The sequence below is a fragment of the Camellia sinensis genome, chromosome 3 (assembly GCF_055761805.1).
Source record: "Camellia sinensis isolate YWXY chromosome 3, ASM5576180v1, whole genome shotgun sequence".
Taxonomy (NCBI): domain Eukaryota; kingdom Viridiplantae; phylum Streptophyta; class Magnoliopsida; order Ericales; family Theaceae; genus Camellia; species Camellia sinensis.
The window spans coordinates 83,994,082-84,066,170 of NC_138963.1; the positions used below are offsets into that span (position 1 = coordinate 83,994,082).

Here is a 72,089-nt window from a genome sequence, read left to right on the forward strand (position 1 = left end):
AAGTAAATTAAAAAAATAAATATGACGGGCCAAAATAAGAAAAAATAAACTTTAAAAATCAAAATGAAAAATCAAAGCGTCAAAAAAATAATTCATTAACCAGAATATGAAGAGAATATCTTATAATTTTCCATGAATTCGGTTAATCTTCTTCCGCAATAGTTGTTTTCTTGTTTCTTGTCTGCTAAGATATGTCGTCACCACTACTCACTTTTCTCGCTTTTGAAAAGTAAACGTTGAACCCGTGAACGTTGAACCCGTGAATTATTTAAAGAGTTAAACAAAATATGAGTCATATCTTATTTTAATTCCCAAAATTCTCAATATTTAAATTGTATTAATTTAATTTTTAATATATAAAAATATTTTAATTTACTTTTATTGATACAATTTAAATATTAAAAAAATTAAAACATGTTAAATATTAAGGACTAAAATAACATAAAATTCATATTTTCAAAACAAAAAAAAAATTGTTATTAACCTTTATTGAAATAGCAATGTTAGGTATCATGAAAAATCTTTCATGAAAATAATCACGAAAGCTTTGTGACTCTTGGATTACACTTAGGATAAAGCACCACACACTAATAAAGGTAATCCAAAGATCATAAATCTTTCATGATTATTTTCATGAAAAAAATTTCATGATCTCTAACTTTTCTCTTATTGAAACAGTGATGCTAGGTAGCCCTAATTTTTGTAGTTCAAATTTGCTCAAATGATGTGGCGATGATGTGGAAAATTATTATTTTTTTAAAAAAAAATATTTTTTATTTTTTTATTTTATTTTGTTTAGGATACTAAGGGGTGGTTTGGGATGATCTAAATAAGTGTACTTTTTTACTTTTTATGAAAATATGTGCAGAAAAGTAGAGAGGTGATGTGATAAAAAAGATAAAAAGATAAAAAAATGTGTACTTATTAGTACACCCCAAACAAGGCTTTGTTCTTGATAATATACGATATCTTGAGATATTTTATTAAACTTTTTCTTGTAAATTTTATATCTTTAGTAGTATCAGTATTTAGTAGATTTTGTAAAAATTCACGACGTTGGTGACAATTTGCTATTAATGTTATTACTTTATTACAATCTAGCAACAAGTCTTGGAAATAAAATGGTGATAAAAAAAAAAAAAAGTTTTAGATGTTTTGATTTTAGGCCCACTATACTTCCAAAATAATAACAGTATCTAAAGATTTGATCGTTACCTGAACGTAGTTGGCGTGGGGCTCTGGCGTTGGTAAGCTTCCAATTTATAAAAGTAGCTTCCCTCAACATTTCCTTCCTTAGATCAGACTCAACACAGATCTATTTCGTTTCCTACCTCAGTCCATAACTTTAGAAACTGCTTCTTTAGTTATACAGAAGACCTAAGATCAATAACTTGATATTCTGTAATAACACACTCTCTTCTAGAAATGAAAAACTTTTTTATTTATTGAACAAAGATCTACAAAGGGGTGTCTGTAGACTGTTGGATTGCCAGAATATTATTTGCTCTAAGAAAGCCTGAGGAGCGGACTTTTCTTAGTTTCAAGTATATTCCAAGTAACCTGTCCCATTTTTCTCTTCTCCAAAGTCTTTATATAGGCACCTTGTGAACTTCAAAGTTTGAATTTCAACTATACAACATTTTATATTTTATATTATATATTTTATTGTTACTAGAAGACAAACAAGAGACAAACAAGCAAGTGGTGTGGCCACATGCTGATTTATTTATGAACAAGAGACACTTAGTGGTGTAGTCACATGGAAGTGTAGTCTTAGCCTATGATTCTGTCAATCCATTGCATTGTCTAGATTTCACACCCCTTCATCACCTTTGATATTACTAAGATCATAGTTCTTGCCATATTCTTCAAACATCTCATCACATCCTTCCAGATCTTGTTCCATCAGATAATTCTTCAAAATTTTACATCCTTTTTCAATAAATATTTCGATTCTACACTACAACAAAAAGCATTTTTTGCGACATTTTTTAGCAACCAAACAAAATTTTAGTCGCCAAAGATACATAATTGGCGATAGAATATTTATGGTCTCTAAAAGCTAAACATTTGGTGACGGATTTAATTTTTTGGTCGCTGTAGAGTTTGGCGCCAATTGAAAATTCTGCGCAGGAGTGCTAAAAAATTTTCGGCAACCAAATTTATTTTTGGCGACGGAAATTTTAGTTGCCAATTGTATTGATTTGGCGACAAATATTATTTGGTCACTGAAAATCTGAATAATATTTATGGCAACCAAATTTATTTGGTCACTAATGAATTATTTGTCTTTACCCTAATTTTTTATTACCAAAAATAATTGACTAAATATTTTGGGTGAGTAAAGAATCAATTCACCTTCACTTCTCCATTTCATTTTCTTAGTCCATCAGAAACGCACAACACAGGTATGCTCTTCTTCTTCTTCTTCTTCTTTTTCTTCTTCTTCTTCTTTTCTCTCTCTCTCTCTCTTTCCCTCTCCCTTTTGCTCTCTTGCGCCGCCAAATGCAAAATGCATAACAACGTTGGGCGGCAGCAGCGCTGGATGGCAGCAGATCGCGACCCTCTGTTTGGGTCGCTGCCCTATTCTCTTCTCTGTCTCTGATATTCTGAATGTATTCCCTCTCCCTCTCCCTCTTGCTCTTGCTCTCTCGCATCGCCGAATGCAAACAGCACAAAAACACTGGGCGGTAGCAGATTGCGACCCTCTGTTTGGGTCGGTGCCCTCTTCTCTCTCTCTCGCTCTCTAGATTATTAGCCTGAATGTGACTTTCATTCAATCGAAGGTGGATTTGAGATTTCTTAATACTAAAGTTTCGAATTACTCTCTCTTTTGTGTACATACATATATTTCTGTATTGTATGTGTATATGTTAATTGAATGGTGAGTTTGTTCAATGCTGTTTGTGGTATTGCTCGATTAGTTTTGTTGCACTATGAATTGATTTCATTGAATAATCAAGCTTTTGATCTTCTATTTTTCTTTGTATTTTAGAGTTTTCGAAATTGAAATCAATGGATTTGAGATTTCCTAATACTAAAGTTTTAAATACATATATATATATATATATATATATTTATATATGTATATATGTTAATTGAATGGTGAGTTTGTCCTTTGCGTTAGTGATTGATTGTTGCACTATGAATTGATTTATAATATTGAATAAATTGAATTTTGATCTTTTTTCTGTGTGTTTCAGAGTGCTCAAAATTGAAATATGAGATTTTCTAATACAAAAGTTTCATATAACTCTCTCTTTAGTAAATGTGCTTATATATGTTAATTGAATGGTGACTTTGTCCAATACTATTTGTGTTAGTGATTGATTAGTTTCCTTGCACTATGACTTGATTTATAATATTGAGTAAATTGAATTTTTGATCTTCGTTTTTCTGTGTATTTCTAAGTGTTCGAAAATGATTTCATTGTGTCTACATCATCTTCAATTGAGACTTTTTATTGTTGAAGGGTTTTTGAATGAGCATGGGAAGAGGTTTAGAGGTAGAAAAAGGGAAAAGTGAAGAAAATGGATAGTGGCATCATGATGAGTAAAGTAAATAGCAAAATTCTATCTTCTTCTCTGATGAGATCAGAGTAATGTTGATGCCCTGTTTAGGGTAATGTTAATGCTTTTTCTAATTTAGCCTCTTGGTTTTTAATTATTTTTGTTTGGAAAAAGGGTAATCATATGAGAACGATTTTTTTTTTTTTTTTGGGTCATTTTCTGTTTGTTTTTTTAGGGATGAGGAGGCAACTTGGGACTTGAGATAATTAATCCAATCCTATATGATAGTAGAAACAGAGTTTTTTTTTTTTTTTTTTCGCTGGTAGGTTTTGACTTGTATGAAGCCATGCCATCTAACTTAACTCCATCTGCTCAAAGTGTACCATCTACAAATGCTCTACATATCTAGGCTTTACCATCTACAAATGCAACTACTACTCAGGCTTTACCATCTACATATGCAACTACTACACAGGCTGCACCATCTGCAAATGAAGCTACTACCGAGGCTGCCCCATCTACAACTAGTTTGCGTACCTGTTTTACACAGGTAAAGGGTCAGACTCGAGGAAAGAGCATAGTCTTCCCTTGATTAGGATAAAACAATGGGTAAAACTCATATTGATATTAGTTTGAGTGGAGAGATTTTTTAAGTGATTTTTATCCAAATTTAAATTTGATATAGGTTTTGAGTCAAGAATTGGAGATGCCTTAGGTTTCAAGTATACATAGTATTAAACAAGGTTCGGCTCTATTGTAGGTTATAAATCCACTTAGCCCCCAGTTTTACTGCAGATTGGTTTTTTCAAATTCATGGGCTTTTGTTTCAATAAAGAATTAAACAACACAGATAAGTCAATGCCTAATCCAATCCCGGCTTGCATCCACCATAGCTTTTAAAAGGGAAAATGCTGGATCCTTTTTCTTCTGTAATTTCTCTTGGCAATAAATTTCCTTGCTTTATGGGCTCACAGAAAGTGTTGGGGGTTCATAGCAATCTTGAAGTGTTGGTAGATTTGTCAGAAGACAGATACAAGTAATTAAAGGAAAGGATTATATTAAAGTGCGATTGTAATGAAAGATTATATTTAACAGGTTTATATACAGGTTCTGGGAGTTGGTTCGTGACCTGGAAATCTTTAGGTCCCTTAAATTAATTGAAACCTACATGAACAACAAAATGTTCTTGTGTTTTGAATATGCTTAAATCTGACATAGGATCCTTCTTAGCATAACCTTGAGTCACATGAGGGAAAGCTTGTTTTTATCTCATTTGTGGACATGTATATGAACAAGTCTGTTACAATCATTTTAATGGTTTAATGCTGCCTTATAGGTTAGAAATTAGGAATTACTTGACATTTCTTTGATGCAAGCATGGATTAGGGAGTATTATTTTGATGTTAAATTTATATAGGAACACCTGGGATAAAATTGAGTTCCTTCATATCTCCTCTTGTTTTTTTGCTTTGCGTATGCAATATTCTCCTATAACTGTGTTGGCTATTAATCATCCATGGTAAAATAGAGTTTTTAGAAGCGAACATATTAAAGAACTCATATCTGTACACCTTTGCTTGTTCCCTTCTTCAACATCTTTATGATTTTTCTGTTTAAATTAAAATTGCACAGTAAATAATGAGATCTTTTTAGTTTTTCCTGGTTTACAGTGGTGCTTTGTAGGTTTCATTACAATTTTTATATTCTATCATCAAATAGGCCACAATGTTTTCTCTAGTTTTGTGAATTTAATCTATCTTAATTGCATTTTTCAGGGACAAAATGCCAATGTTTCTGCAAATAATGGGACAAATTCTCAACAAGGAAAGAGAGAGACTTCCTTTTCTGACTTGGGCCCTTTGAAGGACAATGAACGTCGAGATCTCAATTGTGCTGTAAAGGAGTATTTGCTTTTAGCAGGATACCGTCCTACAGCAATGACATTTTATGAAGAGGTATTCAAATATAGCTTATTCTTCTTCTTCTTTAAAAAAAAAATTAAAAAAAAAAATCTCTCATGTTTTGATTTATGACTTTGGACTCTAAAAGATGGTGACTGCTGTTGATTGGTCAATCAATGGACATAAAAGACAAAAATGTGACACAAAAATTTTAACTGTGTACCTATAAAAAAATAGGTGTACTTGAATAAATTTGTGTGTATTCTTTTGATTCTTCCATGAGTAAAGAATATTATGAAATAGATCCTTTATAATGTTGCATATGTAGTTGGCTTGCCCAGGAAAGTGGTTCCTAACCTTAACAACCTCCTGTGTTGATCAGCGGGGTTTGTTCAGCTTTTGAAATACTGGTTTAACTAATCTGATGTAAAGTAATTAATTTTTCATTTGGTATTTGGTCTCTTATGTCATGGTGATGTATATTCTTGGTGTATCTAGAAAATATATTTACAATAGATTGTATGTTCTGGCTCAACACATGAACATTATTTAACTTTTCATACATGCCAAGTTTCAACTAGTGAATCACGTGTTACTTTTCGATTTTGAAATATTGAAATCTTGTAATTCACCGTAGGAAAATTTGTTCCTAATTTGTTCATCTATAATGTGAAACCAATGTTTTCAGACCAAGAACTTTATTATTAACATTTTAACATTGTATTTTTTTTCATATGTTTGACAAATTGGCAATGGATGGAACATAGTTCGGGGAGCATCAAAGGATTATATTTTGAATTTTTTGATATATTTTATCATAGGTTTTTGTTATGAATTTGCAAGCTTAGAAGTTTTTTTGGAATTACATATGTTTGAAGTTTGGGATTGTAAGGGATTTGTACTTATATTGGATGTTTTGAATTTGATATTTTGCTTATATTTAATATGCTACTACTTTTGAATTAAGTTTATATTTCGGATGTTTTACACAAGTGTGTTAATTTAAATTATATTGCTTATGTTTATAGGTTTATGAATTATGTACAGAACATGGAAATTGTAAATTTTTTTTTATAAATAATGAATTTTGGTGACAGGTTTTGCAATTGTAAATTTACTTTTGGTGACACTTTGTTCGTGTTGCTGAAAGTCTATGTGAATAATTTTTTTAGCGACCCAAAACTTGATTGGTCGTCAAAAGTTTTAACATTCAACAACTAATTCATTTAGTCACTGAAAGATATTTTTAGCGACGCATTTATATGTCGCTAAAACCTAACATGTCATCCGCTTAAGGCTACTTTTAGTGACTAAATATTAATTTATGGCGACAAAATTTTAGTCTTCTGGCGACTAAAATATTTGGTCACCGATTTATTTATAAGGCGACCAAAATTTATTTAGTCGCTGAACCATTTAGTGACAGGGTTCAGCGACCGATTTTGTTGATATCGTGGATACTTTCAGCAACCAAAATTACACTTTTGGTGATTGAAAAAAAGGTCGCTAAAAGTGTTTTTTTTTTTTTTTTGTAGTGCTACCTGTTCCAAATAATCATATACTGATTCATAAGGCAATCTTGGAACAATTAATTTTTCTGTCAAGGACAATGTGGTCTAACTTGATCTCATTAGGATTTATTCTTTTAGGTGTAATTCTATCTATTGGCATTCCATTGGTAGGTTCAAATGTACACTACAAGAAATTTGATTTTTAGCAGCGTTTCAAAAGCGCCGCTATAGGCTTGAAAAACGCCACAATAGGATTTTGCAACGTTTAATATTTTCGTCGTAGATACGGTTGCCGCAATAGCTTAGTAGCGTTTCAAAAGCGTCGCTAAAAACATAAGACGACGTTTTTTAAAACGTCGCAAAATCTTTGACAGCCACTTACTTTTCCGTTAATGATGTAATGATGACGTCATTCAGTGACGTTTTTTTTCTGAAAAACGTCACCTTTCTTCATTTTTAGTACTTGTGTCAGATGTGATGTCATGATGACATCATTTAGTGGCATTTTTTTCAAAAAGTCATTTTTTTTTTAAAAGAACACAACCCAATTAATTGAGAATCTCACTAGGTATAGAAATTGAAAATTAACTGAGAATTTATATAAATTTAACTAGGAACAGAGATTGTGAATTAACTAATAATTAATATAAAAGAACACAGATTGGATCAAATTTGAATTACAATGCCAAATTAAAGACCATAAAAATTTTAGTTTATCTCCATTGGAGATTTAACCCTACAACTTTCCAAATCTCAATCATATATTGTCAAACAGTTGAATTTTCTTCAAATCAGCCCCCCATGTTTAGTGCAAACCTAAGGTGAGAATCTCCATTTTCTCCACGAGAATACTGATCAGGTCTGCTTGTACCTACACCACATACAATCTTCATAAAATTAAACAAGGAAGAAATTGGTTACCAATAGGAACCATCTGAAACGAACAAGCAACACGCTTGAAATCCTCCAAAAAATACCCACAGAATGATCAGGCAACTTCCTCGTAGCATCTATAGCACCCTTGATATTATTTCGTTCCCAAAAATGGCGCACCACCTACATTCATTAGAATTTTATATTATCTGCATCCTTACATAAAACAAGATGCATGAATGCAATTCACATAAGAGAGAATAGCAATTTTCTTCAAAACGAAAAATCAGAGGCAAAAGTTTGTCAATTATTACAAACATCCAGTAATTTTCCATGCAGGAAAACTGCTTAATAGATGAGATAATTTCAGCAATCAACAATAATGCCAAAATAGTAATAAATGAGATCCACAGACCTGTAATTTTGTCAAGTGAGACCGAAGGGTACTTAAGAATACATCATGATTCTGCATCAGATCTTCAGCAACATTGCCATCATTTGCAGATGTCAACTCCCTTTCAGTAATTTGTAGATGTCCATTCTGTAAGTTTCCAAGTAGTGTGATAAATATTCAAAAGACTACTTGACAAAATCTAAGAATATGACTGCATTATATAAGAGAAAAACCCTGAAATAAAAAAAAAATTAAAAAAAAATTTAAAGTACAAGGTTTTATTTTAAATAGTCCAGAATAGAACACCATTCTCATTACAACTGGCCATTAACATTGGCCAATTTATCTGTCAGTACTATTTTATCTTTACACAGTCAATCCTTTTAATGTATAACTTTGGTGAAATGGCTTAATAGGATCCATGCCAATCCCAAGTAATTGGGAGAAAGGCTTAGTTCAATTGAGTTGTAGCCTATGGTTTCATTATATCTACAGATATGTAAGTTGAGGATTGATTGAATATTTTGCAATGGAGTTGATTGATTAGAGCTATGAATGGTAGATATGAAAGATAGTGTTGGTTTGTCTTGGGTGAGGGAACTAGTATGAGATGGTGGTTATCTGTAACAGAGGGGGTTGCAAAGGGAATGGTGGTGCTTTCATGGTTGATAGAGGTTCGGGTCCAACAAACGGATGAGAGAAAGAGAAAGGTATTTGTTAGAAAATGTATAAATATTTCATTAAAGGTTGATTTTGTTGATATCTTGTAATAATTATGGTTTAGTGACCAGTTCTTTATGGTGATAATTGACGGCAACTAGACACGATAGAGGTGAAGGTAACTGGATTTGGACTATTAGGATCTGCATATAACAAAATAATGTAGTCTACTAATTCAAAATATCCTGTGTGAGTGAGAGGTCATATAAATTGAAACCAAATTACATATCAATTTATCTATGCATAATAGCCACAGAAGATAACTATTTTAGAAGGGAAAACCATACCAACATGGGGGATATTTTAGCCATCTCAGGTATTATTTGAGGGGTTGTATCAGGTGCCTGAACTTCATCACTATTTAATCTCCCTCTCTTTCCTTTCAAACCTCTCAACCAGAGTGTGTGTCCTTCCTTGTACAACTGCCACTGCCAAAAGAAAATTTCTAAATGAATTAGATTCTATCAAACACGTCTTTAAAAACTGTGTAGATAACATTTGATAGCAGACCTTCATTCACAACTTTAACTGAATTTGTCCCTTCAGTGCCATTGAGGGACTCATTACCTGCAAATAATTGAAAACAAATCAATATTTTGAGCAACAGATTATTATTATAATGTGTATATGTAATCAAAAGCTCATAGGTTTTGTATCTATTTTGAACTCATAGGATTTAACATGAGGAAGGAGAAATCAAATTTAAAATGTATATAGGGAACAATGTTTAAAATTCTATATAAGGCTTGAATATAAATGGCATTGATCTGCCAAAAATTCAAAAATGGAAAATAGTAAGAGAATTCAAGAAATATTGAAATGACATGGAGTTTAAGAACATGCTGTTTCACTATATTAGTCTTTCTTTTGAAGAATTTCAAATTGGAAAGGAAATGAAGTTTCAAAAAACTTTTTGACAAACAGTTTTCAGAAATTAATTTAGAAAGAAGTTTCATCAAGCAATCTCCCATTTCTTTCTGAAAAAATTAAACAACTCCCAGAAATAGAACCAATATGCTGAAATTATAAGCAAAGTTTCAATCTCAAAATATAGGTTTATTAACACAATTGGTAAAGAATCCCTAGATTTCATTTTCCAGAGGAAAATCTCACAAAGCAACAATGAGAATATAATGGAATGAGCAAAAAGTTCAGCTAAAGGTGCTATCAGTTTAGAACAGGTCAGCTTCAAATCTGATACTGGTTGATCAAGTTGACAGAAAAAAAGATCAAGTATGTCTCTAAAGTCAGCAGAGATCAATACCCAAACATAAGGGACTGAGGCAGAAACAAATCATACAGGAAAAGCATATAATGGAGGAATATTGCTTCAAGGAAGAAATTAAAACTAGATGCCAATAATTCCAAGGGCAAAAATACTTCATGTTAAAAATCCAACGAATGGAAAGATGCAAAAAATTTATGTAGAGATTTTTTTTTTTTTTTTTTTTCTCTGTAAGTGTGGCCCCAAGGCATATAATATCATAATGAAGATTTATCACTATCATAAAGATACGGTAACATCAATGGACATGTAAGATATTGATATCGGTTCAGAACAATTAGAGACATTAATGTAAATTTATAAACACCAAACAGAAAATTCAATCATTATGTTTCCAACCTCTCAATCAACACCATATTGCCAATAGATGTATTCAAATAAATGAAAATGAATTCCAAATATAAAGACATTTTTGGCTAAACCCCAATTAGCAACTTCCATGTAAAAATAAATACCTACTGTCCACGTATATATTATTTATTTCTTTAGTCTCATAATCTGGGACAGGCAGCGGAAATTCGAAGAATTCCTTCTTTGACTCCCAACTTTTGCCAAAGAACTTTCTTGGAGATCACATTTCTGCTCAGAGCGGTTAAGTTGACCCAAAAAAAAAATAAAATTTTTAAGGCTATTTCATTTACCAAAAAAAATCAAATGAGTTAAAAAGAACTAGATAAAGGAAGCTACTGAATAATCCTGCAGTACATGGGGCATGGATGTGTAAACGATATTTCATTTACCAAAACCAATTCATAAATTTTTTAAATGGAAGAGATCAAAACCTTTAAACTATCATCCAATCCACAAAACGGGGCTCATATCTCTGCAAATGTGTTGGAACAAGCAATTCTGAAATTACAAATCATAGTTGCATGATGTAAAGAAAAATAAGAAGTCAATTCTTATGTAATTTTGATGAATGAAGGCTTTGATGAACGAAAGATTCAAAGATCCGGGAGTGGAGCCAAATTCACAATTGTCTCGAGGGCATTTGTGAAAAGTTCCTCATCCTCTACAAATATTGAGATTATTTTTCAAGCACTTGCATTCAAGAAAAATACAAAGTAAATAAGCACTTACATTCTAGGAAAATACAATGTACCATTCATTCCAGGTATGTCAAACTATTTTACAATAATCATCCATATCTTATAAACATCATGGAATATGTCAAAATCACACTAAAGGAAGTTAGAAATTCCCTTAGATGTTTACAAAGTCAGTGAACCTCTTTCATTCAAAATCAAGTTGATTTTGAATGTGGTCATTCATTTTCCTGGCTTTTCATGCAGTGCAGTCTTGCTTCATACATAACATGTTCAGGGAATGGAAAATTTAAGATAAATAGAAAAAATGATGCAATACCCAATTTATACTAACAAGACTAACTCTTCAAACTAGTAATCAATTTATCATCTTCTCATGGCTCCCACATCAACTGGGCTGAATCTTATTCTCACCCTTAATCTGAATTTTAAAAAAAAAAAAAAAATCAAGGATTCTAATGTTCTTCCTTCAAGAAAAAAAGGAATAACATAGTCTAATTACCTATGTTCTTTAGAAATACATAAAATTATGTTCTACCAATATATAAACATAGATTGAAAAAATTGAAAATAATGAGATTGAAAAACAGAAAGATCAAAGTGAATGAGATTCTATTAAAAAGAGAGCAGACCAAAAATAGCAACTGAAAAGATTAAAAAGAGTACAATTCAGCTGAAGAGAGGCTAGATCGAAGAGCGAGGAAGATAGTAAATCATGTGTTTGAGACCAGACCTGATGGAGAGAGAGAGAGAGAGAGAGGACGAGACCAGAGGTACGGTAGCGACTAACCTTAGGAGGAGCTTCAATAGGTAGGGCGTATGCAACGCCATCGCACTCGAAACCCTAGATAGAATCCCTCCAAAAACATGATCTCGTCTCCTCCTCTTGCTTCGACTCGACCAGTTTCGGTCCCGACCACTGTCTCGATCCGGATCCATGATCTCGATCCTTTTTCACTCCTCAGTCTCGTAACCTTGCATTCATGCAACTCAACCGGTCCATCTTCCTCTGCAAAATTATCAGAATCAAAATCAAGAAAAACACAAAATCTTCAAGAAATTTCAACTAAATCGTTTCAAGAATCGATGGATTTAGAATTAGATTTGAACAAGTAATCGAAATCGAACCTGATGAATCTCTCAAGGAGCATGAGGAGAGACAGAGAAAACCCTAGATCTAGAGAAAATGATAGAGAGAGAATGACAGAGACGGAAAGAAAAATGGAGACGGAGCACCGTTATAAAGTGAAACGCGTGCTTAAAAGAGAATAACGCGTGTTTTTAATTTCATTTTACACCTTCCACAGCGTTTGTCAAAAAACGTTGTCTAAAAAATGTGGTTATAGACAACTTTTGTTGTAGTGGTATCTACTTCTATAATTTTATGTTGTATTTTAGGATATATGGTATTATCTAACTTGTATATTATTTTCCAAAATATTCTTAATGGATATTTGGTTTCATACATATTGATTCCTACAGTTTTTATTTTTAAAGTTAAAAATTTATTTATAAATCTATCTTTTAAGCTAATATAATATCCTGGCCTACAATTAAAACCTAATGGTCCTCTACATAGATTACTTTTTATTTCACTAATTATGGATCTTTCAAAATTTCGTTATCTAATATTACACAAAAATGCATGTATATCTATATCTTGTCTTTTGTCAAATAGCGTTGTTATTTGTATTTGTACACTCCCTATATGCATATATTTATATTTATTATCTTTATTATTCTTTAATATATTTTCATAATTTATTAAATTTATTTCTCTTACCTCATATTCACAATTGTTAATTTCAATATCTTCTTCTATCCTTTTACATATATATTTAATTTTTAATTTGAATATTGATTTATGATATATTTCGTCTTTTCGTATTATTGGTAATATCCAATCTTTTTCTATTTCTTTTTCTTGAGAATTTTCTATGACAAATTGTTCTTCTCTCAATTTTTTATATTTATTTTTTCTCTCATCATAAAATTTAACTCTTCATTGGTGTCGCTATAATTTTCGTCTTCTATTTCTATTTCTTCTTCAATTAAATCTATTATTCCTTTATTATTTCCTAAAGCCAATTCTAAATATTCTTCTTCTTCTTCGAATTCCACATAATCCAGACTTCCTAAGCCTTCTATTATTTTAATATTCTTCATATTTCTGCATTGATTTGCAAAGTGGCCTATTTCTTCACATGTCCAACATTTACAGATCTTTTTTTCTTCTGGACAATAATTATTTTTTCTAAAAAACCTTCTTCTTTTGTTGAAATTATAGGATTTTTTTTATAATATTTTCTTTTATATTTTTCTGCTCTTTGCTTATTAAAACTTTTTCTTTTATAAAATGTTTTCTTTTTCTTATTGTATGTTTTTCTTATTAAAGGCTCACATCCTCATAAATTAGATGTTTGCCAGTAATGTAAATATTATTTTTTTCATTTTCCTTCTTTACTTCATTTTCATGCATTCCTACTATGACCCAAGATGTCAGTTGTGGTCTCTCCTAATTTTTAACCATTTTTCATATTTTTCTTCTATATTAACATTTATAGGATATGGTAATTTATGAAAAAATATGGTTAAATGAATTTTATTTCTACCTATTTGATAATAATAATAATAATAATAATAATAATAATAATAATAATAATAATAATAGGAGTATTCACATATATAATTTTCTATATATTCCATATTACATATTTCTACGTTACTTAATTTCCTGACCCATTCTCTTCTTCTTTTATCTTCATCCCACTCTTTTCCTACGAATTCTTCTTCAGTATATTTTACAAATAGGTTTAACATACACTCTGGGATAGTTTCTGTTATTAATTTTTCTTTACCACTTTCTCTTAGGTTGCCATACTAGCTTACTACTATACCCGTAAAGCTATGTTCAATATAATTTAAAAAAACTTTGCGTGCTCCAATTGCTGCTATGGATATTTAAGACACGGTGCATGCTTCTCTTCATTGTTTTATTACCTTACTTGTATTTGTAGCACAATCAATATTTAATAAATATCATGTATTACTTATTGGTTTTAATGGTACCTCCCTTAAGAATACTTCATTCCTAAGGATAAAATCAACATAATTGGATATTCCTCTAGCAAAAGATCCTCTATTCAAATAACTATAATGTCCCGTTCTTCTTCTATATTCTTAATTTCTGGTATCATTTTCTAGTTGTTGTCTATTAAAATTTCTAAAATCTGGATGATTTGGATTCGGTAGGGCAGACGAGTTACTTCCTTCTTGTTTTACTACTGTCATATCCATATCATTAACATTATTAGTTTCTTCTCTAAGACATTATCTTTTTCTATGTCTTTAAAATTTTCTAATACATTATTTTCTTTTTCTTTGTCTATGTTATTTCCCATTATTTATTTTAATTCATCAAGGGGAATGTGTTCCATTTCTCCCAAGCTGATTAATCCTAATTGTTTATAGATATTTTCTTCTAATTCTATTCTCTCATTATTTATTTCCTCTATTATTTCTTCATCTACCATATCTAATAGTTCAGCTATTTGAAATATTATCTTATATTTTATTTCATTATCATTTTCTTTTTCAACTATTTCTTCTAATTGTTTTAAGCTATAGTTACTTAATTCTATTATTTTTTTGTTTTTCAGGTAAGATTAATTTAAAAGGTTCCTCTGGATTATTTCCTTTATATGGATAGGGATATAGGTTTAATTCTTTTGTTTTTCTTCAAAAAATGCTACTTGTTTTTTCGGATATTGTATAAAATGTCTAATTTCGTTTATTATTTCTTATTGATTAGTTCCATGTTTTTCGTTAATTTGTTTTAATAGCCTAATTAAGGTATTATTTTATTCTATTATTATTTGTAAAAGAAGTATTGTTATTTAAATTATCAGATTCTACTTTTTCACTATATTTAATACTCATGCAAGAGTTATTGACAAGGCCGAGAAACTAAGCTCTGATACCAATTTCTTTTGCAGATTTATTTAATATTAACTCCTTTAACAGTTTTCGTTGATGATCTACACTTGCCTTTGCTAATGATATTCTATTTTTAATACTAGCCATTCTTTGGCTATAATTTATTATAGATTGTCCTGAGACAATAGTCAAAAGAAGATTTAATTTGTTCAACTCACTTTCTAATTTAAAAATATAATCCAAACTATCTTTTATTTCAAGTCCAAGTATTGTAATTAAACGCATGAAAATATCAAATTTAAATTTATGAAATTATAATATGTATATATTATATACATTATATATAAATATATATTTTGTAACTTTTTTTTTAGAATTTGGGAGTCAATTTATAATAATGAGGCCTTCTAGTTGACGAATATTGATGAGATGGGTGGTCCACTGAGATGTGACACTCCACCTGTGAACTGCCTAAATTCGAGCAAGGAAGTTTCGTGGCTTTTTGTGTTGTTGAAAATATAAGCTCATTTTGAAAAAGTGAATTAAAAAGTTTTCAGTTTTTAATACAATTTCTTTTATAAAATATTAAAATAAAATTAAAAAATAACTTATAACCACCATGTCAAAATACTTTACTCATAAATATCAAAACATCATAATATAACATCAAATCCTCTAGTCTCATACCATTCAATACGCATGAATATGGATTTCCTTTCTAATCTATTAGCAATTACAGGAGTCATAGTTCTGGTCTTCATGTACAATCAATGGAGATCAAGGACTAAAACCACAAAAAAGACCAAGTCACCCCCCGAACCAGAGGGTGCATGGCCTATCATAGGTCACATGCACCTCCTAGCCGGGGGAAAGCCAATCGCCCGGCCCCTAGCCGACCTAGCCGACAAATATGGCCCCATCTACAAAATCAACCTCGGCGTCCACCCTGTAGTCGTGGTGAGCAGTTGGGAAGCCATGAAAGAATGCTTCACCACCAACGACAAGGCCTTCGCCTCACGCCCAGATTCCAGCACAGCCAAGTACCTCAGCTACAACTTAGCAGGGTTCGGGTTCGCTCCTTACGGGTCCTACTGGCGAGAGATGAGAAAGATCGCAATGCTCGAATTACTCTCGGCTCGTAGACTCGAGATGCTCAAACATGTCAGGATATCCGAGTTGAGTACAAGTATCAAACAATTGTATTGCATTTCTTCCAAAAAATATGGTTCTGGAAAAGTAGTGGTGATCAGTGAATGGATTGAGCAATTGACTTTGAACATAATCGCGAGGATGATCGCCGGGAAGACGTATGGAGAAGATGTAGAGGCGCGGAAGTTTAGGAAGGTTGTGAAGGAGTTTATGTTTGTGAGTGGCGATTTTTTGCTTTCGGATGCGCTTCCGTATAGGGTAGTGAAATGGGTGGACATGTTGGGGAAATTGAAGAATATTAAAAGGATTATGAAGGAATTGGATTTGATTGTGGGAAGTTGGATTGAAGAACATGTTGGGAGGAAGAGAGAGGAGAGTAAGGAAGGGGATGAGCAAGACTTCATAGATGTGATGTTGTCTGTAATTGATGACTCGTATACTCAGGACCACACACGCGAGACTATCATCAAGGCCACCATACTGGTACGTTTTTAGATACTTGATTTAATTAATCGTATTTTACTTTAAAAGAAATCAACAGTGTTTTTTCTTTTCTTTTCTTTTTTTAATTATAATTGCCTATTTTTTAAAACACGAATCTGATTAAATCACGTGATTATTATTATTTATTTATTTTTATTATTTTTAAAAAAATTTATTAAAAAAATTCAGAGTTTATAATAAAATAAATATTAAGTTTTTAATTTTATCAATTTAAATCATAAATTTTTTTATTTCTTTTCATTTTAAACCATACACTTATTTTTATTAAGTAAAATCGATAATCAAGGGATATATTAGTTGTTAACTCAATGTATGTATATATAAAATATTTAAAATATCATTTTTCGATGAGTTTAATCATGAAAATATATTTTTTCTATCAATTTTAATTAATGAAAATATGAGGATGATTTATATTAAAAATAAATCAAAAATTTAAATTTTAAATTGTCAAAAATTAAAAATTAAGAATTTATTTTGTTACAAAAAATTTTCTTTTTTTTTAATAGATGATCAACATACTAAAATCTTAAAAAAATATATTTTTTTCTAGATCAGATTAAAATCTAAAAATTTAATACCTTAAATAATAATAATAATAAAGAGAGACCAGACTAAACTGGTCCAGTTGTATACGTGGACAGAACAGAAAGGAAAATGTTTGAGGGTTACAATTTTTGTGGCTATAATGGTTTAAAACTGTCAAAACGACGTCGTTTTGGCATGTTTTGCACCCAAAACGACGTCATTTTGACAGTTTTGAGCCATTGTGGCCACAAAAATTGTGGCCTTCTAGCATTGTTGGAGCAGAAATTATGTATTAGGTCAGAAAGATAACGTGTTTATGTGTCTAATTAATAAAATGTCATATTTTATTTATCATCTTTTTATTATTAAGATAATGTATTTATTTATGTCATTATTATTAATTGAGCACACTGAAATTTCTAAAAAAATAGGATACTTCCACGTGGACAGAGACGACCTTAGCCCTATCTTCTTATCAACAAACTTGACGAAATGTAAAAGTCTTTTTCTTTTTTCTTTTTTTTATCAGAAAAGTCTTTGTCTATATGTGGTGGGCCTGTTGCTTGGTGATTAATTATTGATTCATCGAATTTGTTTAATTTAAACAATAATGATACATTCTTTAATTTTAAAGTTTTAATGGAGTTTTAATAATGTGAAAATTCAAAAAAAAAAAATGAAAATATCACATTAATGGGTGGGGCTCACCTCTAAAATTCTTTAAAGCTCATATTTTAGAGTTTTTAAATATTTTTCTAATTTAAATTTACTTGAATGAGTCTCTTTTTAAAAAGAGCCGTGTGAATTCGGACTAAATAAAGTTAGTAGATGTAGCTGTATTATACCCATCAATATATGTCATTTTCATTATTTTTTTTTATAAAGTGATTGTATTATGGAGCATCATATCATTCTAAAATTATTATTAAAAAAAAAATCTATATACAATTTTTTTTATTTATTTAATAATATCTTTTAATAATTCAATTGAAAAGTTTCATTGAGTCTGTCAAAACAAAAGGACCAGAGCATAGATTTTGCCTCTGTAGGCTCGTATAGGTCCAATTTTGGGCTCGAGTTGGGTCGGGTCAAAATTACACCCCTATCAAAAGAATCAGAGCATAGATTTTGCCTTTGTAGGCTCTTACAGGTCCAATTTTAACGGTTTATTTTATTCATCTTCTTGATATTTGGGAGTCTAGTTATTTTTTTTAGATTAGATTAATTTGATAATTTTAGTTTTATGACTTTATTGTATTTGTTATTATAATTATTAGATAAATTTAATTTTTTTTTATTGTTAATCCACATATGAATTTGGAAGACATATGAAACATTCAATCAAACCGTAATACTTGAAAACAATAACTCATATATCAACAATAACTCATATTTATCAGGATAACTTTTTAATTTTTATTTATGAATTATTTCGTAGTCTTTTAGAAATTACAAATATCCTATTGTCATAATTTTTTATTTAACAAAATTAATATAAAAAATAAAATTTTGAACTAATCTCCTATACAATAAGAAAATTACTTAAATTATTAATTAAAATAGTTTCTAATATTTAGTTGATAATTTATTAATAAAAAAAATCATTTGTTATACGATTAAAAACTTGATAATTTTTTAAAATTTTAAACAAATCTCATAAGGTATATTTATAATTTATTCTTAATTTTAAAAATATATGACCACATCATTCTACATACATTTTTCTTCGTATAATTTTCCATTGCAAAACCCTATCAACTACAAGCTATACTTCGTTCGGCCTCAAGGTTTGAGTTGAGTTGGGCTATTTTAGTCATAAAAAGATAAAATGAGTGTTTGAAAAGTTATTATTTTTAGTAGGCTATTTTAGTTTTTGACTATTTTAATAGGCTAAAATTTTTGTGTTTGGAAAGATAGTTAATTTTTTTTGTAATTGGATTATTAGCTCCAGCCCACATGGGGGAATCAATGAGGCTGGTTCCAAGTTAAGGAGTAGGAGGGAAAAGGGCAGTAGGAAGACCATCTCATTTTTTTTTTTGTTTTAAATGTCCACCGGTTTTCTTGACTTTGTTTTCCTCTTTTTTGTGTATAAATTGAGGTGATGAAGAAGAGATGAAACACAACACAAATACAGTAAGGCAACACAGAGTGTAAGTGAGAGAGATCTATAGAGCATTGTGAGGTGTGAGTTCTATAATCTCTCTCCGAGATAATTCTATGGTAGAAATTTCTTTTTGTGGGCGTAGGCAATTGCTGAACCACGTAAATCTCGTGTCTCATTTTTTTTGTGTGTGTGATTGATTTCTTAGTGGTATCAGAACCCAGTTGGAGAAAAAATAGTATTTTTTTTTCAAAAATTGTCAAATTTCAAAGTTATTTGAATAAACTTTCGAGCACACCAGAGGTGCATCTCTTTGAGACGATTCCGACGATATAAAATTCATCAAAATCGAGGCTAAAACGAGTATCGTAAAGCTCGCCGAAGATTTGCTAGAATTTCGTCGGAAATTTCAGTTCAATGAAGGCATCGGAAAAGGAAGGCTGATGTCACTGTGATGTCATCATTGCATCAGCAGAATTTCTAAAATTGTATTTCAATCCCTGAAGTTTTTGAAATTGCAATTTAGCCCCTAAAGTTGTGATAAATTACATTCCATACCTTAAAGTTTTTGAAATTGTAATTTAACCTCTAAAGTTGTGCTAAATTGCATTTTAGCCCCTGAAGTTTTTGAAATTTCAATTTAGCCCCTAAAGTTGTGGTAAATTACATTTCAGTCCCTAAAGTTTTGGGATATTACAATTTGGCCTCTTGAGTTAGGAGAAATTTCATTGAGGTCCCTGAAAAAGTGGGGGAAGTGCTTTTCTAGCTAATTTGACCATTCCAGGCCCAACGGTGTGGTCCGTTTGTCTAAATTCAGATTTTTTTGTACAAGTACAAAGATAATGGAGGAATCCACATCAACTTCAAGATCACTGATAAAGTTGAATGCTTCTAATTATGGAATCTAGAAGCTACGAATGGAAGACATCTTATACTATAAAGACTTGTTTGACCTTATTGCTCTAAAGGGGGTTAAACCAAAAGCAGAGAAGGATGAAGACTGGATAAAGATGAACTGGAAGACTGTCAGTCAAATCAAACAATGGATAGACCATAGTGTGTTCCACCATGTAGCCCAAGAGACTGATGCATATGTCCTTTGGACAATATTAGAAGGAATGTATCAGTCAAAGACCGCCCAGAACAAAGCCTTGGTGATGAGAAGACCTGTAAATCTAAAGTTGAAAAATGATGTTTCTATCGCCGAACACACCAGTGAATTCAAGAATCTGGTGAATCAGCTTACAACTGTCAAGATGCCCTTGAATAATGAAATGCAAACCATATTACTGCTCAGTTCTTTACCAGATAGTTGGGCAACGTTGGTAGTTTCTCTCAACAACTCTGTACTAGAGAGGAAGCTGACCATGAGTATGGTCACGGATGCCCTATACAATGAAAAGACAAGAAAGAAAGACATGGGAGGTCATTAGTCCTATGCTCTTGTTACAGAAGATAGAGGCAAAGACAGAGGTAGATGAAGAAGCAAGAGTAGAGGCAGATAGAACAACATGAGTAAAACCAGAGACAGTAAAACTCACGGTAACTCTAGCTTCACTTGCTTTCAATGTGGCTAGGAGGGTCACATAAAGAAGAACTGCCCAAGCCAAAAAGATAAAGGGCAAAGTAGTAAGTCAAAGGGAGATGAGAACACGATAGCCACAACAACTGATGAAATATTTCTTGTAGTTGGTGAAGATGAGGATTGCCTTCACGTAGCTAACCACAGCTGTACAGAGTAGGTAATAGACATAAACTGCATCCTATCACACCACTTCCCACAGAGACCTCTTCAGCTCGTACAACGTTGGAGATTTTGGCACTATTCGAATGAGGAATTCTAACTATTCAAATATTGTGGGCATTGGAGACATTAGTCTGCAGACTAATGTCAGACACAAACTGGTTCTCAAAGATGTAAGGCATGATCCAGATTTGTACCTCAATCTTATCTCTGGAAGTGCCTTGGACCGACAGGGCTATACATGTACATTTGGAAATAGCAATTGGAAGCTGATAGGAGGAGCTTTGACAATCACCAGATGAGAGATGTCTTCAACACTATACAAGACTCAAACGAAGATCTGTCTGGGAAGTCTTAATGTAGCAGAAGACAAGGAGTCACCAGACTTATGGCACAGAAGACTGGCTCACATGAGTGAGAAGGGATTGCATCTGTTGGCAAAGTAATCCAGAATATCTTTATTCAAAGGGAATGCCCTGAAGCCGCGTGATCATTGCTTTTATGGCAAGCAGCATTGAGTATCATTCAGTTCAACGAGCAAGAGGAAAATAGAAGTGCTCAGTATGATATACTCGAATGTTTGTGGCCTAATCGAAGTGAAGTCACTTAGCGGCCGCAAGTATTTTCTAACTTTCATTGATGATGCATCAAGGAAGTTGTGGGTGTATTTCTTGAAGATGAAGAATGAGGTATTTTAGCACTTTCAGGAGTTCCATACAATAGTGGAAAGAGAGACCAGGAAAAAGTTGAAGTGTCTTCGCACAGACAATGGTGGCAAGTACACTTTCAATGCTTTTGAAGCATATTGTGCTAGTAGAGGTATCTGGCACGAGACAACAGTTCCTGGTACCCCACAACACAATGGTGTGGCAAAGAGAATGAACCGCACTATTGTTGAAAGAGTCAAATGCATGCTTAAAATGGCAAAGTTGCCAAAGTCATTATGGGCTAAAACCGCCCGTATAGCCTGTTATCTCATCAACAAGCCGCCTTTAGTCCCATTGAATTTTGTGATACCTAAGGAAGTCTGGTCCAGAAGAAATGTATCATATTCTCACTTGAGAGTCTTCGGATGTAAGGCGCTCGCACATATCTCCAAGAAAAATAGACAAAAACTTGATGACAAGTCCACTCTATGCATATTTGTGGGCTATTCAGATGTAGCATTTGGGTACAAGTTGTCGGACCCAGTGAACAGAAAGATATTCAGGAGCAGAGATGCGTTCCAAGAAGACCAGACAGTAGCCGATTTTGAGAAGTCTGCAAAGCCTAGAGATGTTATCACTCCAGACTTGCTACCATCTCCCGAGCCATCACAAAATGCTAGATATGATGATGTACAACAAGAAGTGCCAGAGTTGCAGGATCCTATGCGAGAAATTAAAGACCAAGAGGAAAGAGATGAAGGCCAGGATGAAAAGGGTGTTAAGCAGGGGGAGCAACCCCCTCAACCAGAGGCAACTGGGCCTCAGTTGTGAAGATCTAGAAAAGTTGTCGAACCATCAACCAAATATCCTGCTTCTCAGTATATTCTGATTACTGATGAAGGGAAGCCCGAGAGTTTTCAGAAGCAAAGAGTCATACAGAGAAAGACTATTAGATATAAGCCATGAAGGATGAGATGAGTTCTTTGCAGAAAAACCACACTTATGAGCTTGTTCTACTTCTAAGAGACAAGAGGGCCTTAAAGAACAAATGGATGTATAAGTTGAAGAAAGATGGCAACGGTAAACTACTGTAGCATAAAGCTCACTTGGTGGTTAAAGGTTTTGGACAGAAGAAGGGAATTGACTTTGATGAAATCTTCTCCCCAGTTGTGAAGATGACTTTCATTCGAGTAGCTCTAGGATTAGTAGCTCGCTGGAATCTGGAAGTGGAACAGATGGATGTCAAGACTGCCTTTCTCCATGGTGATTTGGAGGAAGAGATCTATATGGAACAACCAGAAAGATTTGAAGTCAAAGGGAAACAGAATCCAGTCTGCAAACTGAAGAAGAGTCTCTACGGCCTGAAACAGATACTAAGACATGGTACAAGAAATTTGATTCATTTACGATGGATCATAAGTACAAAAGAACAATAGTAGACCAGTGTGTATACTTCCGAAGGTTTTCGAATGGAAACTTCATTATCCTACTGTTGTATATTGATGATATGTTGATCATCGGACAAGATACTACTATGATCAACAAGTTGAAAAAAGACTTGTCGCAGTATTTTAACATGAAGAATTTAGGCCCAGCACAACAGATTTTGGGCATGAAGATTTTTCGTGACAGGAAAGCCAAGAAGATATGGCTTTTACAGGAGAAATATGTTGAACAGGTGATTGAAAGGTTCAACATGAAAGATGCCAAGCTAGTCAGCACACCACTGGCCAACCATTTCAAGGTAACAAAGTGTTCATATCCCACGATCAGCTCTAAAAGGAAAGAAATGGAGGCAATCCCTTATTCTTCCGCAGTAGGAAGTTTGATGTATGCAATGGTGTATACCAGGCCAGATATAGCTAACGTAGTTTGGCGTTGTAAGCAGATTTCTCGCCAATCCAGGAAAAGAGCATTGTGAGGTGGTCAAATGGATTCTTCAGTACTTGAAGGGAACTTCAAAGATGTGTCTATGTTTTGGGGGAGTTGAACCAATTTTGAAGAGATTTACAAATGCCAATATGGTGGGTGATCTTGATGGTAGAAAATATACATCAAGATTTATGTTCACCTTTGTAAGAGGAGTTGTTTCATGGCAGTCCAAACTACAAAAGTGTGTCGCTTTATATACAACAGAGGCAGAGTACATTGCTGCTGCAGATACTAGAAAAGAAATGTTGTGGTTAAAGCGATTTCTCCAAGAATTAGGTCTACAACATGAAGAGTACAAGGTACATTGTGATAGTCAGAGTGCAATTGATCTGATTAAGAATTTCATGTACCATTCACTTACAAAGCACATTGATGTCTGGTATCATTGGATACGAGAAGTGATGAAAAAACAGTTAATGAAGCTAATGAAGATTCACACGGACAAGAATCCTTCTGACATGATGACCAAGGTTGTCACTAGAGACAAACTGGAAGTTTGTAAAAATCTGACCGGGATGGACTTCTAAGTGAGAAGTTAGTTATCCATATGGGCATGGAGGGAATTGTTAGCTCCAACCCAAATGGAGGAATCAATGAGGTTGGCTCCAAGTCAAAGAGTAGGAGGGGAGAGGGCAGTTAGAAGACCGTCCCATTTTATTTTTTTTCTTGTTATAGATGTCCACTGGTTTTCTTAACTTTGTTTCTCTCTCTTTTGTGTATAAATTGAGGTAATGAAGAAGGGATGAAACGCAACACAAACAGAGTGAGGCAACACCGAGTGTGAATGAAAGAGTTCTATAGAAGGTTGTGAGGCGTGAGTTCTGTAATCTCCCTTCGGGATAATTCTATAATAGAAATTTCTCTCTATGAATATAGGTAATTGCCGAACCACGTAAATCTCTTGTGTCTCATTTTTTCTGTGTGTGCAATTAATTTCTGAATGTGTTTAATCCTAACATGGATGTGATATTTGTGAGGAAAAAAATGAAATAATTATGGGTTTAATATGATATTTTGTCTGATTGACTATTTTAATCTATTTTGTCATTTTGTGAATTTTAGCCTAAAAAACTAAAAAATAAGATAAATTATTACATCTAAATCATAATCATTTTATTTTTTTTTTCTTTCACAAAAATTAAAAAAACCAAAAAATTCATTCCAAATGAGACTTTTTAACCATAGACTAAAATAATTAAAAAGAAAAGAAAAGAAAAGAAAAGAAAAGAAAATGATATAGACCCCAAATAAATTATCAATTTTTTTATCAAACCTCTCACATAGGTATAAGATCCACAAAAATCACATGTGTATAAATCTCATATCCATGTAAAAAGTTTAATAAAAAATTTAATAATTTATTTGAGATCTTAAAAAAAAATCAAAAAAACCGACTCAGATCCAACGAACGCATTGTTTGCTAACATTTCACCCAACAACAGAACATCATCTTAGCAGGCTCCGACACCACCGCCATAACCTTGACATGGATCATGTCCGCACTTCTCAACAACAAGCACGCACTCAGCCGTGCCCAACAAGAGATCGACACCAAAGTCGGCAAAAATACATGGGTCGAAGAGTCCGATATCAAGAATTTGGTCTATCTCCAAGCCATTGTCAAGGAAACTCTTCGTCTCTACCCACCAGGCCCCATAGCTGTTCCCCACCAAGCCACTGAAGACTGCCAAATCGGCGGCTACGATATCCCCAAGGGCACTCGCTTGTTCCCCAACGTCTGGAAGCTGCACCGAGACCCTCGGGTTTGGACCGACCCGGATGAGTTTGTGCCCGAGAGGTTCTTGACGACCCATGCGGAGGTTGATGTGTCGGGCCAGCATTTTGAGTTCACTCCGTTTGGATCGGGTCGGAGGGCTTGCCCCGGGATTGGATTTGCGTTGCAAGTGACGCACTTGACGATGGCTCGGCTGCTTCAGGGTTTTGACTTTGCGACGCCGTTGAATGAGCCGGTGGACATGACTGAAGGCTTGGGTATTACGTTGCCCAAGGCAACTCCGCTGGAAGTCATCGTCACCGCTCGGCTTGACTCCCAACTTTATGAATGAATCATCCACTATGAAAAAAAAAAAAAATGATCCACTAGCTAGGCCGAAAGACACATGTTGTATCTATCTGTCTATTGACCTTAAATAATAATCCGTGGGTTTAGTTTGAATTTTTGAATTTAATTTTTTAAAAATTAAATTTTTCAGTTTTTATTTTTAGTAAATATTTTTAAAATTTTAAGTAATTTTTTAGTTTTTTAGATGTACTTTATTTAGATATATATAAAATGTAAAATATTTTTAAAAAATAAATAAATACATAAAAATATAAAAGATGTACTGATTTTTTTATATTTTTGGTATTTAATAAATAAAAATGCTAGAGATTTTAAAAGTTGTACCAAATTTCTACCAAATGTTTCACATGAGACATTTGATAGAAATTTTGGTATAACTTTTAGAGTCTGTAGCATTGTTCTTTAATAAATTTTTAATTTTTTTTTACAAATATTATACTTTTTAAATATATTTATGTTGGGTGTATTTAAAAATTAAAAAAATTATTTAAAATATTAAAAAAATTTAATAAAATTAAAAAAATATGTAAAAATAATAAATATTTAATTTTTTAAAAAGTGAATCTTAAAATTCAAATCAAACCAGCTTAATAGTGTCATAATTACATTAATGTATCATATTTTGGGCAGGGTGGAGTTTGTCTCTAATTTATGGTGTAAATTTTGGACCGATTCAATTCTATTGTGCTGTCGTTTGACACATTGGGTTAGGAGAATTTTTTTTGGTGGTTAAAATTGTCATAAAAAGGTGAAATAGAGTAAAAAATTAATAAGATAAAATATTATATTTAAATTATAATTATTTTTTTTCATAAAAATAAAAATAAAAACAAAAAACTTAACCTGAACGGAATTTTTAATCCCAGGTTAATAATCAAAAAATAAAAAAATTAAAGGGCCAACTTACTTTCCAAACGAAAGCTGTATGAGCATACCTATTATAAGCTCTACTTCAATATTTTAATTTATTTGTGGGAGTTGAGAATAAAATTCATGGCACCCAATTACACATATCACAGAGCGGATTCTAATTAGAAAAACATATCAAGGTATATGAAAAGGAAAATGCAATGGATGATTTACTGAATTTTTTACCAAATCTCTTATGTGGAGCTCATACAAATTCATATGTATGTAGGTTTCATACTTATATAAGAGATTTAGTAAAAAATTTAATAAATCATTTGGAATCTCTAGCATAACCCACATGAAAACACTATAGGGTTCGTTTGGGAAGTGAGTTGGCCTTTTGGCTTTTTAACCTTCTGGCTGTTTTAGCCTGAGGATAAAAAGCCTCGTTTGGGAAGGACTTTTTAACTTTTTGACTTTTTGTGAGAGAAATGATGTAATGATTATGGATTAGATGCGATATTTTGTCTTATTAGATTAAAAAATTTATTTTATCTTTTTTGTGACTAAAATAATCTTAAACCTAACTCAACCTTTCTTTTCAAGCGAAGCCTAACATGTTAAGAGATGTTGAGTAGAAAGGAACTTACTCAGCGATCAATTGCAACCAACAGAAACAGAGGGTTCAATTGCGCCAAATTTCTTTCTAGTAGAAGAGAAGTACGTACTATTAGGATTATGCACACTCAGAAATCAATCTCTCACACACAGGAAGGAAACACAAGAGATTTACGTGGTTCGACAATAGTCTACTTCCGCAGGGAGAGATTTCACTATGGAATTTGCCAGAGGGAGTTTACAATACCCACAACTCACTCTCTCTCTATAACACTCTCACTCACTCAGATTACGCAAACACACTCTGTGCTGCCTTATTTTCTCTTCCTCTCAGTATCTATATATATACACGGGGAGAAGGAAACAAAGTCAAGAGAAAGGAGTAATTGGGTTTGCCACCTATCATCTTCCCTCCTACTTCTTGACTTGGAGAGCCACCCATTAATGACTTTTCCATATGGGCTGGAGCTAACAAATATCTCCCTCCACGCCCATATGGATAACTGACTTCTCACTTGAAATCCATCCTGGTCAGATTCTTGCGAACTTCCAGTTTGTCTCAGGTAACAACCTTGGTCATCATGTCAGAAGGATTCTTGTCCGTATGAATCTTCACTAGCTTCATCAACTGTTTTTCCATCACATCTCGTATCCAATGATACCGGACATCAATGTGGTTTGTACGTGAATGGTACATGGAATTCTTGCTCAGATCAATTGCTCTCTGACTATCACAATGTACCTTGTATTCTTCCTGCTGTGGACCCAATTCTTAGAGAAACCGTTTTATCCACAACATTTCCTTTCCAGCATCTGTAGCTCGCTTTTCGTGCTCCTTTCAAAAAACGAATAGCCCCACAATTCGGACTCCCGTGGTTCTGAATCTGATTTCACAAAGTGCAATGTGAAACAGTGAAAACACAAAAGAGTCCAAATCCGACAATTCTTTTGGAAAATCGATGTTTGAATCAAATGCCAAAAATGGACTGCTTTACCAGATTTCAAAGTTGCCACCTAAATATTTTATTTTTAAAAAATTTAAGAAACTCGAGACTCGTGCCAAAGGCCATTAGTCCGTCATCACCAAAGTGTCTCGAGTCGGGAACTTAGGTATGAGAGGAGAAGGTCATGAATTGAGCACCCCACTCACCCGATCAAAGATCGGCCTTTACTAAACATGATGTGATTTTTATTTACATTATATGCTCTCGTTCCGATTATTAGCTATTTTTACTATGTGATGCATACACAAGTATAGAATAATTTGCAAGAATTGGAACATTTGATTTCGTATTTTATTTGAAATTGTTTTGTGAATTTGCCACTTAAAAAAGTGGGCTTAAAATGGACATTAATCAAACTATCCCAATTCAAGCAATTAGCCTTCATCCACGGACATTTAAACAGTTATATCATTTAAACACTTAGCCTCATGGTGAACATGTTTTGACAAGGTAACACAAACATTCGATGCAAGATGCTAAAATACAAAATTACTCACATAGTACTCTGAGCCAAAACAAAGCAAAATAATTAGAAAAAATATGCATGCTCCTAATTAATACAATATGACTAAATGCAACACACCCATTATATATTTTATAGGCTTGGTTATGAGCATGGCATATGACTTCATTCAAGACACATGATAAAGCATATATTCAAGTAATGAATTTGAACATTGATATTGGGTTAGTATGATGAGCCGAACCTTGGATGCTTGCAAGACAATGGATGCAAAGCATAAGAATGCTAATTTGAAAATAATGTTCCTATACTAACCATTGTAAGCAAGTAAGTAAAAAGGAGAAAGATGTGGGGTTGGAAGACATATAACTTATTACACATTTGCCCTCGTGCAAGAGGGTGTGAATCAAAGTCGGAAAGTCCGAATTAAACTAATTATTATAGAACCAAATGAATGAATAAACAAAGAATTAACTTGCTAACTACTCTATTACAACAAGGATAATAATGAGAATGAGAAACGAACTAGCTATTTAAGCTAACTAGGTATAACAATTACAAATAAATAATAGTAATAATTACAACACTAATAATTAACAAGACTAATTTTAAAAATAATAAATAAATTAATTACAACAATACTCGGAGCATTAATTTACAATAATGATGTAAGCAAGGATGCACAAGGGTTGCATGCATAGTGTCCAAGAACAACTCTGTCTGCCTAGGTCTGTTCTGTTTTACCTTCAGCCATTGCCTTTTGTTTTCTGTAAACATACTATTGACCAAACATTGATGACTGGCTGTGCCTCAATGAGGCCCGGCCGGGCCCCAAAAAGGTCAGTCGTGCCTTAATTTCATGCAAAATCCTGTTTTGTGCTCTAAAGTGAAAACAGTGCAGACAGAGTTATTCTAGACTCCGTTTGTCCCTCTCACACTTCTTTGACATGGGAAAGCCTTGAGAGAATGTTGGAATTGTTTCTAAAACCATCAATGAGCAAGTTGATTATTTGATGATTTCTAATACAATTTGGACAAAAATCAATAAATGCAATGAACAACAGCCACCCCTCCCTCCTATCATAGAGTGAACTTAAAGAGGGAGTAGAGATGCTTCAAGGTTCATCAAAACATCATGGATTGATGTAAGACAACCCTTGACACAATGGACTTGACATAACGTCCGACCAAACCCAAGCAATATAACTCATTTTCTTTATGTGAGTTGATTCATTTTAAGCCAAATTCATTAGTCTTTTTCATCCTTTAATTCATTAAGTCCAATGTGATTATTACGTCCACTAAGTGAGAAACATGTCAAACGAGAGGTGATTCTCAACAAGAATAAGAGACTACACCGTTGACAATGAACCTCCATAGAGATTAAGCCATTAAGCATAGATCTCTAGTTCATGTTTTGAATAATAGTCAACCGATTGAAACAACTCTCAAATGAAAGAAATTAATGGCAAGTTGATTATTAAAATGAGGTTCTTAAACATGGAAATTAGACAAGGAAAAGCTTATAACAATATTCAACAAGCTATGTATGCAAACTTATGAGACAACAATCAAGCTAATCAAAGCATGAACTATTTAAACAACCTAGAACAGTCCTAAAACAGCCCTTAATGGGTGAAAAATAGTGGCTCAAAGTACATGAAAAGAGCCTAAAAAGCTAATCAACAAAGAGAGAAAACAAGGCTAGTAAGCAAGAACAAGGAGGGGTGGCTAACCCCTCCACTTTTGAAACTTCAAAGTATGACTTTTAGCTTCTTTCTAACTCTGAAAATCAATTTAGAGAGCAAAGAAAAAGAGTGTAAAAGTAAGGGTTTGAACTATAGATAAAGGTGTAAAAAAGAGTGTAAACTCTCTCTATCCTTTTAGTAGCTCTCCAAACCCAAACTTAAACACTTGGAAGAGAATCAAAACAATACAAAACTACAAGAATTAGATGGCAATAGATAGAACAAGAAGTAATATAGAGGATGACAAACTTATACCTCTCAAATAAGTGAGCTTTTTATTTATGAATTAAACTAAGTCCCAACACAATCTCAAGCTTGAATTATGGTGTTCAAGGCTCAACCAAGGTTCCTAGGCTCAGGTGTGAAGGTGTATATGATATATGGATATAGGTTCAAGGTGATAGGTTTTCTCAAAGGGTTGTTTGCACAACAAGAAGAAGCTCTCAAGAAGGTGTAGAGGTTTTTTAGAAATTTTTCAACCCTTAAAACAGAGATACAACTTCGTTTTTATAGAATTTGAGCAAGAGGGGTCATAACTATTCTCCCACCCAGAATAGTGTTTCTTGCTACTAAGGCACGGCCGACCTTCAATAGCCATAGTCGACCCTCAACGTGTTCCCTTGTTTTTCTGCTTCAGACTCAGTATAGGGTGGCATAATGTGTAAAAATAGGTTTCTTGGGTATAATCAGTGGGAATATGGAAGGATTGGTATTGTTTCGGAGCTTAAACATGGCCCCTTCATTGAAACCTCGAACCATGCACAACACCATTTTCATCATCAAGTGTATCAGGCAAAGCACTCGAGCCTTGTGGGCGGTCAAAAATGGGGTGTCTATAGTTGCCCTTCTTTGACAGAGCTCGAAGTCATAAAGTGACGTGAGTAAATGTCAAAGCCCGAAGACAACCCATTTGACAAGGCCGCAAGGCTTGGGCAAGAAATCAAGACATAAATGCAAAGATTGAAATCAAAGGCAAAATGCAACATGATATGTAGCAAATAACTTATGATCATGCAATAAAACAATGCAATGAAACCATGCAATGAAACACTTGAATGCCAATAAAGCAATGAAACAATGCTACAATCTAAACAAGAAAGCAATGTTTAAACAAAAATGTACATCAAAGCAAAACAAATCCCGCCGTGTCTCACACAGAAAGAAGTGAATAAACAAACACGTCTCACATGAAAAGGACAAAGAAAGCACAAACCAACCTACATCTCACGTAGAAAGGATGTAAGAAAATGCAGACCTAACTACGCCTCGCATAGGAAGGGTGAAGGGCAACGTAACCATCGAGCGCACCTGAGGTCTCAACCTAGATCCTAACGCGTCTCACGCAATAGGAGGCAGGGTGGTGTGAACAAACAAGTGCACCTGATGTTTTTAACAGATGCAAACAATCATAACGTGTCGCACGCGAGAGGAGGAAAGGTGGTGTGAACACTGAGCACACCTGATGTTTTTAGCCGAAGGAAACAATCCTAATACATCACACGCGAGAGGAGGAAAGATTGGTGTGAACGAACAAGCGCACCTGCTATTTTTAACCGAGGTAAACAATCCTAACGCATCGTACGCGAGAGGAGGAAAGGTGGTGTGAACAAACAGGCACACCTGCCATTTTTAACCGGGGTAAACAATCCTAACGTGTCGCACGCGAGCGGAGGAAAGGTGGTGTGAACAATGAGCGCACCCGCTGTTTTTAAATAGGTAAACAATCCTAACGCGTCGTACGTGAGTGGAGGAAAGGTTGGTGTGAACGAACAGGCGCACCTGCCGTTTTTAACTAGGGTAAACAATCCTCACACGTCACATACAAGAGGAGGAGAGGTGGTGTGAACACAGAGACACGCCCGTTGTTTTTAACTAAGGTAAACAATCCTCATGCGTCGCACATGAGATGAGGAAATGTGGTATGAACAAACAGGCGCACCTGCTGTTTTTAACTAGGGTAAACAATCCTAACGCGTCGCACCCGAGAGGAGGAAAGATTGGTGCGAACGAATAGGCGCACCTGCCATTTTTAACCGAATGGAAACAATCCTAACGCGTTGCATGTGAGAGAAGGAAAGATTGATCAATGGAAGATCAAATAAATTTTTAGAATTTGGTAAAACGAAACTAACTCCCCCAGGAAGACCTCGGAAAAACATAGTCCATGCAGATAATTCAAATCAAGACACAACGCATAAATGTGAATTGAAAACAAACACGAATTCTACATAGAGACACGTAAGGCCAAAGCAATCAACGCGATATAGTAAAGTGAAAGCCAATTTGCCCATGTGTTGAAACAATGAATACAACGCACCGCGTTTCAATTTGGTTGTAAAATGGATGATGATTTTACTATGGCGTGAATGATTTTATCTGGAACTCCTCTGAATGAATCATACATACAATATCGTTTGTTTACGAAAAAATGGAACGAACTACGATTCAGGCAAAATAATTAAAAGTTCAAACTAATTAAAAGTTTTAAACAAATCAAATCAAATCATAAGTTAAACTATGAGTTAAATAACTAAGTTTACACAATTTAAATCAAGAAACAAATAAATCAAATTATGCATCTACACAATAAAACAAAATATAATAGAATGAACAAAATTCCTCTCTTTTTCTTTCCAAATTCTTCTTTTATAACCACTCATTTTTCTCTTGCCTTATTTTCCTTTGTTCCTTTGTTTTTTTTTTTTTCATTGTTTTTCTTCTTCTCTTTCTTTTCTCTCTTTTTCAACTCTTTTTCTTCATTGTCTTTTTTTTTTTTTTTTGGTTTGCTTCTCTCTCTCTCTTTTTTTTTTTTTTAGATTAAAGCCCCATAATACAAGAAATAAAATAAAGGAAAAAAACTGAACTGAGTTTACGCTAAGAGCTAGCCCGGGCCTTGATGAAGCATGGCCGGGCGCCAAAACAACCGGTTGGGCTTCGATAGTGGCAGGGACAGTTTCTGGCATTCTGCAGGCCAAGCATGTTTTAAACAAACTCAAACCCTTATTTTCTCACACCCTCTCATCCGGAACTCCCTCCCCTCTTTCTCTAACCTCCGTTTCTCTCTAGATTTTCCCTTTTCTTGAATTACCCAACAATCCTCACAAAATTTTCTTTGAAACCCTTTCCCTCCTCTATATTTTGAACCGAACAAAACTTAATTTGGTGAAGTTTGAGCTTTTCCCTTGGTTTTTCTCACATTTGCCCACTTTGCTCACACTTTCCTTCTTTTCCCTTTGATTTTCCACAATTTCTTCACTTTCTCTCTCCTAGGGTTTGAAATTTGAGATTTCCACCTATTTTCACTTATCCGCTTTACTTTTTCTTCAATTTTCTCTAATTTTCTCCATGACTAGTGACGAGGTTCCCATCCCGGACCCTGCCATTGGTATTAGGGCCGTCTTAGGTGCAGATATGGAGGCCAAGGATGCTCATACGTTGCCTCCCCTCGTTGATAGGCCATTTGATGCGGCCACCTACCGACCACGCACACATGCTCGGCCCCTAGGTGGTATTTTGAGATTTGAGGTCCTCATCCCCAAGATAAACGAGGACATCTTGCTGCGAGAGCCCGTGAAGTACTTATCCACCAATGCTTCTACGGTAAGTAACCTTCATTTGTTTTGATACGTTGTTGAATCTCGCAAGTAGACCACTAGTGAATACCATATACACTCCTCATTTACAGGTGATAGCTAGGAGGATTGGCGGCAATAGATCCATATCCGGCCCCCAGTGCTGGTATAAGAGACTGCCCGCAGAGGTCCGCGCACTGGTTGATGCCGCTGGCTTTGGGCCTTTTTGCTTAGGGCTCATACAGATGAGGGCAGAGTCGTTGTTGTATAGGGCCCTAGTAGAGAGATGGTGGGACACTAGGGACTCATTCCACTTCTCATCGATCATGGAGCTGACTCTAACCCCGTACGATTTCTCGATGCTTATTGGCCTGCGAGTCAGGGTTGGCAGCCCGATCCCATGTGATCCTGACATGACGCAGTGGAGAGCCGCACAGCGTCAGCTTCTTGGGGGCGATCTCGGACATCACCAGTCACGGGATGGTGAGATGTAATTGGTTTTATGATAATTTCTCTGAGTCCTAGCCCGCTACTCCAGATGAGGTCACTCAGTATACCCACAGCTTCTTTATGTATCTCCTCAATACTATCTTGTTCACGAACAGGAAAAATACCGTGGGGTTATATCTTCTAGGGGCACTGGTACAACTACCACAGGTGACAGATTACAACTGGGGTGGCGTCGGCCTGGCGACCTTATACTGTTATACGAGCTCTATATCCTGCCGCAAGATAGATTCACTTGGCGGCTACTGGATGGTTTGGAAGGTACACCTCATATTTACTTTTTCTATGCATCTTTACATTCTATTCAATTCTACATTTTCTGCTCATCTTGACTTTGCATTTCCTTTTTATTTGTCTTTTTCTACTTACAACTCTAGGTTTACACATACTTCACCTCTCTAGCTCCGGTCCCAGTGAGGCCGATTGAGTTGTTAGTACCCCGCTTCCAGTACTATAACTCTCGATTTGAGCACTTCCGTTGTGTGAACCGAGACTTCCTCTACTTTCACCGCTTCTTTGACATGATCACGGTGGATCAGGTAAGAAAATACTAGTCTTCACATTTCCATGCTATTGTTTCCATACTACTATTATTCTCACATTGCTAATTTCATATTGCACTGTTCTTCCTATACTGCACTGATTTCTGACATCTGACGTCTGCTTCCACAGGTTGACTGGCATCCTTGGGCGGGCATTCCCTAGGCGTTGAAGAGGACCTATGTCGCTGTATGGCATGCCTCCACCATGCGAATTCTGTTTGAGGGCCTCTTTAGCTGGGCTTACTACCTGGGGAAGTGGTTCATCTGCCAGGCACAAGGCGTCGCTGACCTCGACATTCCATATCCTCTTCCTCCAGTCATGAGGGTAGTTGATAAGCTTCAGAAGGATCCTCAGATCGACCTCTTGATGTTGGGAGAGGATGGTGATCGACATCATGAACCCGATGACTTCACCACCTTCTTACATACTCGAGTGATGGTGCCTCTTACCCTGGGCATGGTTCGCGTTGTTCTAGAGGTTGCTACTGTTGCTGCTGCTAGCGATGCCCCTACTGGAGGTGCCCCTATCGTTGCTTCAATTCCTAGGTCTCCCGTGATTCCCACTGAGATCATGTTCTTTGTAACAATCCCTACCCATAATTAACGTATATTCCATGATTAAGAAGGCTTAATAAGTAATTAAAGTGAAAGTTTGCATTAATTGCCTGTGTATTGCATTATTTGTATTTATATCTATTTATTACAGGAATATCTGTTTGAAATTCTATCGGCATCCAATCACGAAATTGACTTGGTATACTTGTTATTTGGAATTTTTAGAACATTATGGTAGATTCAAATGGATTTCGATTCAGAACGATTAACTTAGATTAATTTGATGCCCACTTGATTAGCCTTAACCAACCTTGATTAGACTAAGCTAATTATACCATTTAAATAGGCCCATTAAGCTGATGACCTCACTTATACATGATTTGGCTGAGATTTTGAGGAAGAACTTAACACGTTAGAGAGAGAAAGGAGAATTTGTAGAAGGCTTGAACATTTGAGCTAGGATTGCACTTGAATTTAACTCTAGGTATGGAAACCACACTCAATTCTTGTAGATAATCTATATAAGAAATGAATTCACTAAGCTATGAGGCCACTTGCATGAATTTAGAAGGTATATGCTAGGATCATCTTGGTTATGGAAGAATTGAGCATGATTGCATACATACATGCATGAATCACTAATTTGAGTTTGAATTTCAAGAAATTCTCTACATGCATGAACCCTCACACATTTATTTGAGAAGTTTTTCATGTTCCTACACTTTTCAACCATTTGGTCAAGTTTTACAAAGAGATTAACGAGTTCCTCTCTTGCATGGTTTCAACTTCATGGTTTAAGCTAGATTTTGGGAATTTGGTTAATGATTTTGAGCAATTGGTTCCAAATTAACTATGTTTCCATGTTTGATAAAGTTTTCCCATGTTTTTGTGCCTAAAACACGAGTTTGGAACCTTTGGAATATTAACTTTGAAGTTCAAACACAGTTCCAAAAATTCCAGAATTTGCACTGTTCGCTCAAGCGAGGAAAGTGTCGCTCGAGTGTGAAAATCGAGCTCCCAGAAGTTTTCCAAAATTTTACAAGTCACTCGAGCGACCAAAGTGGCGCTCGAGCGAGCGAGGACCCTTTTACTCAGTCTTTCGCTCGAGCGACCGTCGAATGGGAATTTCATGCAACCAGTACTTTTGCCAAGTTTGCAGACCGCTCGAGTGACGGAAGCTACGCTCGAGCGACCACCCTTATTTTTGAACCCCCGCTCGAGCGAAGACCCTATTTTCAACAACTTTTGACTAACTCTTTTAAGTGCATATTTGCATCCTCATGCCACTCCAAGTGTTCTTAGGCACCATTTGAACTCGCATAGTTATGAAATAAGCTAGCAACACATAAAGAGAATTAAATTAAAATGAAATGGTACTTCAATTATGCTTTTGTTATGTGTTTTGTTTAGATGGACGTCTGAGGCTTAGTGACAACACAAACCATTGTAAGTAATAACTCTATAAAGTTATGTTTGACTTTAATTATTTTCTGATGATATGAAATGATCAGTTTTCTGAAATGTTATGTTTTATATGAATAAATGATTGTCCAAGTTTTTGAAATGTGTTCATGGCATCCTTAGCATCATATAATATGTGTCCCTTTTATGGGTCATTGGAGTGCCTTTATGGCCGTCCTTTTATAGGTCATCGGAATGCCTTTATGGCCGTCCCAATTATGGGTCATCGGAAATGTCTCTATACACAAGAGTCATTGGAATACCTTTTGGCCGTCCCTTTATGGGTCATCGGAATGCCTTCATGGAAGTCCCTTTGTAGGTCATAAAAAACGTCTCGGTGCACATGAGTCATCGGAATGCCCTTTACGGTCGTCCCTTTATAGGTCATCAGATTTCTTAACGCTAATGGATGTGCTATGTACTATAATGAGAAATATAAGAACTTTGAATACGAATGCAACTACGTATATGAATCTGTTTCTGCTTTGACGACTGAACATGTATATGAATCTATTTTTTGATTTGAAATCTGAATATGCATAAGACTTTATTTCTGATAAAAACCTATTTTTGATATAAACTCTGATTTCTAACTCTGTGATGGACATCATTCATTAAAACCCTTTAGTTTGTTGTTAATCACTGGGCACCAGCTCACTATTTGTTATTATGTATGTAGGTACGCAGGCTCGTGACCAGGCCCAGAGTTGATGGCCTAAGATTCTGTTTTGTCAGCCAGCCATTGTGCCTCCAAGGAGTTTCCCTTTTGTGAGCAAGTCAAGTCTAAGAGGTATATGTTTAAGACCTTGTCTTCTTTGAAGTATGAACAAGTTTTCAGTTATGTGTATATTGGGCTAAGTCCCTTTTGGCTACTTTTGTATTGGATATGGCGTAAGACCTGTATTATGACATCATGTATATTTGTAAAACGTTTACATTTTTTATCCCATATATGTCTACACAGCTCTATGGACTATGTATATTTCGTATATTTGCGGTCGATGTGCTGCATTTTAAACCGATCTGGTAGCGTCACGGCTGAGTCAGTGTACCCATCCTCAATATCTGGAATGGACTTCACACCCTGAAATTTCTTGAACAGCTTTTCAAGCTTGCTCACTTTCAACACTGTGGGGTCCACCTCAAACTCAAAGGGAGAATCCGGTAGGTTGGTAGGTGTTTTGGATAGCTGGGGTAGGATTGGGGGCAAAGTCGGCCCTGTCGGAACGTCCGTATCTTCCTGGACATTTGGTGTCTCCCCGGGTATTGGAGCTCTTGGTAGGGGAGGAACTTGGTGTGAAGTAGATGCTCCGGTTTGCTGCTGTAACCTGGCGATTAACTCTGCTTGTTGGGCCATGACCTCGGCCTATTGTTTGGCAAATTCTGCTTAACGGGCAACGTCTTGCTGCATAGTCCTCATACTTTCCTGGAGCTGACGCATCATCTCCTTTATTCCTGCCATGTTATGTTGATCTAGCTTAATAACTGGTATATCTATCCCTGCAATGGAAACTGAGACCTCAGCCTGACTGTTCACTGGTGGGGTAGACCACTGATCTGACGACTGCTGTACTGATACACTACGCCTTTTTGACCTCCGTCTGGTAACCGGGGGTAAAGAAAGGAACACTGCTTGTCCGTCTATCAGATCCCTAGATCGATTAAGTCTATGACCTCTAACCCAGAGTGCTCGGGGGATATCTGCCTGGTCAGAATCAATGGTGCTAAACTACCTTGCAAAAAGATAAATAAAGCAATAATAAGGAAACAATGAATAGAAAAACGGACAGCACAACAGCTTAAATAAAGACAACACACAGTTGGCAAACACAAGCTGAATGAACCATTCTCAACTACTGATCACTGTTCTCAAAATCACTGGCTCAAATCTGAATCTGATACCCACAGATATAACTGATTCTCAAAACACTGATGCCTGCAGGCCTGATACCCAGACTTGCAAACTGATACGTGCATTCCCTGTAGAGGCACACTCTAAAAGCACATAGCAAGCAAATAAGAGCCAAAACATTCCTATGTTGGGGTAGGGTTTCCCTGTCCTATTTTGTCAGGAGCTAGGGTTTCACTATGCACACAGCAGTTTCAAAACAACCTATAATCGGGTAAGCAACCTGTCCTAGTTTGGAATAGTCACTATGGATTCCGATATGCACTAGGTCGAATGGTCAAAAAAGGGTGCCCCGGTAAACTCGGGGTTTGTGTTCCAGTCGTGGCAGAGCCCGCAACCGGTCAGTCTCATGGCACGCTTTTCAAAGCAAGCCTCCGGCAAACCGTTCAAGAATAGCATACGGCAAACACGATGTCCTAGGCGCACCAATGCAAAGGCAATGTAAAGAAACACATAAATGTAGTCAAAACAAGATATCATGAGTTCGAGTCAAGCTCTCTAAGTCCCCATCAGAGTCGCCAGAAACTGTAGACATGGCCGAATGTCCCGGGGGGGGGGATCCTGTTTTGTTCATTTGGGCTTACTACAGTTCGAACTCGAATGTCATGGTTCTTAATCTGATCTCGCAAAGTGCAATGCAAGACTGATAAACCACCAAAGAGTCTAAATCCGGCAAATCGTTTTGGAAAACTAATTTTAAGAAAGAAGTGCCAAACATAGACTGTTTTGCTAGATACAGAGTTGCCACCTAAATATTTTATTTTTAAGGAATTTAGGAAACCCTGACTCGTTGCCTAAGGCCACGTGTCCGTCTTCACCAAAGTTGCCTCGGCTTGGGAACCTAGAAACAAGAGGGGAAGGTCATGCAATGAGCACCCCCTCTCGCCCGATCGAAGATCGGCTTGTACTAAACATGATATTTTGTTTTGAAAATATATGCGTTCTTATTCCGGTTATTAGCCTAAAATTACTATGTGATGCGCACAACACACAAGAATAGACCGGATCGCCTAAATTGGAACAAAACATTTCATGTTTGTTTATTTGAAAATGGATTGATGGTGCTACTCACAAGTAGGCTAAAACGTGGATTTGCCACCCTTGGGTGGGCTTAGAAAACATGATTTTTGCGACCCCGCAGAATGGGCTTAAAACTCGCATTCAATGAATTATTCCAATTCAGGTAGTCCAACCTTCACCCACAAGCATTCAGGCAGTTATATCACATAAGCAAATAGCCTCATGGCAAGCATGCTATCATGGCAACACTTACACACATGCGGTATGCTAAAGCGTAAACGCTTACCTAGTACTCTGAGCCAAAACAATAACTAGTTAGTAATCAAATGCATGATCCTAGTTCATGTTAAGATGGCTAATGCAACACATGCAAAAATGCAACTAGAATAGGCTCGGCCAATCTAAGAATGGCATGTGAAATGCGACAACTCGATACACGTATTCAAGTTGGAATTGAAATATTATACAGTTAGTATGATGCGCCGAGCCCGGTGCATGCAATACAGATGAATGATGCAAACATGCGAGCATAAGGATGCTAATTGAAACATGACCTAAAACTAACCATTGAAAGCAGGTAAGTAAAATGGAGAAAGACGTGGGGTTGGAAAACATTCACACACTCATGCATACTTATTACAAAATTCGCCCTCTCGGCGGAGGGTCCGAATAAATAATACAAACCGAATAATTAATCAACTACCCTAGCTAATTAAATATTACAAAACCCTTTACTAATTTAAACAAATTAACTAAGCTATGAAACTAAAGAGGCCACCGTAGCTCCGCCTCGAAATGATTGAATAATGCTTGCTCGATCGCCTCTCTCGGAAACCCGTTGCCGTGCCACATGTTGCCTCTGTTTGCACTGTTTTACACCTCTGAAAACTGCATAAGTCCCAAGGATGCTTCCGAACCACTCCCTGAGCACTGTTGGATGTCACCGGCCAAAATATAGGAACATCAGCCATGTGGAATTGGTCATCGACCATTTGTGAGGATCTCGGCCAACAATGTTTAGTTGATCGGCACTAAAGATGGCCGGCCGGCCATATCTTCCTGCAGAATGCTGTTTTGCTGCAACAGAGGACAAACAAAGCATGGCAATGCATTTTCAAGGCAATGTGTGCACAACCACCCTTCCTATCATGTCATGAACTCAAGGGAGTATGGTTCTTGACCCTCGGACCATCAATCGCGCATTTCAATGCATGATGGCCAAAGGAGCCAAGTGTGCAAATCAATGTGGAATGAATGCAACAAAAACATATGAATGCCTAGAACTCTATCATGCTTGATCAAGAGCATCGACGACCGAGGATTGAGGCACGTTTCGTCATTTCAAGTACGAACGTTCCTTGTGTTTGGTTTGACACCCCAAACCAAACACAATGCAATGCATGCAACCAAGTACAATGCAACATGGAAATGCAAGGCAATGTAACATGAACATGACAAATGCAATGCAATGCAACCTAACATGTAAACAACATGATATACAATAAATATGCAATACGACTATGCAACCTAGGTATGCAAACATACAATGTGATAGGCATGCAACAATGATACCAACAATAAGTATGCAACAACATGCAATGCGATAAGCATACAACAATACACAAACCACATGATCCATGGACTTATACTGAAAATGGATAGGCCTCAGCCATACCAAAACAGTGGCCAAAGTGCCAAGAAATGATGGAATGAGACGCACAATAAGCATGCGAATGTAATGGCCTATCACCTAGGCGTAAGGATACAACTCTCAAGCATGAGCAAGAAGTGACAAACACGATAATGTGGCAATGAGATGAGCTCTGAAATGATATTAGGAATGACGCCAAATCAAACAAACAACGCTAGCATAGCATGCAACAAAGCTCAAGGCTTAAGGCTAGCAAAGTGGTTTATACTATGGCCATAACAAGTGAGCCCCAAAGGACCAAGGTGACTTAAAACAGTCCCAAGGCAGACCAAGACAAGGCTAGAACATGCATAGAATGAGGCCAAAACATGCTAGAAAGGTGAGCACAAAACATGAAGCATGTAAGGCTACAAAGGGGTGTTACACTGCACCTATTACAACCAAGCATGGCATGACTTAAACAATGAAAAACAAAGTTACATTATGTTAAAATAAGCCCGAAAACCCACTGAGATGGCATCTTAAAGACCTAAATATGATAGCATGCACAATGATCCAATCATGAGGCATAAAACACCAACTCTTCAAGGCTTTGAAAGGACGACAAATGCAAGTGTATGGCTACACTACATGGACTGAAATCACATATGGGATGATGCCAAATCATGAAAATGGTCTAAGTAGTGCATGTTAATGGCTTGGACACTCGAAGCTAACAAGCTAGGATGTATGGTAGCTATACAAAGCAATGTATGTATGATCAAAACAACATGAAACAGAGCTTTAGCATGCTGAAATATGACTAAAAGTTCCTTTGAGTTGAGCCAAAGTGTGCAAGCATGATGGTCTAAATGCAAGGTGCGTGTTAAGGCAAATAAGAGGATTGCTAAACAAGTGCATGATGCATGTAAGAGGCTATCAAACCAACTTAGAACAGAGGTATAGCATGACCAAATAACACCAAATACTTGTTGAAATGAAGCAAAAACATGTTAAGCAAACATGCTACCATTACAAGCCATTAACACAAGCAAATGAGACACAAGGAGAGAGGGGTGTCCCTCTCCTATACAAGACTCTAAGACCACCTTTCCACCACTGAAAATCCTCTAGATTTCAGTGGTAGAAAGGTCAAGCCAAAGCAAGAACAAAGGCTAAAAAGGATGACCCAAAATAATGCCAAGAAAGGCCTAAGTGGGGGTAGACAACCCCCAACCCGAAAGAGACCTTAAACAATCATCTTAAGCATATAAAAAAAGAACTTTTTTCAGTTTATAGTTAAGCTTGAAACAATATGAAAATAGGTCTAAAAGCTTAAGCCAAAATAGGGAAACAAAAGGGTAGTTGCTCACCCTTGAAGAACACCTTCAAGAACACAACTCCAGCCACTCCCTTGGATCAAAACCAACCCAAGAACTCTGAAACCAACTTCCTAGTGCCTCAGCAACCAAAGGAAAGTATTCTACTAGGTGCTCTAGTGCAAAAGTATGAACAAAAACACACTTTAGGTCACAAACACACACACAAATATATGGAGAGAGGGAGATATAGATATATATATCTTCTATATCAATTTTGCTGAACCTCTGGAAAGGGAGGGGTGGTTTTCCTCTTATAGGAAATCAAATTCAAAGCTTCTTAGAGAAGCTAGGTTTTGGTTCAAATCCCTCCATACACGTGTATGGAGGGGAGAGTCTGTGCTCACCAGTTGGCACAAATGGCATGCACAATGCTTGAAAAAGGCAAAGAAAAGGCCTCGGCCAGAAAATATAGCCGATCGACCAAAATAAGTGCCGACCGACCAACAAAAGTGCCGACTGGCCAATATTTATGGCCGATGGCAAGCAAACAAGGCCGATGGCATCATGCCATAGCCGATAGGGTGTGGGAATGGCCAACAAGCCACCCCTCTTTCCCCAGAAGTGAAAACACAAGTCCTTGGTCCACAACCAAGCACAAAACAGACCAGTTAAGAGATCTTAAGGCGAGGTGTGCAGCCGAGACCTTTGGGAATTCAAAACGAACACTAGCATGGATGATCATTGAGTGTTCAAACGATGACGTCCAAGTCTTAAGGACGGTAAAAAATGGGGTGTCTACAGTTGCCCCTCTTTGACAGAACTCGAAAGTCATAAGATGACGGGAGTGAATGTCAAAGCCCAGAGACGACCCATTTTCGACAAGGCTGAAGACTTAGACAAACATACCAGATAACAAAGAGATGCGCCCGCAGGCAGGGGCAAGATGCAAATGACGTGCACAACGCCAAGCATAACTTATGATCATGCAAAGAGAGCTATAATGAAGCAAAACATGCAATGATTTAAGCAAGCGAACAAGAATCAAACTACATTTCATGCAGAAAGGATGTAAGAAAATTATGCAATTCTCGTCGCGTCTCGCGCGGAGAATACTAAAAGCGACTACCGAGAAAGCCCGGAGTCTCAAACACAATATTTCTCAACGTATCGCACGCAAGAGAAGGGAGGCAATTCTCAGCGTATCACACGCAAAAGAAGGGAAACAATTCTCAACGTATCATACGCAAGAGAAGAAGACAATTCTCAACGTATCACACGCAAGAGAAGGAAGGCAATTCTCAGCGTATCATACGCAAGAGAAGGGAGGCAATTCTCAGCGTATCACACGCAAAAGAAGGAAGGCAATTCTCAGCGTATCACACGCAAGAGAAGGGAGGCACAACACTCAACAAATCACATCGAGCGCCCCGGGGTGTTTCTAATTGAAACAAAATGAACTCAAAGGATAGGAAGAGTCTTACCTGGAATTCCTCTGAATAAACTGCACATACAGTGTCGTCTGGTTGCACTAACCTCAAATGAACCGTACATACAATATCGTGCCCTGTATAAGAAAGAAACTTGACAGGTACAATATAGTAACAACACGTGTCCAGCGTCACATCAAGATACAATTCCAATACGTATAGCAATGCAAGTTGAAAGACGCGTAGCAACGCGGGTGAAAAGTTCATAATGATGTAAGTGAAAAGTGCATAACAATGCAAGTGATGGTGTGCGCTACAACGCATATGAACAGTGCATAACAATGCAAGTGAACAGTGCATAACAATGCAAGAATGGTGTGTGTGACAACACATGTAGTACATGCATAACAATGCCAGAGATGCACGATTATCATAAACAAGACAAAACATTGTAATGCAACGCATTTAAAGCAGTTTCTGAATCTCGCAAGATACAAAAGGATATGAAAAAGGATACACCTTGCGTGTAGAGAGCATCGCACTCGGAAGGCACTATTCGAGGTCAACACGAAGGCCGATTGAGCTTCAAAGTCTACTTTCTTGCACTATTTTGAGGAATGAAGGTCTCAAACAACCTAATTGACCCAGACAAGGGTGTGGGAGGTGCATCGACCACAAAGGGAGGCCACCGGCCATCCATTGGCCACAAAAGGATCTCATCGGCCAATTATTTGGTCGATCGGCTAACAATTTGGCCGGCCGGCCAAAAATGGCAGTTTCGGGGGCAGTTTTGTCCTTTGGCCACAGATCTTTAAATATGGGGTTCCAAACCCCATATTTTCACTTCTCTAAGCTCAAAAATCCTTCCTCTTTCTCTCTAGGTGATTTTCCTGCCTTCGATGCTCATTTTTCTTTTGTTTTTGAGCCTTTTTCGTTGTTCGATTCGCGAAACCCTTCCCGTTTCGCACACTTTAAACCGAACAAAACTCGGTGAGCACACCCCGAGTTTACTTGGTTTTCGTGCCTTTTCCACACTCCGACCTTTTCTTCCATTTTTTATCCTCTCGGGGTTGACTTTTGGGTTGACCTTTCACATTCTTGCCTGTTTTTCACATTCTTGGCCATTTTCATGCTCCTTTTGAGATGGCAGACGACATTCCACGTGGTGGGACTACCCCGGAGATGGACGTGGACCCCGAGGTCGAGCTCCTACCTCTTCGCATTCGGCCGTTCGATCTGGCGACTTACAGGCCGGCGATACATGTGTTGCCTCCCGATGGCATCCGTCACTTTAGAAGTTATGCGCGGGGCGCGCCACTGGAGCTTTTGTTGCACGAGCCAGAGTCACATCTGTCTTACGGCGCCGCTGAGGTATATTCTTCCTCTGTTTCATTTTCTGCAATGTAGGACATATAACTGCGATAGTCGATTCTGTTCTTTAACTGCTTAACTCAGTCACATTGATACATCACATGTTGTAGTTCACTGTGAGCACATCCGCACCCGATATCTGTTTAAATCTGAACACATGCACACACGCTGCATTCTCAACTAAACAATTCAAACACACTGATACATCATATGCTGTAGTTCACTGTGAGCACACCCACACTCGATATCTATTTAAATCTGAATACATGTACCTGCACTGCATTTTCATCAATTCTGAGCGCATCCAAACACATGCACACACACTACATTTTCAACTGAATAACCCAAACAAACTGTTACATCGTATGCTTAGCCTACCCAATATCTGTGTAAACTCGAACATATGCACCCACACTGCATTTTCCCCAATTCTGAAAGCATTCAAACACTGTACATCTGACACTGCTTCGCATCTGTTTGTCTTTGAACACAGGGAGATTCCCATGTTTTCTGGGGGTATGAGAATATCGTTACTCGAGGATGGTACATGGAGCTACTCGATATGGTTCGCTATATTGTCGACCAGGCCAGCTTTGGGACCTTCTGCATGGGACTCTCACGCCTCACTGCGAGCAGGCCCCTTCTTGCTGCTTTGGTGGAGAGGTGGTGGGACACCACTGACTCTTTCCACCTCTCTGCCATCGGGGAGATGACGATGACTTCCTTTGACTTCTCTATGCTCACAGGCATCGCAGTAGGGGGTGATCCAATCCCCTTTGATACAGATATGGACGAGTGGGACGCCACTCAGCTATACTTGCTTGGCACTCAGCCACTTTTTGCCCGGCCAGGGTTTGTGAGGTACTCATGGTTCGAGGATCACTTCTGGATCTAGGCGCCTACTACTCGAGAGGAGGAGGAGCAGTATGCTTGTGGCTTCATCATGTTCCTGCTGGGGATCACGCTCTTCGCCGACCGGGCGAACACTGTCGCCCTTTACCTACTGAGCGCACTTGTGGACGTGACGCGGATCCGTAGCTACAACTGGAGTGGCGCGGGCTTGGCCACCCTTTACGGATATATGAGCTCATCCTCCCGCCGCAGCGGGCAGTTGCTTGGAGGCTACTGGCAAGCCTAGGAGGCACACGTTCCCTTTTCTGTCTTTTTAATTCTATTTTTCATTATCTGTACATCACACACACTGCGCGCACACAATTTTCTTTACACTGGTTGTACACTGCACACACTGTACAATACACTGCACTCTGCTTTATCTGTATACTACTTTATCTAATAAGCATACTCATATCTGCTCTGTTACATTCTATAGTTGTGGATGTATGCCTACTTTCCTAGGCTCGCCCCAGTGCTAGATGTGGAGACGCCCCCCATGGTTCCGTTTTCCCACCGCTTCGATGTGAGATGCAAGCGGAGGCAACGGGAGTCCTTCATGTTCTTCCGCCGCTACTTTGACACCATCACCGCAGCTGAGGTATGTCAAACATTACAGTTTATTTAAGCTTCACTTTATATTGTACTCTCAATAATAGTATATAACAAACTGTGTATTATTTGCAGATCACTTGGCAGCTTTGGGCCCCGTTGCCTGACGCAGTTCGGGAGCAGTATGCCGGTGTTAGAGAGACTGCCCGGTTCAGGGTCTTGTTAGAGGGACCGGTTTGCCGCACTTGGTACTTTGGGGAGCGCTTCTTGCGGTAGACCTTGGGCGTGCCAGAGCAAACAGTTCCAGTACCTCCTCCTTCCCACATGAGGCACACTGAGAGGTACACCTTAGAGGAGATAATAGACTACACGATTGGCTGGAGCTATGAGCGCTTTAAAGACGAGGGCGATTACGCCGAGTACATCCAGACTTATCTCATGCGGCCTTTGATCGGTGCTCGCCGAGTCGAGAAAGAGAGGCCAGCAGCGCCAGCTGCAGGAGCAGGGGCACTAAGGGCACCTCTGGCCTGAGGCAGGAGTGGGTCCCGGAGAGAGCAGGGAGCTGGATGGCCAGGGCTGCCTACGACAATGACATGCCGATGACAGGGTGGGGAGACTTACCAGATACCCATCGCTCCTCCTCCGGCTGATCATGAGCTTGTCGAAGTCTATGGCTCAACCCCGGTATGTATTACCATACTTTGCATTTTGTACAACCATTTCATTTCATTTCTCTTGATATTCCGCAGAATACTGATGCTTTTAACCCTTTTGCAGGCTTCCGTGGAGTACACTCGCCAGTCTCTGGAATTGACTGCCTCTATGATAGGGATGCTGCAGCGGACCATCGACCTGTTGACCATCTATGGCATCCCGGTAAGTTCTTTCAACAGCAGTCTCAAACTCTGCATAATCTGTTTCATACGTAATCTGATGCATCACACTATCAACACGGCACTTGATACACAGCACTCATGGCATTGATACACTGTAACCCACATACTGCTCACAGCGTTGCTCACGGCATTCATACACTGTACTTACACACTGCATTCTATACTGATACACTGCTCACAGCATTCATACACTGTACTCATACACTGTATTCGGTATTCATACTCTGCTTTGCATAGCATAACTGATGCATTTGCCATTTGTTCTTTTCAGGCCCCATTCCAGATTCTGGTCGCGGGAGGTGCTCTAGCTGGACCATCTGTTCCTACTTGAGGAGGAGGGGGAGCCAGGTGGGGGATGACATTCCATAGCCAGCACAGACATAGGCACGCTCATGCTGAGAGCAGTTCGCGAGAGCCCTCTCTCGATGATTCTGACAAGGAGGCGGCGTCGTCCCAGGGCGAGGCCGAAGACAGCTCAGATTCTGACTATGGAGATGGCGGTGGTGACCCTAGACCCTCGTACAGGAAGAGGACCAGGACTGACTCCTACACTTGTGGCCATCGATATTGATCAAGACATTCTGCTGCTTTTTCTTTTCTTTGCTCTGTTCAGACATTTTTGTTGTTTTCTTCTCTTTTTTTTTTTTTTTTTTTGCTTTACTTTTCTTTTTATTGGTAGTTTGAGCACATTGTATTGCCTCAGGCAGGTTTCACTTTCCTCAAAATTTTGTTCTTTTTGCAAAAGACACGATAGAAATGAAACAACTATTTTGTTCAAAAAGTGTTGCATTTGTACATTCTATGCATCGCATTACATAATAATGTAAATGAGATTGAACTTTTGTTTGAAAATTAAGCACTTGCATTGTAATAATCAGGTAGTGAACTGACTAACGACAAAAACAACTCGATAATCAAAACAAAGAACTAGATAAGCTAACCAAGTGTAAATACAACTCGATAAGCAAAGCAAAGACTTAAAGAATGTGAAATAGAACTCGATAAGCAAATGTACAACAACTCGATAAACAAATCGAAGTAACACAGGCGTGACTTTGCAAAATCATCACCAGAAGGCATTGGAAGTGGTGCCAGTCACAAATTCTCAACATGTTCAATACATAAACAGCTCAGGGAACAAGAAAGAAGGCCATCGGCCAAAGGGCAAGGCCACCGGCCACAAGAAATGGCCATCGGCCAACATTTTTAGCCGATCGGCCAAAAAGGATGGTCGGTCGGCACTATTTTTGGCCGATCGGCCAAAAATGGCAAGCACCTCTAGAATGTTGACACCTGTCTTCCACTCAACACCTTACCTTCTATAAAATCATAGTTTTCCTCATTTCAACATTGATTTGCACCAAATGGAAGAGTTTCTTGCCCAAAATCTCACAACTTGGATTGCCAACTTGGGTGGCTCGGAAAGGCTAAATTTTTGGGGTTTCGGCATAAATGCACTATTCAAGCTGGGTCACACCACGCTGTATTTTCTGTTCCTCCATGCCGCGGCAAGGTTTTGGAATCCGGTAACACGCATCTTTAGTTTTGGCGGTCAAGAGATGTGTCCCACTTTTGAGGATTTCCAAGCTTTAATGGAATCCGAGCGCGATGAGGAAATCTTTCCTCAGTTCCGGTTCGGCCACATCCAAGCCTTAGGATAGATGTGCGGCTTTATTGTACATGATGCTCAGTCATTGATTCATGATGAAGAGTTAGACACTCCGAGCTTGGTTTGTTGGTTTTCTGATGTTGGTGACCGCAGCGACCATCATTGGCAGGGTTATTGACGACATGCGCTCTGCTTATGCATGCTATCTCATTTCTTACTAGCCCCGGGCTCCGACGAGCTTAGCACTCATTTGATTGAGGTCGCTGAGGGTTTGAAAGAGGGCAAAAGTTGCGTCGTCATGACATTGGCCGAGACATTGATGGGCTTAGACGCTTTTCATCGTCAGGAGACGGCTAGGTTTGCAGGGAGTCCACTACTATTGTAGGTAATTTTTCCCACCCCATCTCACATATATTGCTCACATCACTCGGCCCTCAGGCTCGATTTTTCTCTCAAAACCTTCTGCTCACTTTTTCTCTCAACGTGCATCTCTCTATTCTTTATTCTCTTATTTTTCATCCATCCCCAGGTGTGGTTGATGGACAAGTTGAGAGTTGTGGACTCGTGTCCGGCATATTCAACTCGCAGCTATTTCTCCCGACGACGTCTAGTCGATGCTCCGGATAAAGGATGGTGATACAGCTGGATGTGCAATTTGTCCGCGGATCGCATTGCTTGGCATTGCCCTTGGCTCAATTTACCGGCAATGAGCTATAGCATGACTCGTCAGCCCGGGATCTAGTTGATTGGCCTGACACACTGCGTGTTTTACTTTCCGTTCCGGTTCCGGTGCAAGTTCGGACATGATCAGACTTGCCCAGAGGAGGGGATTGAGTACCCCGCTACATTTCTGGTCCGAGGCGCGCAGCTAGCTCGGTATGCCGCAGCATGGAGGACGAGAGAGCTTCTGGCCCCCGCTCCTACTTTCAGCTACACCCTCTCTGATGAGTGCTTAGATTGGCTCAATGAAGAGGCACAGATCGGGCCCAGCTTGGCATCAGAGGCTTCGACCAGCTCTGGGAGAGGACGCGGGAACACCTGACTATGTCCCGAATTTATTTGCTTTAATCAGAACTTTTAAGTTTTCTTTATGAATGTAATAAAAAGCAACTTCAATTTGTATTAAAGAGCAGAAGAACTCTGTATTGAAATCAATAAAATTGAAGGTTGTGGTATTGAAAATTTTCCGATTGGTCCAAAAATGGTCTAAGTTGTAAAAAAAAGATTAATTTGAGTAAAATCAACTTTTATTAAAACTTGTCAAAACCATTTTTGATATGGATCAGAACTGAACACGCCTGAGATCTGTCACTGAGATGCACAACCCTGGATTCCAGCAACTGGAAAGTTGCCCCTAGTCTGAATAGCACTACACCGGAGATCACAACCGAACTCTTGAATGCTGAATAGACAAAGAAGACCGAGATGATCAAATGGACAAAGTTGATCGGGGAAGTGATTATGGCTGGACTTCAGGACGAAGTTGCCTACGTATCCCAAACATGGGAATCAAGCCTTATGTAGTTTAGATCAGGTTCACTCGTGTATTAATCCTCACATTTTACGCTCTAACTTTTGCCTAGGCTGCCCTTTGCGGGTTTTCAACCTTGCGAGCTTAGTTTTTATAATTTCAAATTTTCTATGCTCTAACTTTTGCCTAGGTCGCCCCTTTTGGGTTTTCAGCCTAGCGAGCCTCTCAGGGAAAATATTTCTTCAACTTGTCTATGTTGATTGGTTGGGAGAACTCTAGGCCATCTAAGTCCATTAAAACCATAGCTCCACCTGACCAGATAGACTTGATGATGTAAGGACCAGTCCAATTAGGTCTGAACTTGCCCCTTGGGTCGTGGATGGGAGCTCAGTTGTCTTTGAGCACCAAATTTCCTTCTTTCAAATTCCTGGACTTAACCTTCTTGTTGAAAGCCTTGGCAATTCTGCGTTGATAACCCTGAACATGATACAGTGCTTTCAGTCTTCGCTCGTCAAAGAGCATGAGTTCCTCGAACCTGCTCTGCTGCCAATCTGCCTCAGTTATCTGACACTCAGCCAGTACCCGTAATGACGGAACTTCAATTTCGATAGGTAGAACGGCCTCCATCCCATAAACCAATGAATACGGAGTCGCTCTAGTAAAAGTTCTAATTGACGTCCGGTAGCCCCACAGAGCAAATGGCAACTTATCTGGCCAGTCTCGATAGGTTTCCACCATCTTCTACAAAATGTGTTTGATGTTCTTGTTGGCGGCCTCGATTGCTCCGTTGGTTTGTGGCCGATATGTAGATGACTTGTGAAAAGCCACATTGTATTTTTCCAACAAGTCGATCAATTCCTTCTTGAAGGGGGAACCATTATCTGAAATGATCTCGTTCGGGACTCCATAGTGACAGATAATGTTGTTCCTGATGAATTTTGCAACATGCGGTGCCTTCAACACTGCATAAGATTGGGCCTCAACCCACTTTGTGAAATAGTCTATCGTGACCAGAATGAACTCATGCCCATTGGACCCCTTTGGAGTGACAACCCCATCACATCAATCCCCCAGACTGAAAATGGCCATGGCAAAGTCATGTTATACAGCTTCGAAGGCGGAATATTCATGCTGTTTGCATGGATCTGACATTTGTGGCATCGCCGAACAAAGCCAATACAATCCTCCTCCATGGTGGACCAGTAATAACCCTGTCTGAGGATCTTTCGGGCTAGCATCACCCCGTTCATGTGTGCTTCGCACTCTCCTCCATGGATGCCCTCCATCAGGCGCTTCGATTCTTCAGCATCAACACACAACTTATGCATCCCGAGATGACCTCTCTTATATAGTTTTCCCCCGCAGACGATGAACTGAGCTGCCATTCTTCTAATTGCCCTTTTGTCCTTGGCATTTGCCCCTGGTGGATACGTCTCTTTTTTCAAGAAGTTCCAAACATCGTAATACCAAGGATTCTCATCTTATACCTTATCTATGGCAGCAATCAGCTCGTAGGCCGGCTTGAATTTTTGTTCGATGATGATCGGACACATCTGGACTCCGAAAGGGATGTCTATCATAGAAGATAGAGTTGCTAGTGAATCTGCGAACCTGTTGTTCTCTCTTAGTAGATGAGCGAAGTTCAGCTTCTCAAACCGAGGAATCAACAAGTCCAAGGTCTGGTGGTATATTCTCATCTTTTCTTCTTTAACTTTCCAATCTCTTTTTGCTTGAGATACAACAAGGTTCGAGTCCCCGATGACATCCAACTGTTTTGCCCCTAGTTCCAGAGCTGCTTCTAGTCCAGCAATACACGCTTCATACTTTGCTTCATTGTTTGAGACTTTGAACCGGAGTTTGAATGCTATAGGAATACAAGAATTATTGGGTCCTATCAGCAACACCCCTATCTCATACCCGTATTGGTTTGACGCTCCGTCAAAGTACATCGTCCAAAATTCTTCTTCGACTTGCAGAATGGCCTCGTCTGGGAATAGGTACTCAACTGCTTTATCTCCTTCAACTGGGTGATCGGCTAGGAACTCCGCTACCGCTCTCCCCTTCACTAACTTGCGCGTCACCTACTTCAGATCGAATTCGGAAAGCAGAAGCAACCAACGAGATAGCCTACCCGTAAGTGCTGGTTTCTCGAAGAGATATTTGATGGGATCTAATCTTGAAACCAACATTATAGAGTGAGCTAACAGGTAGTGCCGTAGCTTCTTGGTAGCCCATACCAAGGCTAAGCAAGCCTTTTCCAGCAGAGTGTAATGGGTCTCGTAGTCCAGCATCTTCTTGCTCAGGTAGTAGATAGCTCTCTCCACCTTGTCCTCAGACTATTGTGCAAACATGCAGCCCATTGTAGTTTCAGTTATTGGAAGGTACAAAATCAACGGTTTCTCCGGCTCAGGCAGTGACAACACGGGTGGGTTCTGTAAGTATTGCTTGATCTGTTCAAAAGGAGCTTGACATCGGCCGTCCCATTGAAACTTTGTTCCTTTCTTCAAGAGACCAAAGAGTGGTTCACAAGTCAAGATTAATTTAGCAATAAACCGTCTTATGAATTGCACTTTACCCAGAAAGCCTCGCACCTCCTTTTTAGTCTTTGGTGGTGGCATTTCTAAGATGGCCTTGATTTTGGAAGGGTCAACTTCGATACCTCTCTGTGTAATCAAGAACCCCAACATTTTCCCTGCTGTAACACCAAACGTGCATTTCTAAGGATTCAGCCGCAACTGAAATTCTCTGATCCTTTGGTAGAACTTTTGCAAGGCGGTGTAGTGGCCCTCTCTTTCTTTGGACTTAACAATCATGTCGTCCACGTACACCTCAACCTCTTTGTGGATCATGTCATGCAATATCGTGGTCGCGGCCCGTTAATATGTAGCTCCAGTATTCTTCTGCCCAAACGGCATCACTCTGTAATAGTAGGTCCCCCATGGGGTGGTAAAAGCAGTCTTCTCCCGGTCTTCGAGTGCCATCACAATATAGTTGTAGCCTGAAAAGCCATCCATGAACGAAAACAATACATGCCCCGTAGTGAAGCCCACCAACTCATCGATATACGGCAGAGGAAAGTCGTCCTTTGGACTGGATTTATTCAAATCCCTGAAATCCACACATACCCGAATCCTACCATCCTTCTTCAGTACTGGAACTATGTTGGCCAACCAAGTTGGGTATTTAGATACCAACAGGAATCCTGTGTCGATTTGCTTGGTGACCTCTTCTTTGATCTTGAGAGCCCAGTTCGGGCGGATCCTTCTGAGTTTCTGCTTAACAGGTCGGGCCTCTGGGTCAAGAGGGATCCGGTGCTGTACAATCTCAAGATCGATCCCAGGCATGTCTTCGTAGGACCACGCGAAAACATCGTTGAAATCTTTTAATAAAGTGACTAAGCGCTCGTGCTCCTCCGAAGACAACGTGGACCCGATTTGGACTAGCCGCGGGTCCTTCTCAATACCAATATTAATTTGGGTGATTTCATCAGCCAGCGATTTTACAAACCTCTCCTGCTCTTGCTCTAGCAAATATTTCAAAACCGGAGGAATTTCTTCCCCGTCGTTTTCATCGAAATTTTGAAAGTCTAAATTAATGCAATAAATCAAAAGCACAAAAAAATACTGAAAAGCCACAGACATTTCATTCTCATTAATCACTTCCAAGTCGCTTGATTCCTCTGTTACAACAGACTCAAAGGAGAAAGAAAAGACGACCTAGACAGGACTGTGGCATCCAAGTTGTCACCCCTAGGAATACTGGACTCAGATTCAGAGGAGCTGGAACCTGATTCCGACTCTGCAGACTCAGTGGAATCAGATTCCGGCTCACTACCTGACCAGATGCTGCTCGATAAGAATCCCTTCTCGTACTGCCAGACGAGGGAGGGTGCGATGGACGCTTCCAGAATGCTTGAAGATAGGCTCGCAGCCGTTTCATTCCCAATCATAGACACTGAGAGGTCATCCCCCAAGCACTCATGTACGATCGGAGGATCTGATAGTAGACAAGGCAGTGCTACCCCCATTTCAATCTCGGTGCTCTCGGAATCCACTTCCTTACACTGCTCAACCTCAGCTGATGGGTCTGTTTGCTCCTCGGCAACATCATCCTCGGACAACTGTAAGTCGAAGAAGATCTCAAAACCCAGTAGATGTCTCTTCTTGGCATTCAACCATGGCTCTGGGAAGCCGCAGAATGGAAAGTCTTCCTCCTTCCGGACGAAGCGTCCATTCAGGGTGCCCTGGATAGGCTGATGCATCAACTCAAAATGCCTCCCGACCTGCTTGGCTCTGGCTCTCCCAGCCATTTCTTTGCCCTTTCTTACCAAGTCCTTTTTGGTGGGAAGATAACCCAAACCAAAGGTATGCGGGTTATGCGGCACTTCGACCAATACTGCAATGCCTTTTCGGCCACTCTTTCCTAGTCCCATCCCAGGGATATACTGGAGCTTGTTCATGAGGTACACAGACTGTGCATTGACATACAACCCCTCATCAACAGCCAAAATGCTTTGTACGACCTGGGCCTTGGCTAGGGTAAATCTTGATAGGAATACATTCTCCGTGCCATGCTTGATTTCCAAAACCAGTGTTGACACTTCTGGCGGCGGATGGATTGACAAATTCCCAAAAACAATGGCTACCCCTTTCCCACGAGGGTACTTCAACATTTGATGCAGGGTGGAAGAGACCACCTTTACCTGGTGTAGACACAGTCGCCCTAGGAGTAGATTAAAGGTCACAGGAACGTCCAAGACATGAAAGTCAATCTCGTGCTGTCCTGGACCAACCTTGGTCTGAATTTGCACAGTCCCCATCACTTCTCTGCTAGTATTGTCATAAGCCTTTATCACCTGGGCAGTTGGCACAAAGTCTGCGGGCTTCAACCCGATTGCATATGCCATCCTTGATGGGAACATGTTAATGGAGGATCCCGTGTTGACAAGAACTACCGGTATCCACTTGTCTCTACATTCCCCGGAGATGTAGAGTGGTTTGTTATGGTTTGCGCCCTCAGGTGGCAGTTCCTTCTCAGAAAAGGTCAACGTCGGGGAAGCTCCTCCCGAAAAAACCAATCCTACTAGCTGCTCAGGCGTGGTATCTATTGAAAGTTTGGCCTTGTCCATAGCAGAAATGACAGCTTGTCTACGTACTCTTGAAGCCATAAGCAGTCCCCAGATGGAGATGTCTGCTTGTATCTTCTTCAGCTGTTTTAGCACAGCCTCCTCTTCAAGCAATTTATCCTTCTGCTTCTCTGCCTCCTTGTCCTTTCCGGACGCCTCTGGTTAATCTAAGTGCGGGGGCTTGAAATACCGCTCGCTCCTAGTCATGTGATCAACTTCTCTGATGTACTAGTTATCATCCGGCTGGTTACTCCCCCAGTCCTCATCTGTGTGGGCAAGACATAGGTCGTCATCTTCCCACCATATGCCATCGGCAGCCGACAGACACCTGTCCGGCTCCGTCACAACTATTCCTGTGCCCACAACACCTTCCGTTCCCGTGCCTGCAGCATGTTTTGTCGCCACAGGAGTGTAGACACCCCATTTTTGACCGTCCTTAAGACTTGTACGTCACCGTTTGAACACTCGGTGATCATCTACATTTGTGTTCGTCTTGAGTTCTCGAAGGTCTCGGCCACGCGCCTTGCCTCAGGATCTCTCGACTCGACTGTTTTGTGTTTGATTTTGCACCAAACACTTGTGTTTTGCCTTTGAAGGGCAGGGAATGGCTTGTAGGCCATCCCCACACATCACCGGCCATGGCTTGAGGCCACCAGCCAGTGTTTTGTTGCCATCGGCCAGATGTTTGGCCAGTCGGCACTCTAGATGGTCAGTCGGCCAGTTATTTTGTCAAAATAGCATTTTTGGCTGGCCAATCACTGTGCATCTGCTTTTGCAGATATTTTTATGCCAGCTGTGCTAGCTGGCATACACCTTTTCCCTCTCCATACACCTTTATAGAGGGATTTCACTCTTGCCAAGCTTGTTTTGTAAGCTTTGCAAGAGTGATCTTCTATAAAGAGGAGGCCTCTCCTCCCTCCTCTAGGGTTACAAAAAATCCCAGGGGAGCTCTGGTTCTAGGGTTAGCATAGTGTATCTATTCTATCTCTATTTCTCCCTCTCTTTTGCTCTAAGTGTGTGTTTGTCCTTAGTTTTGCACTAGAACGCCTACCATTACACCTTACCTTGATTGCTGAGGCATTAGGGGGTTGTCCTTGAAGTTCTTGAGCTATTTTGGAGCTAAGAAAGCTGCTGGAGTGATCCTTGTGAAGAAGGTCTTCAAGGGTAAGATTCTTGCCCTTTTTACCCCATTTTTGCATAGTCTTTTTGCCTACCTTGCTTGATGTTTCAAGCTTAGTGTATAACATATAAAAGTCTTGTTTTTACCTGCTTAAAATAGTTGTTTAAGGTTGTTTTTAGCTTTAGGGTTGTTTGACCCCTCTTAGGCCTTGTTAGGCCCCTTTTTTGTGCTATTTTAGTGAGCTCCGAGACCACCTTGTTTGGGCCTCCTCACCACTGAAATCTTGAGGGATTTCAGTGGTGAGGATGGTGGTTTAAGGTCCCAAGAAGGAGAGGGCCACCCCCTCTCCTTGTTGTCTTCAATATGTGCCATTTAAGCCTCATGTGTGAGCAACTTTTTTGAGACCATGTTGGCCATGTTTCAGTAGATATTTGGTAGTATTTTGCCATGTTTTAGCACTATTTTTAATTGGTTTAGACACACCACGCATGCTTAGCGTACTTGTCTTGTAATGCCATGAATTGCCTTAACATGTGCCTAGCATTTACACCACTATGCTTACTTGTTTTGGCCTAGCTTTGTGAAGCTTTTATGCATATTTTAGTGTGCCCGAGGTCTATTTTTGGTTGCTCGGGTCATCCATGCTTTGCTTTGTATAGCTACCATGTAATCCCCCTTGTGAGCCTTGAGTGTTGACCCTACTAGCATGCCGTACTTGCTTGTTTCAGTGGTTGGGCATCACTTATAGCATCATTTCAGTCCTCATGGTATGCTTGTATGCTTGCATTTGATGCTCCTTTAATACTTTAAGAGGTTGTTGTCTTATGCCCTATGTTTGGACCCTTTCGCATGCTTCCATGTGTAGGCTACTTAGATGCCATCTAGGTGTGTCCTTGGCTTAGTTTTGGTCTGCCTTGGGACTATTTTAAGTCCTCTTAGCCATGTGAGGCTTGGTTGACATGGCCATAGTTTAAGCCCCCCCTTGAGTCTTGGACATTGTTGCATGCTTGGCTTGTCTTGTCTTGTTTACATGGTTTGGCACCTTTATAACATGATTTTCAGAGCTTAGTATGTATGCCATATGTCCATGCTTGTCCCTTTTAAGTGTGCTTAAAAGTTGCTCTTTGATGCTTAAGTTTTGAACCATGTGTACATGCATGTTTGTGTGTATTTTGGCCTTCTTTTCCTTAGCATTTGGCCACTGTTTTGGGCTTATTTGAGAGCTGCCCAAATTAGTATAAGTCCATTGTTTGCATGTTGCTGCATGTTCGCCTTGTGTGTTGTCACATACTTGGCCTATCGCATATGTTGCATGCTTGAGTCACTTTGCATTTGGCATGCATTTCCTTGGTTAAGTTGCTTTACATGTCTCCATGCTAGTTCCCTCACATGTTGTTGCATGTTTGCCATTAGCATTGTCGTTATATGCCTTGCATGCTTACTTGTTTAGCTCATGTGCCTATTTCACATGGTTTTGTTGCTTGCATCTCATGGTGGATACTTAGCTCACATGCCTAGGTTGCATTGCATTGAGCATGCATGCCTTATCTCTTGATCAAGTGATAGAGGCTGGGCCTTATGTGTTTATTTGGTTTGCATTTCATTTGATATCAAAATGCATAACTTGACTTCTTGGACCATCATGCATTGAAATGCGCGATTGGTGGCCCGAGGGTCGAGGACCATCCTCTTATGAGTCATGAACATGATAAGGAGGGTGTTGGTGTACACATTTGCTTGAAATGCATTGCCATGCCATGTTCGCACTCTGCTGCTGTCAAAACAGGATTCTGCAGGAAGACATGGTCAGCCGACCAGTCTCAGTGCTGACCGACCAAATATGGATGGCCGAGAGACCAACAAATGGTCGATGACCACTTTAACATGGTCGGTGACCATTCCTCTTGGTCGGTGATGACCAGGGAGTGATTCTGAAGCATCCTTGGGATTTGTGCAAGTCTCAGAGGAGAAAAACAGTGCCAACAGAGGCAACTTGTGCATGGCGGTGGGTTTCCGAGCGGAGCCGAGCATACGTGCATTAGGCCCTCTTCTCGAAGCAGTTTTATTGCTTTCTTAGCTTAGTTAATTTGCTTAACTAGTTAAGTGGTCTGTAATAATTAATTAGCTTGTAGGTTAATTAATTTGTATTATTCTTTTGGTCCCTTCGAGCGAAGGCGAATGTGTAGTAAGTGTGGGTGTGTGTGTGCATGTCTTCCAACCCCCACTTCTTTCTCCCTTTTATTTACCTGCTTTCAATGGTTAGTATTAGGGTATATTTAATCTAGCATACCTTATGCTATGCATGCGTGCATTCATTCATCAGTATTGCATGCACTGGGCTCGGCGCATCATGCTAACTGCATAGTATTTCAAATCTAACTTGAATACGTGCTACTTGTTACATTCCACATGCCATCCTAGGATTAGCCGTGCCTATTCTAGTTACATTTTGTATGCGATGCATTAGCCACTTAACATGGACTTGGATCATGCATTTGATTGCTAACATGTTCTTTGTTTTGGCTCGGAGTACGCTGTAAGTATTTATGCTTTAGCATCTCGCATGAGTGTGAATGTTAACATGACAGCATGCCTACCATGCGGCTATATGCTTACGTGATATTACTGCCTGAATGCCTGTGGGTGAAGGTTGGATTGTTTGAGTTGGAACAACTCATTGAAATCCGTGTTTTAGCCTACTCGTGAGTAGCAAATTTCAAATCATTTTCAAACAAATGGATATGCGATGCTTTGTTCCAAATTAGGCGATCTAGTCTATACTTGTTTTGCTGTGTGCATCACGTAGTAAATCTAGGCTAATAACCAGAATAAGAACGCATAATGTTTTCGAAACTAGATATCATGGTTAGTAGAGGTCGATCTTTGGATCGGGCGAGAGGGGGTGCTCATAGCTGACCTTCCCCAATCGTACCCAAGTTCCCGAGCCGAGGCAACTTTGGTGATGACGGACACGTGGCCTTAGGCAAACGAGTCAGGGTTTCCTAAATTCCCCCAAAATAAAATATTTAGGTGGCCACTCTGTATCTGGCAAAGCAGTCCATGTTTGGCACTTCTTTAGAAAAATCTGTTTTCCAAAACGATTTGCCGGATTTGAACTCTTTGGTGATTTATCAATCTCACGTTGCACATTGTGAGATCAGATTAAGAACTGACACAAATCGAGTCCGAACTGTAGCATGAGGACCAAGGGCGCGTCTACAGTTTCTGGCGACTCTGCTTGGGACTTTAGAGAACTTGACTCGAACGCATGATATCCTGTTTTGACTACACTTATGTTCTTCTTTGCATTGCATGTGCATTGGTGGGCCTAGGACACCGTGTTTGCCATCTGCTATTCCTGAATGGTTTGGCGGATGCTTGCTTTGTCAAAGCATGCCATAAGGCTGACCGGTTATGGGCTCTGCCAGTATGGGAGCACAAACCCCAGTTTTATCGGGGCACCCTTCTCGATCATTCGACCTAGTGCATATTCGGAATCCATAGTGACCATTCCAAGCTAGGACAGGTTGCTTACCCGATTACAGGTTGTTTAAAACCGCTGCGTGCGTAGTGAAACCCTAGCTCCTGACAAAATAGGACAGGGAAACCCTACCCCAACATAGGGGTGTTTTGGTTCTCATTTACTTGCTATGTGCTTTTAGAGTGTATCTCTACAGGAACGCACATATCAGTTCGCAAGTTTAAGTACCAGGCCTGAGGGCATCAGTATCAATATTTTGGGGAATCAGTTATATCTGCGGGTATCAGACTCAGTTTTGGGGCAGTGATTTTGGAGAACAGTGATCAGTAGTAGAGTACAGTTTTTCAGCTATGCCTGTGTCTGTTTCGTTTGGGCTGAAATGCTGCTTGTTTTCCCTTTCAAGGTTCAGAGATTTGGGTTCAGAGATTTGGTGTTCTCCTTCGTTGAGGCAAGGCAGATGTCTGATCCGTCAATTGCTGGTTGCATCATCTCCGTTCGGTTCAGCGGACTTATGATGACCCAAAGTTAAGAGGAAATCGTGGTTATGGCAGCCGCATTAGACCAAGGGATCATCTTGCAGGATGAGACCAATGTTGATGTACCACATCCGCCTAGGTCGCCTACCGCGCGCCCGATCTGGGAGACCCAGTTGTTTCAAGCTCGTGAGCCCACCACGTTCGAGTTGATGGGAATGATTGGTGACCTCCAGAGGTCTGTGACTGATCTCGCCTACGGAATGTCGGCTTCCCCACCAGCCCCATCGTATGTCGGGAATTTTGTACCACAGGAGCCCCCGCTACTGGGGCGAATTGTGATCGAGCTCAGCTAGCCTGAAGCTGTCCCAAGCTATGGCAATGACATGTCAACAACAATCGGGTTCCGCTCTGATATAGCAACCCAAACCCTCGATCAGGCTGAGGCTAGGGGTAAGAACAAAGTGGGAACAGATGCTGATCCCGTTGAACAACTGCTGTGGGCAGTCTAGGCTTTGAAAGCTGGAGGGATGAATAAGTGGCAAGTGTTCGCAGTCATGACTAAAGCTGTGGATGATGTTTTCCCTACTCCAGCCGAGGATAGTTCAAGCCAGGCAAAAAATCGGGATAGGCCCCGTCATGCCAGAACAGTCCCTTCTGCTCCCCACCCTGCACCAGGAAAAGATCAGAAAGCCAAGGCAGTGCCTGCCGACCCTTTCGCTAGTACGTCTAGCAAGAACCATCAGACTTCGAAGTATCTGCCTCGAGGACGCAGAGTCTTTCATGCCCTCTACATGCCTTTGTCTAGGGCATTTCAAATTCTGGCTAAAAAGGGGCACCTTAAACCCCTCGAACCTCGACCTCTTCCGAAGAATCTCCCCCTCACACATGATGCTGCCTTGTACTGCGCATACCATCAGCAAACCGATCACAGCACCGACGGTTGTTTCCGCCTTCGCCACGAAGTGCAAGATTTGATCGACAATGAGGTCATCCTCCCACCCACCTCAGCAAAGTCTGTTACCACTGAGTTGTTGGACTTCGAGGATACTGCAAGTATGTGATCAGGGGTTGGACCACCTGCGGGCGGCGCTCGGTGTATTTCAGATGTTGCGTTTGGCACGCACTGTCGGGAGCATTTGCGAGTGTAGTTTTGTAATTTCTGGCTTGGATGTTGAGTAAGTTCTCTGTTTTGTTTTGGGTCTGTCTCATTGTCTTGAGTCAATCTTTTTGCTTAAGGGTCTGTCTTGTTGTGTCGAGTCAGTCCCACTGTATAAAAATCGGGTGATTCCAGGGTTGTTGCCTCGGATATCATTATTTTGTTTTGTAACTATCCTTTTTCTTTCTTTTGAGTCTATCTCTTCTGTGGAGCCAGTTGCAACTAGGAAATCTGAATGAAATGGCTGCGGCTATCAGGTTTTCGTGCTTATTGCTACTTTGAGCTAGTTGTGCCAGAGCATTTGAATGAAACGGCGGAGCATTTCATTTACTCTTCTGCACCTCGAATTCATTACATTGACCAAAGTTTTTCAAAACTTTTTTAACACTGTGGTGATGAAAACGAAGAGGAAGAAATTCCTCGGGATTTGCAAAATTTTGATCATTTGAGAGAAAGAGAGGCGTGCTAAGCCCTTACTGATTGAAATCATGTTTGTTAACGTGAGTACTAAGAAGGACCCTAGCTTGATCCAGATTGGTTCCGCACTATCTTCAGCGCGAGCGATTTGTCGTTTTCTTAAAAAACTTTCAAAAACAAAATGTTTTGCGCAGTCCTACGAAGACCTGTGTGGAATCGCTCTTGAGATTGAGCAGCTTAGGATCACTCTCAGCATCGAGACTTGAGCCCTTGCTTTCAAACCTTGGACCTTAGTTCAGGATGTTCAACGGTCAACTACAACACGAGGCCTGCGTGGCCAAATTTGAAGTAACCCTCGAACAAAAGGCCAAGAAAGTCAGATCAAGAAGATTAGACCTCATGAGAAGAAGCTTGCGAAGCTAAATCAAAAGCGCCCCTCGAACTAGGGGCAAAAATGTCCGATGTGCTCGAAGAGTCGAAGATGGATCCTTCTGCAAATCAATACAACAGCCACTCTCCTGGATACGGATGGCTTCAAAACCCTAAAACCATTTGGCATGGACTTGTTACACTTTTACACTTTGAGAGGCTCGTTGGGCCGAAAACCCGGAAGGGCGACCCAGGTAAAAGTTAGAGCAAGAGAAAAATACAAAAAAGAAGAGAAAAGAAAAATGCCAAAAGAAAAGAAGAAAAAAAAATGAAGAAAATGAAAAGAAAAGATGAAAACGAAAAAAAAGAACAAAAAGAATTAAAGAAAAGAAAAACAAAGCTCACAAGGTTGAAAACCCAGAAGGGCGGCCTTGGCAAAAGTTAGAGCGTGAAAGGAGAGGTTAATACCCGAGTGTACCTTACCGGAACTACGTAAGGCTTGATTCCCATGTCTGGGATACGTAGGCAACTTCATCCTGAAGTCCAGCCACAAACACTTCCAAATCAAGTGTGTCCATGTAATGGTTTTGATCATCCTTGCCTTTTATGAATCCGATAGTTCGGTTGTGACACGACCGGAACTATGTAAGGCTTGATTCCCATGTTTGGGATACGTAGGCAACTTTATCCTGAAGTCCAGCCCCACGCACTTTCAAAGGGACTGTGTCCATATATTTGTTTTGACCATCTTCGTCTTCTTTGTATCCGCGAGTTCGGTTGCGATCATCACTAATGAGAACTGACTATAGTATGCTGCGGCGTTATCCACACAAGGGGCAACTTTCCGTTGCCATGAGTCGCCATCCAAACCAGGGGCAACTTTCCGTTGTCGTGCTGTGCCCTTCAGACAAGGAGCAATTTTCCATTGCCTCCGATCCGAGGTTGCGCATCTCGAGAGTAGGTTATGTGCTCATTGAGCAGTGGCCCTTTGCAAAAACGGTTTTTGAGAATTTTTACTGAGGTTGACTATTCTCTCGAAAATTATTTCACTTTCCAAAACTGGACCATTTTCTTGGACCCAAAAAAAGGAAAATTTTCAGTGCTCATAGCCTAACTTGCATGATTTCAAATCAAAAATTGAACAAGCATGTTAATCTAACTCTCATCTTGGTCAAAATTGTTTTAGTAGAAAGCCAAAAACAAAAATGGTCAAAATAATGCACTAGGGGCACAGTTGAGTCAAGCTTCCTGTCTTTCCCCCATTTTCAACATACTTGCCAAGAAGGGCACTCTACATACCAGAAGAGCACTGCTGAAGCTGTCAACAAAGGCCTGAAAGCTCTCTCAAACTCCGAGCAACGAGGTATCAAGCCAAGTGCGAACCACGAAACGGAATGGATCAAGATATTCCACTCCATTATCTGGATAGATCTGATCATGTCCAAACTCCCCAGCAGAGCATCATCAACCGATGCTACACACCCAGTTGTAGCGCAACCCCTCTGTGGGAGGAACTCACTGGCTGTGAGCGGAAGAAAAAGAATCTAGCAGCAAGCTAGGGACAAGAGCCCGTAATTTTATTGTTTATCCATCAACCACCCAGGGGAGGGATAAAAAATAAGAGATTGAAGAATAGAGAGATGTGCGCTGAGAGAAAATGTGAGGAAAAGGGCTTTTTCAGAAAAACCGAGCTTGAGAGCCGAGTGATGTGAGAATCAGAAATAAGAAAGGGTGGGGAATGATACCCGAAGAAACTGGCTCCTCGTGCACTGAGAGGTCTCTTTCCATTGGAACGTCTGTGTGTCATGTCAGTCATTTTGTTTGTCTCGATTCTTGTTTTGAATCATTTCAAGTGTCTGTGCTTGTGTTTAGGTCGTCTTACCTTGTCTTTCTCTATGTTGTTGAGTCGTGGTGTGCTGTGTTCAGTCGTAGGCTCAATACCTAGTTGAGAACTTATTCTCACTCTCAATTTCAAAAAATCATTTTGTGCTCCGAGTACCGTGCCGTTCTCCACATTTCTGCAAAACAAGATTTTGTTCTTTCAAAAACTGTAGGGTTCAACCGGGTCATGTGGGAATAGTAAAACCAGGACCTATCTGAAGCTATATAGGTTCCAGGTTGCAAAGCCAAAGAAAAGAGGGAAAACGTCGGGTATCTGAGTTTGTTTCAACTTCAGTAAGTTCCGAGATTACATTCCGTGTGTACCCCTTCAGGTCTTGCCAATGCTCCGAAGTATGAGTCTGCCTCTACCTCAAGCTCCAGATCAAGTCTGCTTCAAGCCAGAATGGCGATCAAAAGTGCTCTCCCTGAGTACCATTCCCTGCCAGAGGCATCTTGGCTGTGTTCGCGATGAGTTCCTAGGAGACCAAACTGCCCCGATTCAGGCATGTTTGGCCAGTCGGCCACACTGTTGGCCGGTCGGCCAAATAGATGGCCGATGGAAGTTTTTGATGGCCGATGGACAGCCGGTGATCTCCTCCAGTGGCCGGCGAGCCTCCTACACCCTTGTTTGGGTCAGATGTGTGGTTTGAGGCCTTCATTGCTCAAGACAGTGCAAGAAAGGGCATTTCCGAAGCTCAACCGGTCTCCGTTTTGACCTCAGACCGTGTCTTCTGTGCGTAGCACTTGAATACGGGTACGGTGTATCCTTTTTGTATCCATTTGTCTCTTCCAAGATTTGAAAGTTGTCCCACATGCGTTGTTTTACAACGCTTTGACGTGAGCGCGTGTTAAGTTATACGCGCACGACTTGCATTATTATACACCCACGCCCGATCTGGCGAGACCTTAAATACGCCTGGTTTGGCGAGACCTAAAATACTCCCGTTCTGGCGAGACCTTAAATACGCCCAGTCTAGGAGACCTTAAATCCTCTGAAGGTGCAAAACCTTCGGTGCTTGCATGACTGCATGCGTTGTAGCACACATCATCCCTCGCATCGTTATGCGTGTCTACACGCATTGTAATGCGCACAATTTGCATCGTCATGCATTCTTCCCTAGCATTCGGTCTAGGAGACCTTAAATCCTCTGAAGGTTCAAGTCCTTCGGTGTTCGTCGTGCCCGAACGACTTTTGGTAAGTTGCATCTCAAGCAACACGCGTTGTTGCGTATTCGAGTTCACATGCATTGTCATGCATTTCAAGCGACTCGCGTCGTCGCACATTCGAGTTCACATGCATTATCATGTATTTCAAGCGATGCGCTTCGTCGCGCATTCGAGTTCAAAAGTATTTCGAGCGACATGCGTGGTCACGCATTCAAGATCATATGCCCTGTCATGCATATCAAAAGACGTGCGTTGTCACGCATTTGCATCATCATGCATCAACATGCGTCATTTGCACTTTCAAAACAAAATAAAAAAAAAATGCATTGTCACGCATTTTCCCTTTCATTTGCATTGTCATGTATTTTCAAAAAATCAAAAAAAACACACAAAAAACACGTATCACCATGCATTGTCATGCATTTTCAAAAAATAAAAAAAAACACACAAAAAACACGCATCACCATGCAATTTTCATGCATTTCAAAAAACAAAAAAATAAAATAAATAGTGCATATGTCATGCATTACATTGTATATAGTGCATATGTCATGCATTCCCTTGTATATAGTGCATATGTCATGCATCTTACTATTAATATTGCATTTACGTCCATCCATTGCATATTGTATATAATGCATTGTAGCTTGCATGCATCCACTGCATCACATCCATCTATGGCTTGCGCCTTTCCAAGTTGAGCTTGGTCTGGCATGTGCCCATATTTTCACGTCGAAGCACAGTTCTGCATGTGTACGCGCCTATTCCACTGATGATATTGTGGTTTGAGGGTTGCGGCACCTTTTCTGTGTTAGACGCGGTTTGTTTGTGTACATGCCTTTCCTAGGCAAGATTTGGTTTGGCCCGCGTGCCTTATCCATTGTATCCTACCCATCCAGTACATATTGTATATATTGCATTGTAGCTTGCATGCATCCACTGCATCACATCCATCTATGGCTTGCGCCTTTCCATGTTGAGCTTGGTCTGGTATGTGCCTATACTTTTCGCGTTGAAGCACAGTTCTGCATGTGTACGCGCCTATTCCACTGCTGGTATTGTGGTTTGAGGGTTGCGGCACCGTTTTTGTGTTAGATGCGGTTTGTTTGTGTACATGCCTTTCCTATGCAAGATTTGGTTTGGCCAGCGTGCCATATCCATTGTGTATATTACATTGTAGTGTAATTTGTTGCATCCAGCATTTAGGATCATGTTCTTTCGTTAGTGGGTCATACCCCACTTTTGTTATCCCACCCAATTACTTGTTCTTGTGTCCGTCTACATTACTCATAGTTCTGCATGTGTACGCACCTATTCCACACTGTTGATATTGTGGTTTGAGGGTTGTGGCACCTTTTCTGTGGTAGACGGACTTTGCATCTCCATCATCTCTATGACATTTGTGTGGTTTTGAAATGCTTATGATTTGATCATGTTTCAAATGCATTGCATATCATTGCATTGTTTCGAATACATTGCATATCATTTGCATTGTTTATACATAGTTTTGTATATATTGCATTAGCATTTTGCATTCATTTCGCACTGTCATGCATGATTGCTAACAATATTGCACCTGTTGAGTTCTCTTTCTCTTTCAGGCACGATATTGTATGTACGGTTCATTTGAGACTGGTGCAACCAGACAAATCGGGCAGGTATTGTATTCTCCGAGTGAGACGTATCGAGAATTACATAATTCTCTTACATCCTTTCTGCATTGTAGTTGAATTTCTGTTTGATTGCTTAAAACTGTCGCATGTTACGCTTCGTTACAGCTTTCTTTGCATGATCATAAGTTATGTTCGCCTTTTTGCATTATCAGATGCATTTTGCCCCTGCCTTCGGGCGCATATCTTTGCTTGTCTTACATACTTTGTCTAAGTCTTTGGCCTTGTCAAAAATGGGCCGTCTCTGGGCTTTGACATTCACTCCCGTCATTCTTATGACTTTCGAGTTCTGTCAAAGAGGGGCAAATGTAGACACCCCATTTTTGACCGTCCTCAAGACTTGGACGTCACCGTTTGAACACTCGGTGATCATCCACACTTGTGTTCGTCTTGAGTTCCCGGAGGTCTCATCCACGCGCCTTGCCACAGGATCTCTCGACTCGACTATTTTGTGTTTGGTTTTGCACCAAACACTTGTGTTTTGCCTTGGAGGGGCAGGGAATGGCTTGTGGGCCATCCGCACACATCACCGGCCATGGCTTGAGGCCACTGGCCAGTGTTTTGTTGCCATCGGCCAGATGTTTGGCTGGTCGGCACTCTAGATGGTCGGTCGGCCATTTATTTTGTCAAAATAGCATTTTTGGCTGGCCGATCACTGTGCATCTGCTTTTACAGATATTTTTATGCCAGCTGTGCTAGCAGGCATACACCTTTTCCCCTCTCCATACACGTGTATGTAGGGATTTCACTCTTGCCAAGCTTGTTTTGTAAGCTTTGCAAGAGTGATCTTCTATAAAGAGGAGGCCTCTCCTCCCTCCTCTAGGGTTACAAAAATCCCAGGGGAGCTCTGGTTCTAGGGTTAGCATAGTGTATCTATTCTATCTCTATTTCTCCCTCTCTTTTGCTCTAAGTGTGTGTTTGTCCTTAGTTTTGCACTAAAACACGTACCATTACACCTTACCTTGATTGTTGAGGCATTAGGGGGTTGTCCTTGAATTTCTTGAGCTATTGTGGAGCTAAGAAAGCTGCTGGAGTGATCCTTGTGAAGAAGGTCTTCAAGGGTAAGATTCTTGCCCTTTTTACCCCATTTTTGCATAGTCTTTTTGCCTACCTTGCTTGCTGTTTCAAGCTTAGTGTATAACATATAAAATTCTTTTTTTTACCTGCTTAAAATAGTTGTTTAAGGTTGCTTTTAGCTTTGAGATTGTTTGACCCCTCTTAGGCCTTGTTAGGCCCCCTTTTTGTGCTCTTTTGGTGAGCTCCGGGACCACCTTGTTTGGGCCTCCTCACCACTGAAATCTTGAGGGATTTCAGTGGTGAGGATGGTGGTTTAAGGTCCCAAGAAGGAGAGGGCCACCTCCTCTCCTTGTTGTCTTCAATATGTGCCATTTAAGCCTCATGTGTGAGCAACTTTTTTGAGACCATGTTGGCCATGTTTCAGTAGATATTTGGTAGTATTTTGCCATGTTTTAGCACTGTTTTTAATTGGTTTAGACACACCACGCATGCTTAGCATACTTGTCTTGTAATGCCATGAATTGCCTTAACATGTGCCTAGCATTTAGACTACTATGCTTACTTGTTTTGGCCTAGCTTTGTGAAGCTTTTATGCATATTTTAGTGTGCCCGAGGTCTGTTTTTGGTTGCTTGGGTCATCCATGCTTTGCTTTGTATAGCTACCATGTAATCCCCCTTGTGAGCCTTGAGTGTTGACCCCTCTAGCATGCCTTACTTGCTTGTTTCAGTGGTTGGGCATCACTTATAGCATCATTTCAGTCCTCATGGTATGCTCGTATACTTGCATTTGATCCTCCTTTAATGCTTTAAGAGGTTGTTGTCTTATGCCCCATGTTTGGACCGTTTCGCATGCTTCCATGTGTAGGCCACTTAGATGCCATCTAGGTGTGTCCTTGGCTTAGTTTTGGTCTGTCTTGGGGCTATTGTAAGTCCTTTTAGCCTTGTGAGGCTTGGTTGACATGGCCATAGTTTAAGCCCCCCTTTGAGTCTTGGACATTGTTGAATGCTTGGCTTGTCTTGTTTACTTGGTTTGTCACCTTCATAACATGATTTTTAGAGCTTAGTATGTATGCCATATGTCCATGTTTGTCCCTTTTAAGTGTGCTTAAAAGTTTCTCTTTGATGCTTAAGTTTTGAACCATGTGTACATGCATGTTTGTGTGTATTTTGGCCTTCTTTTCCTTAGCATTTGGCCACTGTTTTGGGCTTATTTGAGAGCTGCCCAAATTGGTATAAGTCCATTGTTTGCATGTTGTTACATGTTCGCCTTGTTTGTTGTCACATACTTGGCCTATCGCATGTGTTGCATGCTTGTGTCACTTTGCATTTGGCATGCATTTCCTTGGTTAAGTTGTTTTGCATGTCTCCATGCTAGTTCCCTCACATGTTGTTGCATGTTTGCCATTAGCATTGTCGTTATATGCCTTGCATGCTTACTTGTTTAGCTCATGTGTCTATTGCACATGGTTTTGTTGCTTGCATCTCATGGTGCATACTTAGCTCACATGCCTAGGTTGCATTGCATTGAGCATGCATGCCTTGTCTATTGATCAAGTGATAGAGGCTGGGCCTTATGTGTTTATTTGGTTTGCATTTCATTTGATATCAAAATGCATAACTTGACTTCTTGGACCATCACGCATTGAAATGCGTGATTGTTGGCCCGAGGGTCGAGGTCCATCATCCTATGAGTCATGAACATGATAAGGAGGGTGTTGGTGCACACATTTGCTTGAAATGCATTGCCATGCCATGTTTGCCCTCTGCTGTTGTCAAAACAGGATTCTGCAGGAAGACATGGTCGGCCGACCATTCTCAGTGCCGACCGACCAAATATGGATGGCCGAGAGATCAACAAATGGTCGATGACCACTTTAACATGGTCGGTGACCATTCCTCTTGGTCGGTGATGACCAGGGAGTGATTCTGAAGCATCTTTGGGATTTGTGCAAGTCTCAGAGAAGAAAAACAGTGCCAACAGAGGCAACTTGTGCATGGCGGTGGGTTTCTGAGCGGAGCCGAGCATATGTGCATTGGGCCCTCTTCCCGAAGCGGTTTTATTGCTTTCTTAGCTTAGTTAATTTGCTTAACTAGTTAAGTGGTCTGTAATAATTAATTAGCTTGTAGGTTAATTAATTTGAATTATTCTTTTGGTCCATTCGAGCGAGGGCGAATGTGTAGTAAGTGTGGGTGTGTGTGTGCATGTCTTCCAACCCCCACTTCTTTCTCCCTTTTACTTACCTGCTTTCAATGGTTAGTATTAGGGCATATTTAATCTAGCATACATTATGCTATGCATGCGTGCATTCATTCATCAGTATTGCATGCACCGGGCTCGACGCATCATGCTAACTGCATAGTATTTCAAAGCTAACTTGAATACGTGTTACTTGTTGCATTCCACATGCCATCCTAGGATTAGCCGTGCCTATTCTAGTTACATTTTGTATGCGATGCATTAGCCACTTAACATGGACTTGGATCATGCATTTGATTGCTAACATGTTCTTTGTTTTGGCTCGGAGTACGCTGTAAGTATTTATGCTTTAGCATCTCGCATGAGTGTGAATGTTAACATGACATCATGCCTACCATGCGGCTATATGCTTACGTGATGTTACTGCCTGAATGCCTGTGGGTGAAGGTTGGATTGTTTGAGTTGGAACAACTCATTGAAATCCGTGTTTTAGCCTACTCGTGAGTAGCAAATTTCAAATCATTTTCAAACAAACGGATATGCGATGCTTTGTTCCAAATTAGGCGATCTAGTCTATACTTGTTTTACTGTGCGCATCACGTAGTAAATCTAGGCTAATAACCAGAATAGGAACGCATAATGTTTTCGAAACTAGATATCATGGTTAGTAGAGGTCGATCTTCGGATCGGGCGAGAGGGGGTGCTCATAGCTGACCTTCCCCAATCGTACCCC

At 39.3% G+C, this 72,089-nt stretch overlaps 2 protein-coding genes and 2 long non-coding RNA genes across 5 annotated transcripts; 3 read left to right on the top strand and 1 right to left on the bottom strand.

Annotated features, from left to right (window-relative positions):
* Positions 1-7,498: 7,498 nt before the first annotated feature.
* Positions 7,499-9,505, bottom strand: LOC114262568 (katanin p80 WD40 repeat-containing subunit B1 homolog KTN80.1-like). 2 transcript variants are annotated; one of them, XM_082917660.1, is made up of 4 exons: positions 9,196-9,505; positions 8,210-8,335; positions 7,903-7,977; positions 7,499-7,792 (listed from the first exon to the last, which is right to left on the bottom strand). In XM_082917660.1, the coding sequence occupies exons 1-4, from the start codon at positions 9,217-9,219 to the stop codon at positions 7,727-7,729; spliced, it is 291 nt and encodes a 96-aa protein (XP_082773786.1). In that variant the 5' UTR covers positions 9,220-9,505; the 3' UTR covers positions 7,499-7,726. The 2 variants fall into 2 exon arrangements, with proteins under 2 accessions (XP_082773786.1, XP_082773785.1); XM_082917659.1 differs by having other exon boundaries at positions 7,499-7,977; positions 9,196-9,495.
* A 6,181-nt stretch (positions 9,506-15,686) lies between these two features.
* On the top strand, positions 15,687-25,956 carry LOC114262553 (vinorine hydroxylase). Its single transcript, XM_028202919.2, has 2 exons — positions 15,687-16,807; positions 25,223-25,956. Exons 1-2 carry the CDS (start codon positions 15,875-15,877, stop codon positions 25,844-25,846), a joined length of 1,557 nt encoding a protein of 518 aa, XP_028058720.2. The 5' UTR covers positions 15,687-15,874; the 3' UTR covers positions 25,847-25,956.
* A 7,351-nt stretch (positions 25,957-33,307) lies between these two features.
* LOC114262554 (uncharacterized) lies at positions 33,308-35,827 on the top strand. The gene is made up of 3 exons (XR_003629397.2): positions 33,308-34,885; positions 35,002-35,163; positions 35,297-35,827. It is a non-coding gene; the product is annotated as an uncharacterized LOC114262554 (long non-coding RNA).
* Positions 35,828-37,856: 2,029 nt separating this feature from the next.
* LOC114282366 (uncharacterized) lies at positions 37,857-48,981 on the top strand. Its single transcript, XR_014364232.1, has 5 exons — positions 37,857-37,972; positions 47,192-47,353; positions 47,440-47,988; positions 48,082-48,180; positions 48,472-48,981. It is a non-coding gene; the product is annotated as an uncharacterized LOC114282366 (long non-coding RNA).
* The last annotated feature ends 23,108 nt before the right edge of the window (positions 48,982-72,089 follow it).

Excerpts from the sequence above, each read along its gene's own strand:
- LOC114262568 (XM_082917659.1), bottom strand. The coding sequence starts at position 9,219 with ATGGCTAAAATATCCCCCATGTTG. Across the intron at positions 8,336-9,195 it reads CTAAAATATCCCCCATGTTG|AATGGACATCTACAAATTAC; the intron begins GTATGGTTTTCC and ends GGAAACTTACAG. Across the intron at positions 7,978-8,209 it reads CTCACTTGACAAAATTACAG|GTGGTGCGCCATTTTTGGGA; the intron begins GTCTGTGGATCT and ends TAATGAATGTAG.
- LOC114262553 (XM_028202919.2), top strand. The coding sequence starts at position 15,875 with ATGAATATGGATTTCCTTTCTAATCTATTAGCAATTACAGGAGTCATA. Across the intron at positions 16,808-25,222 it reads TCATCAAGGCCACCATACTG|AACATCATCTTAGCAGGCTC; the intron begins GTACGTTTTTAG and ends ACCCAACAACAG.